The 68,132-nt window shown below is 38.8% G+C and overlaps 5 protein-coding genes across 9 annotated transcripts; 2 read left to right on the top strand and 3 right to left on the bottom strand.

Annotated features, from left to right (window-relative positions):
• The first annotated feature begins 18,718 nt into the window (after positions 1-18,718).
• Positions 18,719-22,084, top strand: LOC122036309 (pentatricopeptide repeat-containing protein At1g11290, chloroplastic-like). Of its 2 annotated transcripts, XM_042595592.1 has the most exons (3): positions 18,719-18,981; positions 19,071-19,125; positions 19,242-22,084. In XM_042595592.1, exon 3 carries the CDS (start codon positions 19,594-19,596, stop codon positions 22,003-22,005), a length of 2,412 nt encoding a protein of 803 aa, XP_042451526.1. In that variant the 5' UTR covers positions 18,719-18,981; positions 19,071-19,125; positions 19,242-19,593; the 3' UTR covers positions 22,006-22,084. The 2 variants fall into 2 exon arrangements, with proteins under 2 accessions (XP_042451526.1, XP_042451527.1); XM_042595593.1 differs by lacking the exon at positions 18,719-18,981 and having other exon boundaries at positions 19,040-19,125.
• Positions 22,085-22,318: 234 nt separating this feature from the next.
• LOC122036311 (dolichyl-diphosphooligosaccharide--protein glycosyltransferase subunit DAD1-like) lies at positions 22,319-24,805 on the top strand. The gene is made up of 6 exons (XM_042595595.1): positions 22,319-22,411; positions 23,310-23,411; positions 23,541-23,588; positions 24,296-24,383; positions 24,448-24,491; positions 24,571-24,805. Exons 2-6 carry the CDS (start codon positions 23,328-23,330, stop codon positions 24,652-24,654), a joined length of 348 nt encoding a protein of 115 aa, XP_042451529.1. The 5' UTR covers positions 22,319-22,411; positions 23,310-23,327; the 3' UTR covers positions 24,655-24,805.
• Positions 24,806-25,228: 423 nt separating this feature from the next.
• Positions 25,229-29,200, bottom strand: LOC122036310 (growth-regulating factor 4-like). The gene is made up of 3 exons (XM_042595594.1): positions 28,817-29,200; positions 27,606-27,945; positions 25,229-25,998 (listed from the first exon to the last, which is right to left on the bottom strand). The coding sequence occupies exons 1-3, from the start codon at positions 29,013-29,015 to the stop codon at positions 25,503-25,505; spliced, it is 1,035 nt and encodes a 344-aa protein (XP_042451528.1). The 5' UTR covers positions 29,016-29,200; the 3' UTR covers positions 25,229-25,502.
• A 2,458-nt stretch (positions 29,201-31,658) lies between these two features.
• Positions 31,659-42,854, bottom strand: LOC122036315 (pre-mRNA-processing protein 40A-like). 4 transcript variants are annotated; one of them, XM_042595603.1, is made up of 31 exons: positions 42,677-42,853; positions 42,533-42,597; positions 41,312-41,351; positions 41,157-41,237; positions 40,920-40,988; positions 40,506-40,832; positions 40,243-40,425; positions 40,065-40,141; positions 39,744-39,813; positions 38,712-38,764; positions 38,553-38,610; positions 38,081-38,433; positions 37,934-38,003; positions 37,212-37,307; positions 37,078-37,146; positions 36,880-36,957; positions 36,639-36,725; positions 36,535-36,569; positions 36,268-36,373; positions 35,661-35,741; positions 35,486-35,578; positions 35,373-35,426; positions 35,178-35,294; positions 35,009-35,107; positions 34,832-34,879; positions 34,664-34,756; positions 33,426-33,533; positions 33,287-33,351; positions 33,108-33,210; positions 32,138-32,443; positions 31,659-32,043 (listed from the first exon to the last, which is right to left on the bottom strand). In XM_042595603.1, coding segments are annotated over exons 2-31 (3,156 nt in total). In that variant the 5' UTR covers positions 42,535-42,597; positions 42,677-42,853; the 3' UTR covers positions 31,659-31,908. The 4 variants fall into 4 exon arrangements, with proteins under 4 accessions (XP_042451537.1, XP_042451539.1, XP_042451538.1 ...); XM_042595605.1 differs by having other exon boundaries at positions 41,325-41,351; XM_042595604.1 differs by lacking the exon at positions 42,533-42,597 and having other exon boundaries at positions 41,325-41,351.
• Positions 42,855-43,346: 492 nt separating this feature from the next.
• LOC122036300 (B-box zinc finger protein 32-like) lies at positions 43,347-44,009 on the bottom strand. The gene has a single exon (XM_042595582.1). It carries the CDS (start codon positions 44,007-44,009, stop codon positions 43,347-43,349), a length of 663 nt encoding a protein of 220 aa, XP_042451516.1.
• Between the last annotated feature and the right edge of the window lie 24,123 nt (positions 44,010-68,132).

Genomic DNA, 68,132 nt, shown 5'->3' with positions numbered 1-68,132 from the left:
GGAGCAAGAGACGCAGCTAGCGCGAAGGTCGGCACGGGGTGCGATCAAGGGACGAAGTCTGCGGATGAGTACGCTGGTGGACGAGAAGGGACACGCGGCAATTCCGAGGGACGAGAAGCCGGAGGGAAGCACGCTCGAGAAGACCGGAAGATGGGTTCGGGTGAGCCCTATTCCGGATGTCAGAGATCACCCAATCAAGCGGATCCGGAGCAGAAGACCCGGACCGAAACGGGGACTTAACGGAGAAGTGGTCCCCGACAAAAAGTCAACCATAGTTGACTTTTTGATCCGGGGCGCCCGGACCCTGATTTTGACCAAGATCGTGATTTACGCGATCTGAACGTTGGGGGATAAAACTTTATCCCCCCCAGGGCGCCCGGAACCTTTCCAGGTGCCCCGACCAAGGCTATAAATATAGCCTTGGTCCAGAAGCTCTTCATCAGTTCAGAAATTGTAAACAACACTTGTGTGCTTCCACTGTTTAGATTAGTTTCTGTCTTTCTGTGCTTACACTGCTGTAAACGAGGCTTCTCCGCCTGAAGGAGCTCTTAGTGCGATCTTCATCCTTGGATTAACAACCTCCCCGGTTGTAACCAAGTCAAATTCGGTGCCTCGTTTTTATGCTTTATTTTCTGCTTAATCTATTTTTTATGTGTTAGCTTAATCGTACGAGAAAGGGTTGTGTTTGATTTTTTAGGGCTATTCAACCCCCCCTTCTAGCCGGCCGCATCGGTCCAACAAATACTTAATAAACTATATAATATTAAAATGCAGGAAAATGAGACAGCTAACCAACTCCACACCCGAATACAAGATCTACTCAATGGGATTCATGCAATCAGACAGAAAGTGGAAAACTGCGACATATTGAGGTATGCTTTAAACGCCTTTCTGAGGAATACCTTGTGGGCATCCATGGTAGATGCTTACAAAGTTTCTATGGATCTCTCTTCAATTAAACTCGATGAATTATTTGCAGAATTTGAATTACATGAACAGATTAACTCACGTCCGGCCGAGAAAGGGATTGCTTTGGTTGCAGGTACAAGCAAAACCCGGGAAACTAAAACAAAGCGCAGAACCGAACCGGAATCAGAAGAAGAATCAGATTCGGACGATGATGACGACGAGCTCACGACCGAACTTGTCAACCTGGTGAGGAAACTCAACAGAAAGAAGAGGGGCTTCAACAAGAAGGATGTCAAAAAGGTAATCCAGTCCAAGGAGGCTCAACCAAAGGTAAAGTTCGAGGTGACGTGCTACGGATGCAATCAAAATGGGCACATTAAGGCCAACTGCCCGAACCAGAAAGATGCGAAGAAATCAAGAAGGAAGAAGGCCTTAAAAGCGACGTGGGATAAGTCTTCTTCGGAAGAGTCCGACTATGAAGAACTTGAACAGACAAGTTTCCTCGCAATGACGACCCGGGACCAAATCAACAAATCCAGAAGCGAGGACGAATCGAAAGCTGAGTCTGAGAGAAGTCACGGATCCGTATCCGCTTTCGAAGGGCCGAACCCCTCTGTAAGTACATTCGTTTGTATAATTTAATAAATTACTTAATGCGTAAACTAGCTAAATCTAATATTTGGATCAAGTCACTTCTAAAGGAAGTAACATCCCTTAAAGAAGTGACTGATACCGAATCCTTGGCTGACCCTGTTCAGACTGGAACCTCAACTCAAGTCCAAAAACTTGAGGAAGAAAATTCCAGCCTAAATATTCAAGTCAAGTATTTGAAAACTGCATTGGAACGGTTTACACTGGATTCCAAGAATCTTGACTTGATTCTTGGAAAATAGAAAGTCGTATACAATCAATCCGGACTTGGATTTAAAGCTAAAAGAAAATATCGGTCTTATTTATCGTTTGTTAACAGACCGAATAGAAAGATAGTCCAAGCATGGGTACCTAAGTCCAACTTGGTCAATCAAGTTGGACTTGATCAATATTGGGTCTCCAAGGATCAAGTATATTACCTTGTTAGACTATATCGAGGCTATGATCCAGGGGGGGCTAATAGAAAAACTATTTTAATAAATAGATAAATTGCTTGATGATTGTTTATTTTCTTTTTCCTGTAATATGCAAGTTTAGATTAGGATAGATTAAGGACCTAGGCGTAATTTATACTTGTTAGTTAAACCTAGCGATTTCAAAAAGAAAATTAAATATATAATTTCTTTAAAAGGCTCTGTCTAGAAAGTGGTGGATGATCTCATACCCAAGAAGGCCTAGTGTCTCGCCACTGTCTGCGAACCAATTTTTGAAATGTATACTTAATTGACTAATTGAAAAACCTAAGTTTAACTCAAATGTAAATTAATCCTTAGATATAATCTAAATTAAAGATAATCATCTCACAAAACTACTTAAGATTCCCTGTTTGATAACTTAGAATCGGGTGAGATGGATCTAGGATGAACTTAGTCTAACTTACTTAAAATTCTCTCAATAATTATTTAAAAACTTATTTAATTTTTTTTAAAAAAAAAACTTATTTAAAAATCTTTTAAAAAACTTATTTAAAAAATCTTGTAAAAACTTGTTTAAAAAACTCTTTTAAATAACTTAACAACTTAATTAATTTAACAAATCAACTTAACCAAATCCTATCAACTTAATCAAACCCAATTAAATTGAATCAATTAATTCAATAACTAAATAAATCATCTCACAATCACTCATAGAATGACCATGTTTGATCATCTAGGCTGGGTGAGATGGAACCTTAAGTTAATTTCAGTCAAGCTATCTTCTGAATCCATTAATTTGACTCAAATCAAATACTTTATGTAGGAACATAAAGATTTGGATAAATAGATGTTAGATAGTGGATGCTCCAGGCACATAACTGGAGATAGATTGAAATTCTCTAAGTTAAAATTGAAGAACCTAGGATCGGTTGCGTTCAGCAATGACGGAACCCTTAAGGTAATCAGAATAGGTAATATCTAATTAAATTCTGATTTTTACATTCAAAAAGTCTTATTGGTTGAGCAATTTAGTTTTAATTTACTTAGTATTAGCCAGCTATGTGACTCAGGGCAGGCCCCACCTTACCCCCGATCAATTTCTTAACTAATTTCAAAATCTTACATAAAATATTATTTAATTAATTTAAAAATATTATTTAATTAATTTCAAAATTTTATTTTAAATCATAATGAATTTCAAAAATCCTGATTATTTGATTATTACTCATAATTAAATTATAATTATTTTCAAATTTCAAAATGTTATTAGACACGTCAATAATGGACAAGGTGCATTTATGACAGATACGATGGGAAAATCATTATTTCAAAAAGTCAACATGCGCACCAATAAGAGCCCCTCCGATCATCTCAATTTTAGTGACCAATTGTCATATGAAAGTCAGTCACTATTAACATTGGTCGGGTCTTTAGGGCCTTGTCCTCTTCTCCTAAGTAGCCCTTATCATATGTCCAACCAATCCCAAGACCGGTCGAGCTTTCGAAGTCTTGTTACTCAAGAACTTAAGGGCTCGAACTTATGAGCTGCTCGGTATATAAGGGGCAATTAAAACATCCCTCCACTTAGACGCCTATAATACTCACAAATGCTTGGGAAAATTAGCAACACGAAGTAGCCAAGTGGGGAACGAGAGCAAGTAAAAGCTAATCAGAGATTAAGTACACGAAGAAAGTTTTCTTTGCCCTCAGGAAGGGCCAGGATACAAGATAAATTACTCAAACTTTGGAAAAGCATCGAGCGAAAACTCCTTCAAGAGCCTTTGGCGTTTTAAAAAACTGGTCGAGGGTTCGGTTGTTAGGTAGCCGATCTCATGAAGCTGCTTAACAACTCCTTCAACCCCGTGAAGGAAGATCTTGTTCATGGAGTGGCAAGCTGAAAGTTGAAGTCGCGGAATTGAAGGTAGTCCATCCTTTTTCGCTTTGAAGCGTTCATCCTCTCCTGCCTGATAGCTTTCCAGTTCCGCTCGAAAAGTCACCAACTCAACTGAAGTCCTCGCTAATGCTGATTTAGAGGCAGTCAGCTCGGATCGTGCCGTGTCCAACTCTGCTCCCAAGGACTCTAACTCCCCGCGCTGGATGTCCATTCCTTTCTACTGCTTGGACATAAGCAAAGTTTGGGTTGTCCACTCGGCTTCCTTGGCGTTCATCTCTAAGGCATGAGAAGTCTTTAGCTCCTCTAATTTGGTGGAGAGGCTATGGTCTTCAACGATTTGCCCATCCAAGTCAGCTACCACCTTAGTTTACCTAGCTGTTTCGGACCTGATTTTATCTTCGGTCATCTTCAGGGTGGCCTCTAATTTTCGTGCTCTCTCTGCCTCAACCCTCGACTTCCTGAGCTTCCTGAAGTTGCTTTTTTTTTTTAAAAAAAAAATGTGGAACCGCCACATCAGCGGCCCCCTAGAGCCGGTCCCACGGATATGGAGGGAGGTAAATGCAGGTACACAGATAGAAAGTGCATAGCGGAGACGTTAACCCCAGGCAGTGACACCCCGGGGATCGACCCCTGGACCTTTCAGCCACAGAACCATGCACTCCCTATCTGTGCTACGCCCTGGGGACAAAAGTTGCTTTTTTAGCTTGCACAATTGGTCAATTTAGGCCTGAGCTTCTTGAGATGACAAGGTGGGGACCAAAATAGATGCCGCTTTTGATAGTCACCTCTTCAAGGCCTCGTTCTCTCGGGCTAAGTGCACCAAGAATTGGGCTATGTTCATCCCGACTCCCCAAAGCTGCATTCAAATCAACATTAGAAGTGTGCTGGATAATAAATGATTGGCTAGATGACACTTACTATGGTTAAATCATGGCAAACCCATTAGCCCTCTTCACCATTGTATATTCTTCCAATTGGGTCATAGCTAGCTCCCAAGCCTCTGTTAATGGACCCTTCAATAATATTCAGCCACATACCGATAGTGGATCCAAGGGAGACATTACCATTCGAGCGGAGGGTACATCATAGACAACCAAAAATTGATATCGGTCTTTCGGCCTGGTGGTGAAGCCTTCGCAAGAGCGATTGGAAGAAAGGAGGATGGACATGGAGAAGGAATGGTTGGAGAACTGCTAGGATGAGAGGTTCCTTCCCCCGCTAGAGAATTACCTAGATGTGAGGTAGATTTCTCTCAAGCCTAGCTGTTAGTAGGTAGGGAGGAATGTGTCCGCTCAAAAGATGGAGCCGGAGTTCCTTCTCGGACGGGTGTGAGACGGGGGAAGCTATAGTGATCAGGGATGCCCGTCCCGCAGGAAGTTATGCAGTAGGGGCGAGTCGGTACCTCTTGCGTCTCCTCTGCAGGGGAGCTTCGAATTCCGAAGAGTGGGAGTCTTCTGGTACTGGAAGAGGGTCGGAAGACAACTCCTCTTCCACAGTAGGCGTCGCGCTTGTGTCACTTGCCCAGCTATTGGATGCTTCCCTAGCAGGACCAACCTGTTGTTGTTTTTGCTACGCCAAAAGCATTTGCTCTTGTCGATCCATTGCGTCTTCCTCCAATTGCAAATACTTGAAAATCATAACCATACGAAATGTTTCCACTATACCAAATAAAAAGAACCTCAGCTAGTGATAAGATGAAGACTAAGGTATCAATTGTTACCGAAAGAACAAGGAAGCATTGCTTGGACTGGGCTCAGTCTGAACAGGTAAAGCAGGCCTTCATGCAGCAATTTTAGAGCTTTGAATTGTTGGCCGGTCAACTTCTCTGAGGCAAAAACAAAGGTCGGATCACATTTGCAGTTTCGTAAGTCAGGAATAGGAGGAAGGTTCGATCACTATTCAGTCGGACAGGAGACGGACTCAGGCATTTAAATGAAGAAGAAATGGGATTTCCATCCCTTATTCGAGGAAGATAGGTCCTTAAAGAAGACTACCTTGAAGTGAGACTAGAACAAAAAGACCCCCGGCTCTGATTTCTTAGGATAAGAAAAATAGTGGAAGCTACAAACTCATTGTTGATTGTTGTCCTAAAATTGCTAGGACTATGAGATTGTTGAAATTGAAATTGGTTCATGATCTATAGATGCACTTTCTCAATTGCAACAAGCCAGAAACAAAATAAGGCTTTCTTTAGCTTTGACACTTGAATTATTCATTTATCCTTTCTAATCATATGATGGCGGTTGCCCCAGCGACGTCAATCTCCAAGATTTCGCTGGTGATCTCGGCCTGCTGCTGTCGGTTATAGAGGATGGAGAGCGTCTTCTTGAGCTCTATGACATTATTGGTGGTGTTGCTCATGGTGGTCATCTGGGCGATGAGCTCGTTGCCCAGTGAAGAGCCTCTTGCAATGCCGGGAGGATCTGGCTGTTGAGGTACGGCGACAGTAGCTAGCACATCAAGTATCTGTACCGCTAGCACATCAAGTATCTGTACCGGATCCTGCTGCTCCAAGCCTTCAACTGAAGTGACAATAGGTTTTTTGGATCGGATTTTATATCCCATCTTTATCCCTATTGAATTCTTAATATTAATTTTCATATCCATCCAAGCCTTCAACTGAAGTGACAATAGGTTTTTTGGATCGAATTTTATATCCCATCTTTATTCCTATCGATTTTTTATTTTTTATTTTCATATCCATCCTGTCGGAATTTTAACTTTCATTTTAATCTCCATATTGTTAAGAGAATCGGATGTCAAAAAAAGGAGGGGCGGAACTGGTCGAGATGGAGAAAAGAAAATGAAAAGTCAGGATTGAGAAAGAGGGTTGGAGATCAGATTTATTATTTTCTTTCTTTAATTTATTACGAAAGGAAAAATATAGTTTCTTCGACAATTTACCAAAAGACGCACTTAGATTTATGAATTGACCAAAAGACGTACCATACTTTGATATTTACCAAATAGCATACTCAATTTTCTATTCTTTCCTTTCTACCCCTCAATCATTTGTCAATCTCCTTTTTTTTCATACAATTTTTTTCTCATCCCTCTCTTCAATGCGCGCATCCTCTCTTCTCTTTCCTCCCGTCTTCTCTTTCCTCACTCTTTTGGAGATCTGCATGTATGCAAAGCATAATATGGGTCTCATATTATTTCATATCAAGCCCACGGGATTAGAGTTTAACATGTTTTCTTTAATAATATTTTAACACCTTTGGAGAAGTCAAAATATGAAATGGACGGCACTGTTGGACTCCTTGAAGTCTCATAAATCTATAGGACCTGAAATGAGTCCAATCCGAGATCTCTAGGTCCAGGAGTGGGTTTTGACTAAAACCCACTGATGAACCTAGAGACCTCGGATTGGACTCATTTCAGGTCCTGTAGATTTCTGAAGATGCAAGGATTCCAACGGTACCGTCCATTTTATATTTTGACATCTCCGAAGGTGTTAAAATATGATCAAAAGAATCAGCTAAAACAACCTAATGTGGGCCTGATATGAACCATATCAGGCCCATGTTGAGTTGTTTTAGCTGATTTTTTCTATAACATTTTAACACCTCTGAATTAGTCAAAATATACAATGGATGGTACTATTCAATTCCTTGCAACCTCATAAATCCACAGGACTTGAAATGGGTACAATCTGAGATCTCTAGATCCATCAGTGGATTTTGACTGAAATCCACTGATGGACTTAGACACCTCAAATTGCACTCATTTCAAGTCCTGTGGATTTCTGAGGTTGCAAGGAGTTTAAATATGCTATCCATTGTTTGTTTCAGCTTCTCGAAGGTGTTATAATATAATAAGAAAGAATCTGTAAAAATTTACACGTTGGACCTTAAACGTATATCAGAAGTTAATTCTTTTCCCCTATCAAATCTCGACAACTAGTCAATGCTTATTAACTAGGGTTGTACATCAATTATCAGTCTTCCTGTTCATCTTTCAATAACATATTGATTATTACTTTAACTCAGGATGAAAGTGAACAGATCTATTCTGCTGCACAATTTTTTAGCAACACAACTAAAGCAGCATTTGCTAAATTTGCCTCTCTACAAAGTGATTAGCATAAACTAGTTTTGAATTATCTTGATTGTACTTTACATGTCATCTAAACTATTCATTCTAATATCTGATGCTAAAGAAGTAAGACTTGTATAAAAAGAATAGCCAAAAAAAATTTAGGAAATCGATATGACTATATGATGACTTTGAGAAGATATAGAGATAGAACAATGTAATGCTACCAATCCAATAGATGAAAGGAAAGAAAATAGATATGATGTTATTGAATTCTTCTTTAGACTGACATCTTTGGTTTATTTTAGACCCTTTTTTTGGCTATCCAAAGTTAGGAGGCATAGGTGAGGAGCATAAGGTCCTAATCCTCTTTCACTAACAAACTTTGAGGAAGAATCATAATACAGTAAACATGTATCAGCAAGGATAAAAATCACAACATAGTAATCATGGAGATTTTTCCATATTACATTATATCACCTCCGAAAAGCCGAAATAAACAATTGATAACATATTTTAACTCCTTGAAACCTCATAAATCCATATGAACTGAAATAGGTGCAATCTAAGGTCTCTAGGTCTATCAGTGGGTTTCGGTCAAAATCCATTGATAGACCTAGAGACCTCAGATTGTACTCATTTCAAGTCCTGTGGATTTCTGCAGTTGCAAGGAATTGAATGGTGTCGTCCATTGCATATTTTGAATTGTCCAAAAGTGTTAAAATGTTATAGAAAAATAGCTAAAACAACCCAATGTGGGCCTGATATGGTTCCACATCAGGCCCATATTAGGCTTGATTTATCTCATGGTGGAGATTGTCTTTTAATAATTCTTGTTTTTTTTTTGAGTTTAGTTGAGATTATTATACCATATTTTGTCAACTTTAGTGGATATGATGTAACAGAGGTTTAATGGAGAGTCAAGTAAATATTCGTACCAAGCAAAGATGCAATGTCTGCTCTATTATATTATAACATCTCTGAGAAGCTGAAATAGATAATAGATAGCATATTTGTACTCCTTGCAACCTCAGATATCCACAGGACTTGAAATGAGTACAATCTGAGCTCTTTAGGTCATCAGTGGGTTTCGGTCAAAATCTACTGATGGATCTAGAGACCTCAGATTGCACCTATTTCAAGTCCTGTAGATTTATAAGGTTGCAAGGAATTGAATGGTGTCGTCCATTGCATATTTTTATTGATCCAGAGGTGTTAAAATGTTATAGAAAAAATCAACTAAAGCAACCCAACATAGGCCTGATATGGTTCATATCAAGCCCAACGTGGGCCTGATATGGTTCCAAAGACTCAAAGAGTTGTATGTAAATTCGTAGTTAGCCAATGTTCTAGTTTTCCTTGAAACTTATATTGCAATAATTCTACTATATGCTTTGCATTCAGGAAGCGAGGAAGGCAACCTATTTCTCCATTTAATAAATATTTGTCAAGTTTGCTATTATTAGTATATTATGCTTATAGCACTTCCTCTAATTAGCTAGTAAGGTCAACATTATTTCAGTTTTTAATAGTACTAATTAGTGTATACTCCAAAACAAGCATAACTCCATCTTTGTTAGTTAGATTTGTTTTTAAACATTGGGCCTCTAATTAACAATCAAACTGATTGGGATTTATATTTTATCCAAAATTAGATTGCATTTAAATCAACTTAAATTCTAAAGTAGTTTGCAATCCTAGAATTCCACTGAAAGGCGGTCCCTTTCACATTAAACCACATGATTAACAGAAAATGTCTGCTTAGTATTATTATTATTTAGTTTATGTTGAGATATAGATAAGTTTTGATCATTATCAATCAGTACATACCATTCAAGTTTGATCAGTAAGGAAAATTATTCTCTAGTTTGTCTAAATTGCTGATCCAACTTCTTGATGTTATTTAAAATATGATCATTTCCCTAGTGATTTGACTTCTTTTAGCAATAGGTAAAGTTTTGTGACTTAAGCCTTGAGAGTATTACTTAATGGAACTTGAACTTTTACCAAATTTAAATATACAATTTAGTTGTTTCCATGATTAATAAATAATAATCTTCTGAAACATTAATTATTATTATTATACTTTGTTCTATTTTTATAATGAAAAATAGGTTGCTAGTAATGTATATGATGGTTATGGAAATGGAGGAAATTTTAATAGATACTGGGAAATCTAGTGAAACTAGGTCTATGGCCAGTGATGGGTATACTGGCTATCAATCCCATCATATAAGGGATTGTAGTTCCACAGCATCTACCTCTGGAATAGATGACGTTTATCCATCTTCAGAACCATATCAGGCCCACGTTGGGCCTGATACGTTGGCCTGATATGATTCATATCAAACCCACATTAGGTTGTTTTAGTCAATTCTTTTGATCATATTTTAATACTTTCAGTTAAAATGTTATTAAAGAAAACATGTTAAACTCTAATCTCGTGGGCCTGATATGAAAATTTATTAGGCTCATTTATGTTTTGCATGTATGTATATCTCCAAAAGAGTGAGGAAAGAGAAGATGAGAGGAAAAAGAAGAGAGAATGCGTTGAAGAGAGAGAGAAGAGAAAAAAAATTACATGTAAAAAAAAAAGAAGATTAACAAATGATTGAGGGATAGAATGGAAAGAATAAAAAATTGAATATGCTATTTGATAAATATAAAAGTATAGTATGTCTTTGAGTCAATTTATAAATCTAAGTACTAAATTATCTTAATTTCTTTATTGGACCCGTTCAAATTCGATTATTTAATTATTTAATAGAGTTTAAAAAATTTACCGTACCCTCCAAAATTATCATCCCCTCCTACATAATTTCAAATGGTTAAATTATAAAAAATATTTAAAACCTATAAATTCTTTATCTTTTTTGGAATTTTTAAAATATCTATTTTATTTTAAATAAATTTGTTGAAAAAGTCTTATCACCGGTCCGAGTAATCAAGCACAACTTACCATGTTTTTTTTATATAGATTATTAAATAATTTGTTCAAATTAGTTTTTTATTTTAAAAAAATGAGATTAGATGCCTTAAATAATCAGATTGTTACTTTAATATCTATTTTGCTCGATTTAGTTCTTAGATTAGATACGCAATATATAGCAAAAAAAAAAAATACTAGTTACCATAAAAATATTTCCTAATTCTTCGCCAATTATCTCCACAATATTGCCATAATTACTCCGCCAAATCTTTTAACGGATTATCCTACTTCATAGACAACTTTTTAAATTCTCTCTTTAATTTCCTCCTCCCCCATCTCTATATATTAATACGTCCATAACCCTTATTCCTCTCTCTCCGATCAATTCCTCTCCATCCGAATCCATGGCGGCGACGCCGGAGAAATCCATTTGCAGCAGGGCAGACTGCGGCACCCACGACTGCTTCGGCATCCGTTCTCTCTGCGCCGACTGCCTGCGACCGTACATGGGCGGCCCTCAGTTGCCGTCGTTCGACGAAAGGCTCAACCGCTTCGCCACCTTCCCGGCGGAGGCTCGTCGTTGCTCCTCTCCGTCGTCGTCTTTCTCCTCCTCCTCTCCCACGGTGACAGCCGAAAGGAAGGAAGTGGATGGGCCACGCCGGTTGACGGTTTTCGTCGACGGACGGCCGTTCAGGGACTGCTTCATGGCGCCGCACCTCCGACGCCCGACAAAGCACCACCCGTGAAGGTTTGAAGGCGGAGGCGACAGGCGGCTTCGACGCGAACGTACGGAAGTCAAGTCTATCCATCTGATGTGCTCTGTCTTGGAGATTTTAGAGTTTCTTTTTTTTTTTTTTTGAATATGTGTTGAACGTCAAAACTTTTATAAAATTACAATTGTGAATGAATCGGATCGTAGTGTGATCATTATATGCAATTTTAATTTAAATTTGGAATGTAAAAGATGATTTCGTCTGCCTTAAACGGTTTAATATAATATACCCTACGAGAAATTATTCCACGGCAATCAATTTTGCAATTCGAATTCATATATCCCGTGTCAAGGAAGCAATTCTACCTCCTGAAAATCATCCTAGGTCATTTTTAATTTCAAATTTGAATATCAATATTTTCTATTAAAATCAAACTTTTATGAAATAAAATAAATAAATAAATTTAACTGACAATTTAGATTAATGTGTATTAGTTATCCTTTAGATGTCCGGTGTTTACCCTTTTACTTTAAAAAATAAATTGATAGTTTTTCTTTTCTATATTAAAATGAATAAATATAAAAATTATTATCATATAATAATGGAGAAATACTCTTTAATAATCAATCTAATATAACATGATGTAAAACTCTACTTGCTAATATCAAACGAACAATTACAAAAAATAAACAATTATATAAATAAAACTAAACAAATTAATTAATAAATCTGATAATAAATTTAATTAATTTATCAAAAGAAAACATAGTAGTTGACTCATGCAGATAGTATCAAAAGAAAATAAACCTATGACGATGGTCGCACCGCACTGATATCGTGTGTTATTCAAGAGAAAGAATGTCATGGCTGTACTTGTTGAGTCACTGTCAAATGTCTTAATAGGACATGAATATGAAATATCATGTGAATAATAATAAAAAGATTTTTAAGAAATTGAGAAATTATATCGTCAAGAAAGGAGTTTGAAGAAAATCCATTCAAAAGACGAACATACGTACTCGAATCAAGTGATGAAACAGAGGATCAAAATCAAAATATTTCACACATGTGGCGTGTGGTGTGATCTATTAAAATTCCTAATAACACATGTGGCGTAATTCCTAATAAAGGAATGTCTGATTTGGAATTTTAATTAAACCAAATCAAAATTGTTTGTTTAATGAAAAGCCCATGCGGCAAGAAAGCACAACGGCAAAACAATTAAGAAAATTATTAGACTAATTTTTTTTTAAATTTTATTTTTTAAAAATTGATAGGGCTGGAGCTCACCCTAGCTCAAGGGCGGCTCCTTATAGATCTCATTTTATGTATGATACTCTGTGATCGCGAGTGGTTCGGTTCATTTTCCAAGAGGGAATTGTACTGAATCACAAAAGGACAAGGAATTGTATGAATTCAATTCTTTCATATGCATTCTTCTATGCATGCATAGGTAGATGAAGCTGATTATTAGGGAGTAATTTATACGTTGATAAAAAATTACATATATTTTATATCTATATATATTTTTATCTTATTTTTATAATACGTTAGATTGTGATTTGGATCTTTTAACAGATCTCAATGTTAAAAGTATAAAATTTATATTTCATGAGGGTTTGAGGATGAGCTGGAAGAAGAATCCGACTCTCCAATCCGTATACAACTGAGATGCGGAGAATCGGATATAAAAGTACAACCTGACTTTCTGCGAGGAACTCTAGACAATCATAGAATTTAATGGATCATACCTAATATATTCAATGGTTAGGGTTGGTACACCGTTGTAGAAGTAAAAAATTTACATTGGATATCTTAGGATTGCCTACCTGAACGAGCCAATATTGAGGATAAGAATTAAGAAAGATTAAGTATTTGCTAGCATGGAAGTGAAATCAAAACCTTAGGATCATTCTCGCTCTCTGTCTTTCTTCTGACTACTTACTTTGATCACATTCTAGCTTACTTTTGTGATCTCTCTGGATTCCCTCTCTCTCTTACCCTCTCGCTTTTCTTTCACATTTAGATTCTGATTTGTGATCGTGACAATAGACACTTTTGATTTCATCTAGATTGTTAAGTTTGATTGATAAGTTAGTACTCGATTCGATCTTATTATTACTTGACGAGACTTCCATACACTTGTGAATTTACCACATGTCAATTTCCTTTAAGATCAAACAATTCTATCGAATTGATTATGACTATATGTGTGATAGCATCAACTATACCATGAATATTAAAGAACCCAATTCTGCAATTGCTCATGATACCCTCTTTTAACTTCTAGGTTTATTTCTTAGTTTAAGATCCTTCTTACTAACTGGAATAAAAGAATTAGTAAATAAGTTTTTCCCAAAATGGGAATGTCAGAGGTTATGAACTTACAATCATGGAATTGACTCGATCATCAGATTATAAGTCCATTCCATACCAGACTAGACCGAAATATGGTTATGTACATTATTATTATGAGGATGGGTCATTCAAACGTATGTAAATAAATACTATATACCATATTCACTTCTTTTACACTTCACCTTTGTCATATATTCCATATATTACATTAGAAAGATACCATATTCATGGAATACGATTCACTTTAAGATGCCTTGATGCTAAAATGGTAGACACGTGAGACTTAAAATCTCGTGCTAAAGAGTGTGGAGGTTCGAGTCCTCTTCAAGGCATAATATTGGGAATGCTCATTCAATGAGAAATTCAATAACAGATTCAAATCTAATCAATATGCCCCTTTTGCTGAGGAGAAGAGTCCTCTTCAAGGCATAATATTGATTATTAATCTTACCATGATCGGAGAGGTGGTTCCGCGCTAGTGATTCTTGCTCCGTCGTGCCTTTGCTCTTGTGACTCTTCTCCTCCACTTCTTCTCCTTCGCTTCTTCTCCTCCATTGCTTTGCTCCCATGACTCCTGAACCGACCCAACGGTGGTATCTGTTGGTGCAAGTTGCATCAGAATCAAACCTAAGTTTTGATGTTGTCAAAGGTTCAAGTTACGTCTTGTTGTGATCTAACACGTTGACTGAGTGTGTAGGCTGTTTACTCAACCGGGAAAGACCTAATTGGAGGCTAGGCAGGAGAAATCTTAGTAGATCATGGAACCCAAGTGCAAGTCCAAGTGGGTCGAGGGGACCCAACACTTAGCGGTGCGATCGAGAGGTCTGGAGGACCGAAGATCAAGGAAAAAGTATTAGCGAGCCGATCAAAACTAAGTGAAAAGTCCAAACTAGATCTGGAGGATCTAAGTTTGGCAGGTAGGTTGAGGTAAACAACTGGAGGAGCGACAGTGAGGTCGGGTTCCCGAAGGGAATAACCTTAGATCGCTGATCCAACTGAAGAAATCGGGAAGGTTTCCAAGTTGAGATCAAGACAGTTCTACTGTCATTTATATTACTCATGCATTATAAATATTATTGTGCTAATATTTGTTTTGTAGGATATTTTGCTTAACACTGTTTTACAGGTTCGGCCGAATCAGTCGATCGAACTGGATGATCGGTCGATCGAACAAGGTCAACTCAAAGTAGGTATCAGCTCAGAACAGATCAGACCAGAGTCCTGACAAAACTTGATCGGTCGACCGAACCGACTATCAGTCGACCGAACATTGATGACTCAGCACAGCCAGTTCATCAAGCATCGATTAGAAGCAAAAAGGTAAAAGGGCTGATCAGTTGACCGAACCCACGGATTGGTCAACCGAACCAATCAACATTAATGCAGCATTTATTGAAGATCTCGACAAAATTGGATGAACAGGGAAGGAACCTGTTCGGTCGATCGAAAAGATGGATCGGTCGACCGAACCCTTAATGATCAATTAATGCGAAGGATCGAGCCAGCGTCAGATTCCAGCCAGGAAGGAAGAGAGCGGGTTCGATCGACCGAACAGAGGGATCGGTCGACCGAACTACTATGGCACTTATAAAAAGGAGCTCGAGGTGTGAGACTCAGCAACACTTCTGATCATCTAGAATCTTTTCTCTGCGAATGGATCGTGCTACAAGTCTTCATCAGCTTTGTAAACTACTTCGTCCGAAAGTACCGGCCGAGCTTCAACCTTCGATTACTTCTGTCGGTATTTTTATTTGTATTGTATTTAAATTCAAATAAGATAGTAGAAGTGTTACTATCTTATATCTTTGTATCTGTACGATCTGCTTCTTTCCGAAGATTTCGGAAAGAAGAGTTATAGTGAATTGCCCATCGGTGCGGTCAAGAACCGCGAGCCTTCGAGTAGGAGTCGACCTAGGCTCCGAACGAAGTAAACGAATCTGTCTCTTTTTATTTTCCACTGTGTACGACTCTGATTTCAAAGAAAAAAGAAAAGTTTTAAAGACGCGATATTCACCCCCCCTATCGTACCCACTCGATCTATCAATTGGTATCAAAGCCTTGTAAGCTCTAGAATAACTTAATCATTTTTCAAAGCATTTTTAAAACTTTTTCTCTTTCTTCTTTGTTAAAATATTTTTCTTATTCTTTTTCAAGCACTACTAATCCCAAGACGAAAGTCTTGGAAACAGTTCTCTTTTAATTTATTTTTTTTTGCAAGGATGTCGAACTCTTACCAAGAAGGATACAACACTGTTCAACCTCCACTATTCAATGGAGAAAATTTCAGTTATTGGAAGAATAGAATGGAGTGTTACTTAAAGTCTGATATCGAGCTTTGGTTCACGATCTTGAAAGGCTACACTCCCCCGACGAAAGACGGAACACCATTAGAACCAAAAGAATGGACTCCCCCAATGATCAGGAAGGCACAACTAAACTACAAGGCATTCAACACCATTCAGTGCGGGCTCACAATGGAGGAGTTGAACCGAGTCGGCCCCTACGACAACGCTAAAGAACTGTGGGATTCTCTAGTCAAACTACACGAAGGGACCGATGAATCTAAGGTAAATAAACGGGATTTACTCTTAAATAATTTGTTTAATATTAAAATGTTTCCTGGAGAAACGGCCTCTCAACTACACGCCCGACTGAAAAACATCCTCAATGGCCTCCATCTGATCGGACACAACTTGGAAAACCACGACACTATAAGGTACGCTTTAAACGCTTTTCCGAGGAACGCTTTGTGGGTATCAATTGTAGATGTGTAAAAAGTTTCTAAGGATCTTTCAATTCTCAAGTTAGACGAACTATTCTATGAATTGGAACTATACGAGCAATCTAACGTAAGTCATGTCGAGAAGGGAGTTGCTTTGTATGCAGGTCCAAGCAAGGAAGTAAAATCAAAAACGAAGATCGAGTCAGAAAGTGAGTCAAACTTTGACTCAACGAACGAAGAAGAATTAGTCAACATGGTCCGGAGATTGTTGACTACGAAGAAATTTAGAAGAAGTGCCAAGAAGACACCGCTCAACCAAACCCAAAACAAATCAGAAGTGATTTGTTACGAATGCAACAAGAAGGGGTATTTCAAAAACGAATGCCCAAATTGGAAGGAAGAAAGGCCCAAATCGACAAGACGAAAGAAGGCTCTTCAAGCGACATGGGACGAGACTTCTTCTGACGAATCCGAGACGGAGCAAACAAAGCATTCGAGTCAACTTAAGAATAACACATCGGTTATATTTGGAGTAAAAATGTTAAGTTTCATTCCCAATCCAAATTTAACTTCTGAAGGACAACTTGGATTAATAATGTTAAGTATTGTTTGCAATTCAAGTTTAACTTCAGTAGGACACATGGGTAGCTAGGTTAAGTTATGTGTTTGTATAAATTTTTATATAGGGGAAACAGAATGTCGTTCTGAGTAGCAACCAACAGAATCAATGAATTATAATTGTAAGTTGTCATTCCCTCGAGATGGACTAGTGGCTAGTGCATGGGGTGTTGCCACCATGAGATCTGGGGGTCAAATCCCGACTAGTAGCCGGATTCCTACCCTCCCCTATGCACTAGTTATTGTCTGGGCTAGTAGCCCCCGTGATTTACCTCCTCTGTGTTGATCTAGGGACGGATTGGTGGAAGCGCTGAGGGTGAGCGAATCGCCTTTTGCCACCATAATTGTAAGCCGTCACACAGAATAAAACTAAAAAAAATGGGGATAGTACTGAACCATAATTTAATTATAGTGTCGTACAATCTTATAGTTATGTAAAAATAAAAAATAAATAATATATTTTGTTGTCGTAAGACCTAGAAAAGTGAATGTATATCAATTGGATACGGATGTTAAACATTGACGGATAACGCAAGAAGAATTTTGATCTTGTCCGAAAATGTGAAGTTGGAAAGTCGGAGAGGTAGCGGCTCCATTGACTAGATGTGAACCTCGCTCCGCTCTATAAATAAGCAATGTCAGTACCGAACCAGGGGAGGGGTCTCCGGGGTTGGCCCTCCGACGCTCAAGTCAGTCATCGGAATGTGGAGAAAAGCGGAGCAACTACAAAACTATGAACGAATAGTAGATAACATGTGCATCCGCCGGTGATGGACCCCCCTTTATATAGAGTCCTGGTGGGCGACATGCGCACTTCTTGAGGCATGAGTACGTTCTCTAATGTGTCCCATGAAAGTGTCTATTAGGAACGTACCTCTGATACTATACCTTAACAGGGCATGCATATCCATGATAAGACAGTAGAAGCTTCTGCTATACGATCCGCCTGTCGACTATGTCTCATGTCAACGACACTACCTCCCAAAAGGATATCGAGAAATACTATCGTGGTCCCGTTGCTTGGTCGAGTGGGATAACCGCTCGGTTTGGACTCCATTCCATCCATGACCCGGCCCGCTGCTTTGCTGAGTTGGGTAGCTGTTCAGTCGGGACTCCTCCATTCTGTTGACCTTGACTGTCCTTCCCTGTGGTGTAGTAGCGTGTCCTCCCGCTCTGACAAGCTCTCCGATCTCCTTAGCATCTTGCTGCTCCACCCTGAGCGTCTGACTGTCTCACCGTAGTATCCGAGCTAGGCGGTGGACCCGTTGGACATGCCTCGCGCTGGTCAGTATTGGCCGTCCCGACCGACCGTTGTCATCGTCCTCTGTTCAACCTTTTGACATTATGATATTAATCATTTTGATTTTGACCTCTACCCTATCAATTGTCTCCACGCCAATGGGCCTTCCTATACCGCTGCATCAGATTTAGTATTGCATGACGGCCGTGGCGAGGACGGCGCTAGCGTTGGAAGACTTAGGCGCTGATTCACAACTATGCAAGACTTTCCACTACGCCATGGAGGAAAGCTCGTTTGCCATCGATCAAGCAATCGCTCTCCATCTGCCACGGCTTCGACGACGTCGAGGTGCTCGTCGACATCAGAGGAGGCCTTCAATAACTGTGTAAACTTGAGAAGAGCATTCTACACAAAATGCTCTTCTCCCACCCCCACGTCAAGGGCATCAACTTCTACATCCAACCAGTCATTTCTCAAGCCCCACCCATTCCAGGTCACAATTTCTTCGACAACTTCCTCAATAAAGAACTCGATCTCTATAATTAAATATTGTAATAAAAAAAAATCAATCAAAAATTGCAGGAGTGGAACATGTGAGCGGCGATATGTTCGTATCAGTTATGCCATTTTTACGAAGGTCCGTCGGTCATTAATTTCGAAGAAAAATGAAATATTTTCTGCTTCGGACTAATTTAATTAATTAATTCGGTTGTTATGTAAGAGAATTGCAAATTTGTCGAATTAATCTCGCAGTGGATACTGCACGACTGGGGAGACGAAGAATGCGTGAAGACATTGAAGAATTGCCGGAAGGCGTTGCCCGAGAATGGAAGAGCGATGGTGGTGGAGTGTTTACTTCCGGCGATTCCTGAACAGACTGCGCAAGCTCGAGCTGTGTTGCAGATCGATCTTGATATGATGGGGGGCTGCCTGGGAGGAAAGGAGCGATCCGAGGAGGAGTTCAAAGGAGAATCAATTGCAGAGCACTCAAGAACATGCATGCTAAAATTAAGAGCTTCCTTTGCTGCTTGAAGAAGCGGGCTTTTAAGTGTAAGGACGGCCCAAAAATAATAAACCTTTGGAACTCTAGCAAACGATCGAACAGATGGTGTGCGCCCTGAGCTGCTTCGGTTCTCCTCCCTCTTCCCTTAACCCTAAATCCAATCCTTCCCCTCGCTTCTCCCCTCGTCTCCTCTCCCACCCTTCCTACCTTCTGCTCGAACTCTGCACCGACCGCCGCGAGCTCAGGCAGTTCCTCCCACAGGTCGTCAAGCGCGGCCTCCACCGCGAGCACGTCTTCCAGACCCGCCTCGTCGCCCTCTTCTCCCGCTTCGGCAGCCTCCGCGATGCTGCCCTCATCTTCGACGCAGTCGACCACAAACCCGAGGAGCTTTACCACTCCATGCTCAAAGGCCACGCCAAATACTCCTCCCTCGACCGCGCCCTCGCCTTCTACCTAGCCATTAGGCGCGCTGGCGTCCGCCCTGCCGTGTACAGCTTCACCTATCTCCTCAAGGCCTGCAGCGACCGGTCGGACCTTCGCACGGGAAGGGAGATACACGCCCAGTTGTTTTCCAATGGTTTCGGCTCCAATGTGTTCGCTATGACCGCGGTCGTCAACATGTATGCCAAATGCCGCAGGATTGATGATGCGCGGAGGATGTTCGATAGAATTCCTGAGAGGGACTTGGTGGCTTGGAATGCCATCGTCGCTGGGTACGCACAGAACGGGATATCAGAATTGGCTTTGCAGATGCTGATTAGAATGCAAGAGGATGGCCACAGGCCAGACTCGATTACCCTCGTTTCAGCTTTGCCTGCGTGTGCAAACATCAGATATTTGAGGATTGGTAAATCAATTCATGCTTTTGCGATAAGAGCTGGATTTGATTCCATGGTAAATCTCTCAACTGCCTTTGTGGATGTGTACTCAAAGTGTGGGGCTATCGAAACTGCTAGATTGGTGTTCGACAGTATGCATCTAAAGAATGTCGTCTCATGGAATTCTATGATAGATGGATACGGGCAAAATGGAAATGCAGAGGAAGCTTTGAGCCTGTTCAAGAAGATGCTGGCCGAAGGAATTCAAGCAACTGATGTAACTATGATGGGAGCTCTGTTTGCGTGTGGTGAATTGGGCGAACTCGAGGAGGGAAGGCGAATCCATGGCATGCTCATAGGAATTGGGTTGGAGTCGGATACGTCTGTCGCAAATGCTCTCATCACTATGTACTCCAAATGCAAAAGAGTTCATCTCGCAGAACAAGTGTTCGAGAATTTGAAGGCCAAGACTCTTGTTTCTTGGAATGCTATGATCTTGGGTTACGCGCAGAATGATCGGGTGGAGGATGCACTGAGACTCTTTAACAAGATGCAGTGGGAGAACGTAAGGCCAGATTCCTTCACTATGGTTAGTGTAATCCCAGCAATTGCAGATTTATCAGTGTTGAGGCAGGCAAAGTGGATACATGGTTTGGCTATTAGATTGTGTTTGGAAAAGAATGTATTCGTCATGACTTCTCTAGTCGACCTGTACGCCAAATGTGGCAGTGTTCGCATTGCTCGGAAACTCTTCGATTCAATGGAAGAGAGACACGTGACTAGCTGGAACGCCATGATAGACGGTTATTGCACACATGGATTAGGGAAATCTGCAGTCGAGCTATTTGAAGAGATGAAAAGGAGCTCCGTGAGGCCAAACGACGTAACTTTCTTGAGTGTTCTTTCAGCTTGCGGCCACTCTGGTTTGGTCGATGAGGGGCAGAAGTACTTCGACAGCATGAAGCATGACTATGGCTTGGAGCCCCGATCGGACCATTATGGTTGCATGGTGGACCTTCTGGGTCGCATTGGGAGACTCGACGAGGCCTGGGAGTTTATTCAGAAAATGCCTATCGAACCTAGTATCAGCGTCTACGGTGCGATGCTGGGTGCTTGTAAGATTCATAAAAATGTCAAATTGGGAGAGCGAGCGGCAAAGAAATTGTTTGAACTGGAGCCCGAAGAGGGAGGATACCATGTGTTGTTGGCTAACATATATGCAACAGCCTCAATGTGGGAGGACGTGGCGCGAGTGAGAACGACGATGGAGAAGGCCGGCCTGCAGAAGACGCCTGGTTACAGTTGGATGGATTGGAAGAACGAGTTGCACACCTTCTATTCCGGCGGAACGAATCACCCACAATCGGAGAAGATATATGCGAGACTAGCGAAGCTAATAGACGAGATCAAAGCTGCTGGCTACGTGCCTCATACTGATTCTTCGCACGATGTGGAAGAGGACGTCAAAGAGCAGCTGCTCAATACGCACAGTGAGAAACTTGCGATAGCGTTCGGGCTCATCAATACGGCACCAGGAACGACAATTCAAATACGAAAGAACCTGCGCGTCTGCAGAGATTGTCACAATGCGACTAAGTTCATATCACAAGTGACTGGCAGGGAGATCATTGTGAGGGATATGCAGCGGTTTCACCATTTCAAGAACGGGCGATGTTCTTGTGGAGATTACTGGTAGCCAATCTTTTGATTGAATCACCAAAGAAGATGATTTTTTTTTTGTTTTTCTAATAAAAAATTGCATTTACCTCGTGCAATGGCAGTCGATATTGTAACCCAGAAAGAAATTGATTTATAGAAAGCAAATGAGCATGGAAGAGAGATGAAACGTTGGGTTGGACAACAGACAATTGGGTTGAATGCAAGTTTTGGATAAAAATGGGTCAAATAATTTGGGGATTGGGTTCGGTCCAATTTGGCCCAAATAACCCAAAGCAATGCTTGGGCCAGGCGTCACGTGCCTTACACGCGCTGTCTCGAGTTAATAGAAGAAAACACCAGCACCTCTTCCCTACTTCGTTGCGGCGAGTCGAGTCGAATTTGTGCCCTGGAGCGGCGATCTCCGCTGACTTTTTTGGCATCGGGTTCCTCCTCCGAACTCTCCTACTCTTTCTCATATTCTATTCTTTTTAGAATTTGAGTGCGCGATTTTTTTTTCCCGTCACTTTGCTCTTTTAGATCCGGAATGACGACGATGATTATTCTGTTTTATCTCGAAATTTAGGAAAGCCTCCAATTTTTTTTTTCTCCGGGCGCTCCTATCAGGGGATGACGAGTGATAGCGTGCCCAAATAGTAGTTTTGTGTGCCTCTTCATAGGTAAGCCTTCGGAATCGTCGCCAAGGTCTCGGGTTCAACTCCCGTTTCTCTGTTAAAAAATGGAGACTTGAGGCCTCCATTATATCTTTCTAAACAAAAAAAAGGTTTCGGAGATTCGAAGGGAAAGTTTAGTAGCTCGGTTAGCAATATGGATTTAGTATTTAGCTCATTGTGAGGTTTTGGATATGACATCAATCATCGTTTGGAGAAGATTCAAATGCCATCATCAAATCTTGATGTGGCTATATGATGAGTTAAAAAAAGTTTATTTTTTTTTCTTAGTTGAAGTCAGCTGTTCGACTGCATATTTTTTTCTTAATTATGGAAGCATGCATTCGCTTTTAGGTTTGGTTACATGGATATTAATCACTTGTGAATCCAGTTGATGGGGATGGATACTAGTCAAATTAAGAAGAACCATCAATCTTCATATGCCGTGTGTATATTGAAGGATTCTCTAGAATGTTTTCAGCTAATGTCAAATTACTATGTTTGTCTAGTATGAATTGTGGAAGCATGCATTCGCCTTTTGTTCAGGGCATATTTTTTGGTGAAGATAAGAGCTCAATTTCAGTTCACATTTAATCAATTAGTTATTTTCATTTTTATCACCTCTCAAGCACTTTATCTACAACAAAGTTCTTTCTTGTGCTTCAACTTGCAGAAAGCAAAGAGTTTAGGAATGGCAAAGTCAAGTTCTAGTGATGCTCAGGCACTCATTCGCTCCCTGCGATCTGCTTATGCTGCTACACCAACTAGTCTCAAAGTATTTAGTTTTTCCTTTACTCTTTTTGTTTGATAATAACATCCTCATTTGGTTGAACCAACTTGATTACTTTATGGATCAAGTACTATAATCAGAGGCGCAAACTGACTCCTTGCATCTGCAATGCAGATTATCGATCTTTATGTTGTCTATGCAATCACCACAGCAGTAATTCAGGTATAACAGGAAAATTGACATTTCTCTCATCATTTCTTGACATGAAATGATTTTCTGGAATTTTGTGATCAAAGGAGTTTTAACGAGTCACTGTAAGGGTTTTGCTGGAGTTGAAGTTAGTTGTTTATGGAATGTCTAATACCAAACCACATTCATATAGAGCGTCCAATCTTGTCAATACCACTATGATTTTGTGAAGATTGTAAAGTAATGATATTAAGGTTGTAACACAATGCATGCATAATTTCCATATCCTCAACTATGAAGACTAATTCATGTACCACTGATATGGTTGAGCTGGGCAGCATTTTAAGGGAGCATATGACAAATACTTCATTGCCTAAAATCATCATTGATCAACAGTATGTGTGATTCAATGGCTACACCATCATATATAAGTAAACATCCTTTTGAACACATCAAGCATATCTATCTGCTTTGATACAAATTGTTGACCTTATATAAGAAATGACTGACCCAAATTGTTAAAAGTCCAAGTTAGTATAGTGGCTTGCTCATCTAAACTTTTAAGATCCTTATTAATTCACAATTCACAATGTGGAACTAAATTAGTTTGTTTGGTTCAAGTCATCTTTTAGTTAATTGCTCAAATTATTTAGGCATGGTTGTGAGTTTTCAACTTAACAAATAGTTCAGTTTCTATACAATCATCTCTGCTATGTCTACCCTAACTGTCAATTCAACAGATCATGTACATGGGAATCGTTGGGTCTTTTCCCTTTAATTCATTCCTCTCCGGAGTCCTGTCGTGCATTGGGACAGCAGTTCTTGCAGGTATGAGCCTTTAACTGCACCTTATCGAGGAAGAGAAATAACATTGTTATGCTTGGCAATGCAGTTTGCCTCCGCATTCAAGTAAACAAAGAGAACAAGGAATTTAAGGTAACCTCTAACTCTCAAATCAAACTTAAGTGTACAAGCTCCACTTATAAATAATTTCAATAAAAAAAAACAATTTCAGGATCTTGCACCTGAACGAGCTTTTGCTGATTTTGTCCTCTGCAACTTGGTGCTCCACCTGGTGATCATGAACTTCCTTGGGTAGATGGAACTCTGCTGTAGCATTCTTCCTTTTTTATATATTTTTTTTTTAGCTTGAACTGTGGGACTTCAAGTTTGTTTTTCATGTTGCTGCTAACAAGATTTTGTCCTTGTTTATGGAAAATGAATGGAACTCCATGAATTGCTAGAGTAAATTTTTTGTGGAAACTTATTAATAGCTAGTAAATTTGCTCTTATATTGAATGTCATGATCTGCTATCTTCTTAGAAAGGTCCATGGATGAAAAAGAAACAGGTAGTTTCATGTGGAAAACTATAAACCTACCTATTAAAGGAGGCGTGTGGAAAGCTCCCCTTCACGTAAGTAACATTCTCGTTGGCTATCCCACCAAGTAAATTGGTAATAATCAACTTGGAGTCCTTTGTAAGTGAAATTAGAAATCTCAGATAAATTAATAAAAACAGATTGCATGAAGACTGGAATTAGAAGTGACATGGAAAATTTTCATTCTAATAAAAGATTTGTTCCCAACTGTGCATATCACCACCATCAGTAGTTGATCTTCAAAAGCTGCTTTTGTTTCTGGAATAAGTAAACAAAGAGAGTCACATGTTGGATGGCTAAAAACATCCAGAACCAAACAACTTTCTTGAATGCATCATTTTATAACTAAACCTAAAGTGAGGCAGTTCAGTGCAAAATTGTAACAACAAAACCAGACAGTAAATTTTATAACTAAACCTAACAAGAAAGACGACAACGTACTAGCAACAAGCTCTGCTCTTTCTCAAAGCAATTCATAACTCATTGAATCCGACGCACATTCTGATTAGATGGTTGTCAGTCACAACCAAGAGCTACACATCCTCAACGAAGCTGAGTCAAATCATATTAAGTGGGTTCAGTGTGACTGGATGCAGACTCACTCTTGGAGGATTTGGAAGAGGATGTAGATATGTCTGAGGCAGCAATTGGAAAGGCCATTGAGAGCTGGGTTGTGGAGATGGATGCTAGTTTGGATCTATCCTCTTCGAGATTACACCAAGATTCCCGTGTCTTCAGCCATTCATTAAAAAAAGGCAACACGAACTGACCCTCATGTTTTGTAGTTGCTGGTGCATCAACCTCACTTCTAATGAAAGAATGCTGTTGTCTGGATACTGGGCTGAGGGTTGCCTGACTGAGATGCTGCACCACTGGGAATTGAGGGTAAGTAGTTTGCACAGAATAAGGGGTGCTAAATTTTGTCGAAGGCCATGAAGATACTCGAGGAGATGTCAAGTGCCATAAGTTGTCAATGCTATAGATCCCTTGACCCCTTGCAGAACCAGATGTTTCAGTGAGGAAAGTATGCTCAGCCATTCCAGGTTTAGTACTAGACAAGTATCTGCAAATTTCAAGATGAATTAGTTTCGACTGGCCGTGCGAATCAATATACTTGAAAAGTTAAGTTTGGCACACTCATTTGAACACTATTTTGAGACTAACCAAGTAAACAATTCCACCATGTTTCTGTTGTTTCAGGTTCTCTACATCCAAAGAACTAGATAAGCCATTCATGAGAACAGAAATTGAACAGCTTGCAATAACCAGTCACGTAATTTTCATAAAAAACACCCTTGCTTGCGGCTTGCAGGTAATATTTTGGGTTTTATTTTTAAACCTACTCGCATAGTGTTCAGTAAATTGAACAATCAGAGGCATTTCTTCAGGTGGTTTTGCAACAGGCCAAAAATCAGTCACTTTCATAAGAATTTCTGTGATCATTCTTATTGAATCTCAAATCACAATTTTTGATCCAAACCTCATGCTAAAAAAACTAAAGCATGCCCTAAAAGGGATTATAAAATCCCGTCAAGTTCTTAAACTAAATTGCGCTGAACTCATTAGAGTCCTGAGCCTTCTTTTCTTGGAAACAAGCAAGGTTGTGAATTTTAAAGAAAAATACTTTTGAAAGATTCTTTAGAAAACGATAAGCATGCCTAAAAATTATTGACATATGAGGAATTCCTAGAATTTAAACAACTTCACAGTAAATCATTAACATTTCCCATGGATAGTGTGGGACAGTAATGAACTCCACTTTCTAAAAAGCAAGTTATTCGCTGCTGCTATTTTCTTCCAACCATGAAGAATATCTAAATCCATCTACAGCTACAAACAGTAGAAATTATCTCAATGATTAATGAAATAAGCAGTCTTGCTATTGCATATGACAGCGTAACAACCTTCTCAAAAATTATGCTGTTGCTGGTTACTACAGAAGCTGGAAGCAAAACTAAAAAAAACTAAACAAATTGCTAGTTTAAGAATGGAAGCATAATTTCATTTGTATCTGAAAAAAAAAGGTATCTTAAGTACCATCTATCAGAATCATTCAGCAGATAGTAATTAAGCCAAACTTAACAATCGCTAAATATTCTAGTTTCACTGTGACTGTTAAATCATGTTTTCCAGCAGGAAAAGATGAAGCTAAAACACAGACATCATTATAAATATTAGATGTCAACAAAAGTCAATCGCCCACACAAACAAAGCGTTTCCTGTTCTTCTGTTCATCACATAATAAATGATAGCATATGATGACCCAAACACACTCTGCATCTACCATCTGCACTAAATTAAAGAAGTCTTAAATTTATCTGGAGTCTGCATGAATCCAGACTGCAAAAAATTATTCTTCGAAAAGTCAACAGCCAAATGAGAAGAAATATCTTCCTATTCCTATGCTCTATGAGTGGAAAAAGAGCAAGTCCACAGATTATTCTCTGATTCTTCCAGAACTGACAACTTAAAGCCTTCAGGTTCAGATTATTCAGAAAATGGAGTGGAGATATTGCATGTCTACAAAACAAGTAGGATACTACACTTGCTATTAAAATTCTCAAAATTTTAAACAATTTTGCTGCCAACTATCTTAAAACATATTTGCAAAATATGAAAGTGAGTGAAACTTAAACTGCCTTTTCAACATGAGGGGAAGACAAAGACTACCTGCTCTCTAAGGGACCAGGGTCCATATGCAGCTGCAAGGAGCTTGAGGAAGCAAGGAACAAACTTGACGTATCGCTACGTTCTGTAATAGAATGCTGGGGAACGGAGGACCCTGCAGTGGGAGACGTGGTGGTCCCAGTTGATGAAGATAACTGTAATTGGGAGATAGATTGTGATTCCACAGGCTTTCTTGAACGGTTGCGACCTCGGTGCATGTGATGTATGCAATATTTGGAGTCAGGATGCGCATCCTTTGAGCACCTCCACTTCTTCCCATCGGTGCGACGACACCGCCCAGGTTCAGGGTCCAGCTTCCTTCCGTAGTAAGAACAGTAACTTACTGAACACAAATAACATCCAACCAGTCAGGTTTCATCAGTAATGTTCTCCAACAAACCAAGTTTCTCGTATGGATGAGGAAAATGCAAGAATACATTATTTCATACATCAAAATAGACAACCAGATTAAAATGCATTTTCCTTAATACAAGTGACGGGTAGAATCTTCTTAATATATAGTAGTCATAAGAAAATTACTGTGTTAGGCAGAAACCTTAAATCAAGCATTCAAGTACAATGATAAAGATCAAAACTGTAACATAGTCTAAAACTCAGACCACTACAGAAAGTATTAAGTATTAATTTCTTCAAGACATTACCATTTCAAATATGCACAATAAGTGAAAAAAACAATATGATACACTCACACAGACAGGCCGAGAGAGACGGGAAATATTTGAAATAAGAAAGGGCAGCAGAATAACAGCAAAGAGTGCACAAAAAGAAAAAGGAAACAGTATAGAAACTTTAGGCTTTAAAAGATTGAAAACCCTATCACGGAAGCAGAGCCAGAGAGAACAGATAGAAATGTCTAAAGCCAGAATCTTTCAATCAGATTAACGGAAACAAGGGAGAACGGTAAATAATCGCGTTGCATTTTACAACGCAGGATCCCATAATATGATGAACTTGAGAAACCATCAAAGTGGTAAAATGGCGGTACTAGTATAGGTAAAAAAAAAAAAACCTAAAAGAATATAGGTATAAAAAACCTAGGTATCGAGATAAAGCGATTGATAACAATGAAACCTAACAAGAAAAAGGAGAAACGACCTCGATTTCAACAATATTGACCGAATATCAGCCAAATCCATCGAACAATAACCCCGACAAAGGAAAAAAAACACAAACCCATGGGAAGAACCGCTTACGCGCAGGGCGGTGATAGTAACGGCCAGGCAAAACCTCGAAGCTTCGTTGGACGGGAACTATGAGCTCCGGCGGCACGGGAAGCCCTGCCATAAAGTACTTATAGATCATCGCTTGGTGCTCCAGCTCCTGCCACTGCACCTCCGTGAACGGCGGCCTGCGACCCACGCCCTTAGTTGCCTCGCCTGACGTGCTGTTCATCCGACCTTCTTGGACTCTTACGCCGTCAACCAAATCGCTGCCGAGGAGGAGGAGGAGCAGAGTAGGCGGCTTTGAACTCACTCATGGGGAAGTGAGAGAGAAAGGTTCGGGTCACCTACCAGTGAGCGAGAAGAATAAAGTGCCTCCATGTGTGATGTATGATTGTGTGAATAAAGAAGAAACGGTGGCGAGAAAGAGAGCGTGGGCGTGACGGTGAGCTCAACTTATATCGAGCTGCTGTTTTATCACGCAAAATGATTATTATTAAAATATTTTACTAAAGTTAGGACGAAGAAAATAAAAATGAGAAATAAATAAATATTATTTTTCAAAAATAAAAAAATTAATATAATATTTTATCAATGGATATTATTTATCAAATAGAAATTGAATAAATTAGGGAGAATCGATTAAATACAGACACATAAAGGGGTTATCTTGCCCTAGGAAAAAGAAATTGATTACGAGAAAAAGGATAGGGGTTGGTGATGTCTCCCTCCACTTCCTATAACTCTTGAGTTATCTTTGGATTATGTTCCCTCCACTTCCTATAACTCTTGAGTTATCTTTGGATTATGTTCATTCGGATGAGTCTAGTGATTTACATATGAGGTGTTGTCATCAATGAAATTTGAGGTTTGAATCTCGGTAAAGTCGAGGTAAATGTCTCCCTTATGTGTTAGTCACTATTCCAAAGGCTAATAGTCACTCGTGATTTACCTCCTTCGTGTTGACCCTGGGACAGATTGACGGGGACGTAGGAGGCGAGCTTATTCATCTTTTTACCACCAATGAATTGTCTTTGGATTATGATGTAATGTAAAGGTGTTTAATTGTCATTCATATATTTATAATTTAATTCTTAGATATGACATATTTTATAAAAAAAAATCTTTTAAATAAAATTTGTAATCAAACATATTGGACTTCTGGATTGTTCGTCATGAATATTTTCCCGATTTATCCCGATAGATGATGAAAAATTTTCATGAAACTGAACTGATAAACTCAGATTCGACATTACCTAACCTAATTAAAAAAAAAAATTAAAAATAATACTTTGGGTTACATTTTGTGTGCTGCTGGAAGGAAGGCAAGCAACACAATGGCGAACAGAAAAATATATCTTATTAAAAAATCCATAAATTATGCAAGTTCATATTGGAAAGCCATGGGCTAGTGGCTAAGGAACTCAAAAGCTAACCGAATGGATGCCAACTTTGGCATAAATGGGCAGCCTTGCATTTGCATAGGGACTAGGGAGGATTTTGTTTTTTCAGTTTAACTACTGGCCCACACAGCACCAGCTTCTCCACGTTAAAGCAATTAATTAATTAGTTGGCATCTCCGTCTGTAGCATGCATGGTTGGTACCTGAGAAGAAACTGAGTTTTACGATGAACAACAACAAGGACAATGATGCCTAAAGCCATGCATGACTTTGGCAACACTCCAGAGTCCACCCATACGTCAAGGGTCCATTCCATGGATGCATGCATTTTCCCTTTCTCTTTGCTTCTTGCTTTACCCTACACAAGACAAGAAATCTTCCTCCACCCCACCACCAGATTGCTAAAGCAATAGGCAATAGACAATAGGCAATAGCAATGTGACAGCAAATGAAGGGTGCAGTGTAAAAAGGAAGGGAAACAAACTAAGGAGGACCTTTGTGCATGATGCTTCATCAGTGAATTAAGAACGTACGTTGCAGTCCTAATTAACTGCTTGCTTGGCACTGATCAATCATTGCATTTTGATTTCTTAGAGTTGTTTTTACGTGACTGATAAGATATGTGGGCTCTTCAGAAAATTAATGTTCCAGAGAGACGGATGAATAGGAAAACAGCGAGCGAGCTAGGAAAATATTACGTAGAACAACAAGTTTTGTAAATTGGTAGATTTCTTCATTTATGTATATATAATTTAACAGTGGAATGCGACAATGTTCTCGCTAGCTGAATCAGCAATCAGTCAGCTACCACCTTTGTATTATGAATGAATTGCTGTCTAGTTCTTGGCATAGCTATTCGATAAGAAGACCTGATTCATCATTGTTGGAGTGCATATTCGGCCCTTTTCCTCAATTCAACTGCAATAATTAACCCATGTTTTCTGCATAGCCATTCTAACCCTTTCTGCAGTACTCTCCCGCAATATACGTGTTCGAATCGATACGTACAAGGGTGACGGAAACAATTGTAATTGTTAGCAATAGCCCTCTGTAATACTATTTTTTTTTTCCCCCTAAAAGAGAAAATAAACTTATTATGAAAAACTTCACAATCTTACGACAAAAAAAAATTCCATGGGTGAAATACTAGGATGATTTATTTATTTTTAAAATAAAGAACTTATTTTTGGGTTGAAGAAAAAAAACAAAGGAATTATCTCCCTAAAGCTTGATATATTATGCCTTAATGCTATTGTTATGATTTAGTAGTTAAATAAGCAAGAGAATTAGAAGACGGCCAATTGCAACACCTCTCCAGTGAACATGTCATTAGCCAGTAATAATTGCATGTGTTGCCTTGTTCAATTTTCTTTAGTGTCGTTTACCTTTACGACCTCCCACTGATCCATTCAGTTCAATTCAATTCAATTCCGCTAATCCTTGAAATAGCTGATGCAAAAATGTAACAAATGAAACAGTATGAGAAAACAATTACATTATGGATAAATTCATCAATGACAACAATTTAGCAGAACAAGGAATCTACACAAGTAAATCTTGCATACTACATGCACTCATGTGCCAAATATTAAGGGGGGTACAGCTTTTGGTAACATTTAGTAAAGATAGAGCTCTCCACAGACTAGTATCCTAGCAAACTTCATCAAGATTGACGTGAAAACAAGAAACAGAATTAGAACTAGAAGAGCAAGTGTAAAAAGGACTAACGAATTTCCCCATCCTCTCCAAGTTCTCCATCTTCTAGTTCCTCATAACCACCATTTCTACGAGTTCCATCTCTATCTTTCTTATGCCTTTTGTGCCGATTTTCAGTGTCAGAATCAGTACCATATGAATGCTGAAAATTCACTCAGGAGGTCAATTGCATTACATTTAATGTGACAGACTTACTATAGAAACAAAAAATAAAAATGGTTTATATACTTAGATACCTTCCGAGATTTCTTTCGGTCACTACTGCTGTACCTCCTGGACTTCTTAGACTCCTCTTTCTCATCCTTATCAGAGCTTAAATCATCTGTTGTGCTGTGATGGCGCTTCCTGTGCTTCTTTTCTTTGTCTTTATCCCGTTTCCGATCCTTCGTACCATCTCGATCCATCACATCCACAATGTCACTTTCTGTTTCTTCTTTTCGAACTCGGTCTTTTCCCTTTTCCTTTTCACGTTCTCTGTCTTTCTCCTTTCTCTCTTTCTCCTTCCTTCTCTCTTTCTCTTCTCTTTCTTTTTCCTTTTTTGCCTGCAATATGGCATTTCGATATAAGCAGACTAATACCTCAGTTATCACTAAAGATGCATTAAAGCCATCCAGATGGCAGTCAAATGCAAACTTTTCGGTGAATATACTTAACAGCTTAAAGCATAAAAAAAATATGAAGTTCAAAACTTCAAAGATAAAGCAATAATTCACCAAGAGTGAACCATGGAGAAAGAGAGGTTGAATCCCCTTACCCAAGGCAATAGCTACTCTCACTCTTTGAATTATATTCAAGAAAAAATGTAGTAACAATTTTGTTATCTTTAAATTTATTCAAGCAATAGGGAAACAAATTTAATTTTCCAGTCAAACAAAAACCATCTACTTTCATTTTAAAAATAAATAAAAACTTAAGCTATGTGCTTTTCTACTCAGTTGATTTCCTTGTAAAATTGCCGTCAAGCGTTGACACTTCCAAAGACAATATGAAAAGAATATAAACAGCTACATTGTATTTCTTTATGTAATCTACAAGGACATGAAAAATATAAAATAATGCAAACAAAATAAATACAAACACACTCAGTTTTAAGAAAAAGCAGAAACAATTAACCTCTGCAAAACGATGCAATTGGCAATGAGGTGGAGTTCTAACCAACATAGTCAGAAGCAAACATGAATCATGAACCCAAAGAAACTTTATTACCTTTTCTTCTTCCCTCCTGCGCTCTTTTTCTTTCAGTTTTTCTTGCAAATGAGCAATATGGCCCTCAAAAATCTCTTTTGCAAAATTGTCATCACAAATTGACCTTATGACAAAAAGAAATCAAATATTTATGCTAGCAGGGGGAAAAATATACATATGAACAATGAGATAGCCAATACTTATAATCCTGGCTCTCTTCAAACAGTGATATGCACTCCTCCCACTTGGAAGATGCAGAAATTTCCTACAGTGTAAAAAGTTAAATTGGACTACTTGACACAAAAGATAAATCTGCCAAAAGGTTAGTGAAGAATCTACCTTGATTGAATATAACAGATCAGAGAAATTATCTGCAAGACGTTGGCGCTTTTTAGCCTCTTTTTCCTCTTTCTCCCTAAGCCTTTCGAGTAATTCATCATAAACGAGCTACATATATCGAAAAGCTTCACATGGTATGTAAATACTAGCTTACAAAATGAACCATATTATAATTACTATTATTATGCAAAAAAATCTTCATTGGTAACTTTACGTGGAACCATGTTAAGTACAAATTGTTACAAAGCATCATGGTGAATGTGTGAAACTAAGATGCTCAAGAAACCTTTGGCTAAAAATTGGCTTGTGTATACCAGATACATTCAAGGAAAGGTATCATTGGGAGAGTTACAAGTAAAACTAAAGTACTTTTTTAAAATAAATTATGAATTTTTCCCACTCATTGTCTCATGAATTCTCGCAATTTTGCAAACATTTTTTGGAAATACCACATGGAACCATGTAAATATGAATTGTTATAAAGCCCTCATAGTCAAGTGTGAAACTAAAATGGCAAACAAACCTATGGTTAAAATTTGGTTTGCAAATCACAGATACATTTAAGGAAAAAGGACCATTAGGAAAATTACAAGTAAAAAATTTAAAAGTATTTTGAAAGAAGAAATTGAGGTTTTTTCCCCACTCATTGCCTCATGAATTCTTGCAATTTTGCAAACAGTTGGACTTCCATTAGTTTGTATGTATTTCAGTATGAGAAAAAACTTCTTCATGCCATCAGATATAAGCAACCCATACAAGATTTCTCTCAAAGAAAAGATTTCAAGGCTGCAAAAAGGCTCCTTAAATATAGGAAACAAGAGTTCTGAAACATGCTGTCCACATGATATCAGTACTAAAAATTGATATGAAATACCCAACCAAAGACAAACTAAATGAAAACAGACGCTTCAATCTCAGTTAGGATATGAAAAGACCTTAGCTCTTGAACTACCAGATGCATAGCAAACTAGATTTTGAAAGGAAAAAAAAAAACCATGTGCTTGCACTATAAAGCATTGCTTCCCCACTAGAGGAGAGGTAATGCATATAGAAAAGTGCAGAGAGGATGCATGATTCAAAAAGAAAGAGTTCCTGAAAGTAAGAGTAATGTTTGTCTACAGAAGTTCCAGCTATCAGGTTTTCTTAAGTCCGTATTTGTAGATCATCTCAATGTTAAATTTTTTTAAAAGAGAAAATATTAAAATAAATAGATTAAAATAATGAAATATGGAAACTACTTTCAAGCTTATCTCAGATACTCCTTTCTGGATATCAATATCTGCAATACTATTTTTGAAGTCCTCGAATGTCCATGACAAAGTCAAAGTAATCTGGATGAAGTTAATAATAGCATTAGGGATCTGTACAAGCTGAAAACAAATATAAATAGAATACAAACGAATTACTTTTCCAATCTTCATTGCATCCTTAATTTGAATTTTCTCTTCGTGATACTGCAAAAAGAACATAGTAAAAAATGAATAAAAACATCACAACACTACATATGAAAATCAATCAAAGCCTTATCATAAACATTTAAACAAATGACTGGTTACTAAAACAATTGGAAAAAAAACAAAAACCTGCTTCTGAAGTTCCTCAAAAACATCTTCAAAAAGGTCTTTTGGGGTTGAACCAGATGAGTTTGATGCCACTGCTAAGTAAGGTGCTGAATCTTTAACCTGAAAGATACAAAGGCAATGTAGACAGAAAGATGCAAGAATAGGCATATTCGAAAAAATCCCAGAATACCTGTGCACAATAATCACGCCAATGTGTTTTGGCAGTAAGAATTCCAGCAGCAATATGTTCTTCCATCAACCTACGGAACTCATCACGGTTCTTACGTTCCACACGCCGTAATTGTTCCTGCAAACATTGAAAGAATGAAGTGAATATCTAGTAAAAAATCTATATGAAATTGACGCCATGCGAAGTTAGATGCACCTTTTGTATCTTCCTTTGCTCCTCCTCCTCTTTCTCTAAATCATGAATATATTCCTGTACAAGTAAAGCTTAGCAAAAGATCCTTGTGTCACAAACAAAAAAGACTAGCTAACCTGAAAAATTTCCAACCGGTCAAGCTTTTCTAGTCGAGAGCATCTTTCGTCATCCTCCAAACGGTCTTGGACTTTTCTCCACTGGCTGTTTGCCTAAAATACAGGGATAAAACAAAATCAAAATACATTTAAGTAAAACAATTGAATCTACTATGATGATCAAGTTGAGTAATGCCTTTATAAAGTCAGAGGATTCAAGAAATGCTCTGTATTCCATTATATTTCTTTTATGCTCCTCAGCAGCCTTTATCCTTTCCTGCAGAAAGATCCATAGCACAGCAATTATTGCAAAGGAGGATTTTGCTAAGCATTTCAAAACTAAAACATCAAAGAGAGGTAACAAGGACATCAAAAACAGATATAAATGAGATTCTAAACTAGTAAAGACAGTACCAACACTCATAGAAAGAAATCCCTTTATGTTTCATCGTGGTGCACCAATTATTTTTGCTACCGCCAATAAATCATTCATAGTACACCCCTTGCTATAATTACGTGCTCTTATTGCAATAACAAACAATTGACAGCCCAAATTCCTCAAATTTATAGGTAGATTCCCAATAAATCCTTGTCCCACTAAGGTATCAAGTAATGCATTATCATATTGTCACAGTCATAATCATGAAGCAAATAGGGCAGCAGAAAGTCATTTCAAGGATAAGACAAGCAATTGACTAGTTATTTCAGGAGAAAGCATGAACACATGGAATCAGATACAAGAAATGAATTGGTATAATTTCTAGTAGAAATCACTACTTGTGGCCCTGAAACAAATTTCCAACCTTCTTTTGAAGCTCCACTAAATAACTTTCAAATAGATCCTCACGCTCTCTTGGACGCTCAACAGCACTGAAACGTTCATCATCCTCAAACATGGATATAGCCTTTCTGCATAAATTGACAACCGTTTAAGTATAAATTGCTGACAAAACATCAAAAGCAAACATAAGTCCTACATAGCAATAAAATAAGCCTCCCATGGAATCCATCTGGTTTAAAAGGTAAAATATTTTAAAATTGTTAAAAACATGAAAATATCATATACAAACCCCCATCGAGTCTGTGATGTCAGTTCCTTGCATTCCTACCAAAAAAAAACAATGTAAATTGAATGATTAAGAGCAAAGGGAGCCACATTTACAATATTACTTACTTCTAACATTCTTGTAAAATCTTCCCGTGCTTTCTTCTGTTTGATCCGCTTCTCCTCAGCCTCTTGTTTTTTCCTTTGACCCAAATACTGTACAAGAAGACAACTTTGATAAGCAGCCAAATGACATTTTGGAATACAAATTCAGTCAAATATAGAATGACAGACTAAAATATCGCACCATAACATGATAAACCATTTCCAATATCAAAATTTACGTATAAAACTTTATACAAAAGTTTACCTCATTAAATGCTTGTTTTCTTTCTCCAAGAGTTTTCAAAGCACTGTATCTTTTGTCGTTGATGATAATCCTCATTGCCTACAAATTCGAACAATAAAACCACATGTCAGCAAATGTACTATAAAGGTATCTTCTGACTCTTTACATAAAATTTGAAACAAAAAAATGAAAACGAAAGAAAGAAAGAAAAAATATTACCTGCTCCCATGTCCAATCAGACTCAACGTTGACAGATTCAAGTAAAGCCTTGAAAGCATTTTTTGCCTCCTAAAGGGATATATCAGTTACAAACCCTCATTTACTATCAAAACAAATGAAACATATTATCTTACCAGCTTATTAGCATAAACCAAGGGTTCTTCATCAACTTCTTTATCTTCAGTTGGAGTGCCCGATTTCTCAACAGTTGGCATGGTTTTTTTGTCTTCCTATAGCATCAACGACAGTGTACAAGGATAAAAATTTGTCCCATAGAAGAAAATTGCTTAGGCAAGGATTCTCATTTTAGTATTGAGTTGTTCCATAAAACTACAGATATGTCAAGAGGCAAAAATGAAACAAGCAGGTCACAGGAAAAAATCACACAATCCACAAATCACACTTTTAATGCTTAGCCATACAAGACTTATGCCATAATGAAAATCTTACCTGACTTCCACAGCCAAACTTCGTTCAGTCAAGCAAGCAACACACAATCTAGTTGAATAAACAACTTTAAAATGTATAGGTGATGACTCAAGAAGAACACATTACACTGCTCATCTTTGAGAAAGGAAAAAAAAAGAGGAAAATTATCATGTCAATGCTCAATGCAAGCTTGTAGTGAGTCCCTATGCTTGAAACCATAATGCTAATAAATTACCATCACAACGACTACTAACATAAGCAACAGGTTACAAAGCTAATATGAAATACAGATATGAACAAAGATAGATATGGCTAGATGAAGCATAAGATGATCATAAATGAATCTCAAATGATTCACTTATCTAGCTTAAAATGTATAAGCAACTATGTATCGTCATTACAGCATGCCACATCTATGTTTCCATACCTCAAGATCCTGAGAAGTCCCATCAGGTAAGCTAGCAATGTGTGTCGAGGGTGATTTATTCTGATTACTCCTGGAAAGGTATAAATATACTAATTTTAACTAATTATATGAAGAAAGCATACATTTGAAAAGCACTAGGAAGCATACCTAATTTCAGTGATGGTATCATCAACGCCAGCATTAGAAAATTGATCCCTCACAGGAGGAGGTTGAGGAATTCCAGATTGCAAGCTTGTGTGTTCTGTCCCAACAGAACTAGAAGTCATACCAGAATTTGTTGCAACTGCTACAGATGTAGGTGTTAATGCCATAACATTTGGTTGTACACCATAATTAGTTGGCAATTGCGTTGAATTAGATGAGACCAAGGGCACAGCAGAAGCCACAGGATTGGAAGAAGAAATCTCAGCAGAATGAACTGTTGAAGTAACAGTTGCAGTTGTTTCAGTCTCATTTGATGTCAGATTAGCAGCAGTGTTCTCTGCCTGCTCTCGGGCTAGCTAAAATCAAAATGTGGGTTAAAATTATCTCATCGTATTTATAGCCATGTTTGGCGATTGGCATAAAACTATAATAGGACAAAAAGATAACAGATGAAATAAAAATGAAAAGCTAAAACCTTAAGATCATCAGGAATTGTCCATTTGGATTGCTTTGTGGCCTTGTTATAGTAATATCTACAACAAATAAAAACAATTTTACTAATGGAACAAAAACAGCAGTGCTTGAGGAATTTAGAAAACTAGAAGAAAATGTTAAAAAAAAAATCAGTGCATACTTTCGACCGTCTGAGGTAGTAAACTCCTTCCAGTCAGTGGATGCATCTGCCCTCTGATACCAAAAAAAAATGTTACTCCAAATACTACTGAGATTTCCAATAAAAGAATAAGTGAGGAGCAAGATATAAAGACCAATAAAAAGTTATGTAAAGAGGAAGTTCAACCAGATACATTTAAGTAAAGAAAGCAAGATGAAATTTGGCACAATAACATCTCAAATTCAAGATATACAAGTCACGAATGAAGTCAAGGCCAAGAAACAATCTGGTAGTGAAATATTTTCTTGTTCACAAAATATTACAATATAATAAGAACCACCAAACTCGCCCAAGTTAATGAATAACGGGAGCTAGATCTATTTTAAAACAAGAAAAGCCCTTGATCAAGCAAAGAATGAAACACATGTTTTAGGGCAGAAGAAGGATACAAACACCATGTGTCTGATCAAATAAAACGGGTAAGCAAACACCATGCTGGCAAAGCATATCCTACTTAGCGTAGTCTTAGTTACGAAAACTTAGTGACAACTTGGCTAATTACAGTATAATCAACATGTTATTGGCAGATGCATGATAAGAGACGCACCAACAAATACTGCAGAAAATAACCACATAGGGAAGATACCTGTCTGTGAGAATTTTGAAGCAAGTACTTGTGATAAACTTTAAAACTAATCAAGTAATTTAATCGACATGATTAAGTTAAACTTTTTCTACCAAGGCAAACATGAACCTACAACTAAAACTACCTAAACCAGATACACTACAAAAGAGTTAAGGTGAGAATGTTGTGTTTACCAAACTTCGCGGATATAAAGACCACCTTAGCAATAGATCTTTTGTATAAATTAAATATTTCTGGTTGGTCACAACAACTAGATGTTACATACTTATAGCACACTGAAAAGGTGTCCCATATGTCAAACATGAACAGGACTGATCAAATGAAGCACAATCAGAAAAAATAATTGGTGTGATATGAAGTCCATACCAAAATTAACAAGCATATCAGTGTTTCATAAAATGACTTACCTCAATAGGCGTCATCAATTCAAGGGGTTTCTCCCAGACAGATTGCCTAGTCTTCTTATTATAATAGTATCTGAAAAGAAAAAAAAAATGATGAATCATAACAAAAAGGAATAATGTACAAAACTAATGGAGGACAAAGAATATCATGTACTAATATCAGACATAACACACCACTGGCATTTTAGTGGAACATTGACATACATTGATGAAAGTAACTTTAACTCTGAATAACTTTAATTTAAGTAGCAATAGCAATCATAAATAGAAATAGTAACTTCATGAAAAGAAAACATAAAATAAGCATAATTACTCAATCCACACCTTTTTCCATCAGCAGCAGTGTGCTCTTGCCAGTCAGAAGAGCTCTGTTCTGTAGAATTTGATTGTACAGTTTGTGCCTTTTTTCATCAGACATAAAAGGTTAAGCTAGGAGACTACAAAATTTTCATCTAAGCAGAATTAACAAATGCGAAAAAAAAAAAATTAAAACAAAACTTACTGGAACAGTCACAGAGGTAGCCAAAGGTTGTTGGGCAGTCTGATGCAAAGGTGCAACAAGAGGTACACTCTGAGTTCCAGGTGTTGCCCAGGTTTGTGTCCTCGAAGGGGTCACCTGTGTTGCTGGTTGATACTGAACTGGAGCATTTATGGTATTTGGTGCCTGAACATAAGATGTTGCAAACTGCAATCCAATACTGTAACATCAAACAATCGATCAAAATGAAGGTATGCTAGCTTTTCTTTGTAGCTTTGGGGCCTTACCGTGTATGATGAAGAAAGGGGCATTGCTGCACCTGGAAGATTAGGCACATTGTTTGGCACTTGAGCATTTTGTTGAGGTGGCAACGGCCCAGATGAGATAGGTCTACTTGCTTGAACATATGGCATTGGAATTGCTTGGGATGATGGTGGCACTTGACCCGGTTGGCCTGACATTGGAGGCAATTGCTGTGTTGATTGAGAAAAATGAGGCATTTGAGTTTGACCAGCAGGCATGGAAATATTTGGCGCTGGCATTCCTTGGGGGACAGGCCTAAATTGCTGAGAGGCAGCTGGGACAAATTGTGGGGCTGGAACCATTGTCCTATACTGCAATATTCACATGACAACTAGATCACAGTAAAAATAAGCAAATAAAGGGAAAAAAAAATGCAAAAAAAAATGAAGCAGACTTACTTGTACAGGCATGGAGGCACCAAAATTTGGTGGTGGACCAGCAGAACCCACTACTGGAGGTCTAAGGGGCTATAAATGGCATGTGACATAATTATCATGATGCAATATTGAGAAAAAAGAAACAAAATAAAATAACTAGAGAGACATCAAGGCACACAATAGGCCTACCACCAAGGAAGTGAAAGACGAAACAGGTAAAAAACGCAAAATAAGAGCAAAGACATGTGGAACATGTACCTGTGCCCCTGAAGATTGTGGATTGCTAGTCATTCTCTTCTGTGATTCCTGATTTGAGTGGCAATTATCCTTGAACAAAAGCTGAATATCAAAATAAAAACATCAAAATCTACTGTGTTTGAAAAAATGACACAAGAAGACCAAAAGGATCCTACCAAATCTACTAACCTGTTACACCCATTAAGTTCCAAGAACCTGCTGATTTTACAAGTTAACACAAGGTATTGCAATGAGAGTAATGTGAATTAAAAAATCCATGATTGTCACCCCAAAAAAGGATAACTCAGAAATATAACCTAAGGCCCAAATCAAGTTGACCATGTACAACAAGCATCCACTTTCCAAAAATCATAGAGTAAATATGGATAGGCAGCTAACTAAGGTCAACTTCAGAAGTATGGAATCAACCAACATAATGATGAAAAGAAACACTCAAAAAATGAATTATTTCTCACTTACTTCAACTCAGATGCTAGGGATTTTGTTGAGTGAGCATGATGACAGAAAACAAATGTTTATTACCACATTTTGGTATTGTATCACTATATATGGATAATTCAGATCCAACTCCTTAAAAACCTGATAACATGCCTTTATCTCTTTGCACGTCCTTACAAGGATGAGCCCATTACTGATATGTTTGTTTTAATTCAATTCTGGCCTCTCGGTACATAAGAAGAATTCATTCTTCTAGACAAATGATTGGCCTTTTCTTTAATAGATAACTACGAAACTGCAGAAGCTAAGCACATCACTTTGATATTGATACTAGTGTTAAATAATTGTTCCCAGTTTAGCAGTACTTCCTTACATGAAATTGTTTCACAAAGAATAAAAGAGCTTTATCACCATACATTTTTAAGCACTGTCAGTGTGATGGGTACATCTATAACAAAAAATTGTGAATACAAGTTTTCCCGTGGGTCAACAATTATAATAATAAAAGGGAGAAAAATTCTCCTTTGACCTCATTGTACAATTAACTGGACATTAATCACAATATGCTACAAGTGTGTAACATACATGATCTTTCAACAGAACAAGTCGTTGTCATCCAATCCATGTACTGAACTCGAAGGTGCGTGCTAATAGGATTAAGATTAGGTAATGAAGCAAGTACACAGTAGTAAGGCCTAAAATGAAAAGAACTAATTCTCCATAAAAACCACAAACATCAACATTTAGTTCTAGATGTGTCAAATTATTCGATAATCTCACAATTATCTATCCTAAAATGATCAAGATAACAGGAGATCAAAATTGCCATAATTAGTCCAGACATGCCCATGCCACTGAAAAAACGAAAATGTCCTCAAGAATCTATTCTTGCCGTCAAATTTTCAGCCGTTTAAATTGAGTATGAGAAATGGAAATACATGAGCTCGATAAGACAAGTGGACGAGGGAAAACGCTTTCCATTAGGGAGCCACCGCGGCCATCGCTACCATGGTAGACTACCGTGTCAGAACGACATAGGGTTTTCAAGGATCACGAGCAAGCAATTCAAAGAAAAAAAATACCTGTTTTTGCCCAAAGAAATCGTGAGGTAGAGGATGGATTCGTCTCGTAGCTTTTCTCCTCGCTCTTCTTCGCAGGGCTGCAACGAGAATGGGGCGAGAGGGGGAAGAAGGAAGAGGGCAGGGTTTTGGGCTGCCGAGACTAGCAAACCCGCCCAGATGCGAATCACTAGGTTTAGGTTTGGGTGTTGGATTTTATACGTAGCGGGAGCTCTGACTGCCGACGTCAAGATAGATGACGAAGCCCACCCCAATCCTGGTCGGGACTCTCCGGCCTGGTTCGAACCGGCCCATTTTTACCAAAATTAAACAAATTTAAAGCCACAAACAATAACAATTAAGGCATTTTAATATTCTGTTATCCAAATTTTATTATCAGTGTATTTTATTTTACTATCCCCTAAATAAAATGTAATTTTTTTGGACCACGCAATTATGATTTTTTTATGATACTGGGTCTCAATCAAACATATGGTATGAAATATACAAATCTAATTCGATCAACTTGCTTGTTTCAGTTGACAACCATTTTTCCTTTATTTATTAAAGTTTAACCACAAACTGGGACGATAAATCTTTACACTTCTCTTTTGAAAAACCATCACAAGTCTACTATTATTCGAAATTGACGGTTAAATTATAAAAAAGTACAAAACATGTGGCTGGCATCGTTCTACGCGCACTCGGCCCAGCCCTCCTCCGCGTCCGCGACTCGAACTCGCCGGGCGATCCTCCACTCGGCGGTCACAATCAGTCTCGCGGGCACGCCGGAGCTCGCCTCCAGCCCTCGGAGCGCCTCTGCTCCGGCCTTCGACTTTGCCTCCGTCGCCTCGATCTCGAATCGCTTGATGGACGACCACAGCGCGGCCGCGAGGGCCACTTTAAGAGGCAGTGTCGCTTTCGTTCTGCTGCACTCGGCGGCCATCCGGGCCGCCGCTTCGGAGCAGCGCCGGACGTTTCGCAGCCCCATCCGTCGGCTCCAAGTGAGCAGGACTGCCTCCGCCTCTCCGAGCCGCCTCTTCGCCACCGCCGCGGGCGACCGGCGAGGCGGCGCCGTCGCGGCGGAAGACTCGGAAGTAGATAAGCAGGACGAGGACGCGTCGGAGTGGTCCTGGTCGGGGGAGCATGAAGCGCAGAGGCGCCGCGCGCGATCGAGGACGTGGTTGGCGGGGCAGAGGGCGTCGCAGCTCGCGCAGGCAACCCGGCGGAGGTGGCGAGCGACCAGGAAGTTCGCACCGTGGACCGACGCGTCGCAGGTCCAGCAGAGAAAGGCCGCGTCTGCCTCGCAGAACACCGCCGCCTCGCCGCAGCAGAGCTCGCACGTCTTCTGCTTCATCTCCAAAAATCCTCAAAAGCTGCGATATTTACCAACCAGAAGAGAGATTCGCAAAGAAAGCTCGCATTCGATCGACCGAGCTCGAAGATTATATATGGAATGGAAAAGGGGGGACTTTGGGATCTTATGGCGGTCGCGTAGAGCCATCTCTGTCCACATACCAAGTCTACATCGAATTGTTTCAATTTCTTCTTGTTTAATTTATAGTCGTCCTTTTTCTCCCACATTTTCAATATTATTTTATCATTTATTTAGATTAAGTAAACCATCGTCTCATTCTTTTTCGGGATGATGAAAGGTATAATTTTTTTAAAAAAGTGAAGTAGCCAAAACGCCCGCCATAATTTACTCGCCGCTTTACAGGATCAAATCGTTACAACGGGGAGGCATAAAAGGAGCTATTTTTTCATATACCCAAACGTTGAACCCCTTTTGCACCTTAATGACGTGGAATTCAATTACGGAGCCACGAGATCTATTTGACGTGGGCGATTTAAAGGGCTCCGCTCGCCGTGGGCTCATCGAGGTCTCGGTGTCCGCCACAAGTTTACGGGCGGCTTCACCGCAAAATATCTGAAGGCTTCTTGGGGAATGACGTAATGGCCCTCCCTCCTATTAGTAATTAAATTAGTGGCGCTGCGCCAGCGGAGTCACGAAAAGAGCGTTGTCTCAGTCGCCGGCCATACGTTTCGTGGCGCGACCACATCACACGACACGGCAAGACACGTCGGCGACGACGAAGGAGAGCCAGGTGTCAGACAGGCAGAGGCGCGAGGCAAATGGATCTGGGCGCCCTCCGCGTGCGCAAAATAATAAACCTTAGTTTGGAAGTGTATGTATCGTACGTGCGAATGTTCTGGCTCCAAAACTGCCTCTTCGCCTCAATAATCACCACAAGTTATCATCCACTTGGTCCGAACTCTAACACATGTTCATTGCACCTGTGCTGCTCGGCTCCAGTTTCCATGGTCAAATGAATATGAGATAGATAGTTCAAGGGAAATTAAAATGCCTCCTGTATTTTTTTTAAAAAAAAAAATTTAAAAAAATAGTCAGCTGGAAAAAAAAATACTAAGACTGAATCTTATTCTCTGATTGATTCTTCAAAGTGGGGTGAAAATAATTCCATGGCAACTTTACAGGAAGCTTCTTGATTTGTAGTCTTCCAGTTCAATCAATGGTTATTCTAACTTCAACAAGAAGGAAATCAATATTTTTCTTTGCCTAGAAAAAAAATGAAACAAAGGACTAAAGTGATAAAAATTAATAAACAGTTTTGGAGTTGGGATCCACAACACTTGGATCAATATTATTTGAGTTCCCTGATATATTCTTAGGCGATGTTTTGAATTTGTTGTATCCTAATATAACACATCTATAGTCTTTTTAGACTTTTCTTCCTTGCCTCGATTTCTTCTTATTTCACGGAACTTACATGCTTTTTAGGAGTTGCAGAGTTAAATGCATTCTGATCTCGCACAGTCGTGCCCGGTACTTTAAAGGATGCTACACTCTGTTTCTCTAATTCACATTCAATGCCGTGGTTGATTCGAAGATTGTCCTTACCAACAGATGTTCTGGGTGAACATCTCGAGCTTGTTTAGACAAATAAACTTTAGTAGATGTAAATATTACTTGAGCTGGAGGATATTACTTGAGCTACAAAGAAAGTTAAATGGAAGATGAAAATTAAAAGATGATTGTGAAACAGTTCGAATCAAAAGGTGACAAACAATTAGCATAATTAATCATCCTTGAAACAAGCAATTGTTGACGATTAGTTCAATTATTAAAACAAAACACATCTAAAAGGTCATAACTGAAGTTCAAATTCTCGTTAAAGCTCTTCAAATTCTACATCTATGAATTCTAATAGTTTAAGTGCTTGGTTTTGTCATCCAATGTAAGTAAAAATGGGAAAGAATAATCACAGAAATTTTACTAATTACTTAAACAAAGTTCTTAGATACAGAACACTAGTCACTAATAAACTATCAGGGCCGGGATTCACTGAGAATTTAACGTACAGTCTCAGAACCCACCGTTGAATCCGTACGTCAATTTCAGGAGGGTGCCTGTAGGAATATATATCTCTACTCGTTGTTCTCGGGAAACAGGAGCCAGCTCTGAGGCCAACTCCCTCCGACAGCTTTCATTGCTAATTCCAAACATGTCCTTCCGGCGTCAGAAGCCTGCAGCTCCCTCCAACTCCCTCTAACAGCTAGCTGTCATTACTAATCCAAGGTCTGTCCCTGCTGCACAAAGAGAGAACTCACTGTATAAACGCCATTGACAAACCTGAAACCTGCCTTGCCGTCCGCCAACTCCGATCACGGGCCAAGATATGAGATACGTTCCGCTGATACGCCTACTAATTGCATGCCCTGCTCCTGCGAAAAAGAAATAAAGCAGTCATGCCATTGCCATTGCCATGCCAAACCTGGCCTCGCGAGCCGGCGTGACTAACCTGCTCCTCCGTTCAACATAGGTTAGGTTATATGTACTTGGTTTTCTATCGATTGATGTGCTTGTTGATGTTATTTGCTTGGTTTACTCACTCCCTCCCTCCTCTTCACTGCGACTCCATGGCTGTATCGATTGAGAGAAATGGTGCAAACTCTACGGGCCGCCCGAGTTTTATAAAATTTCTGTCTCCAGAGTCGTTGACTATGCTTGTAAGTAACCGCACCTGTTGCTGCATGTCCTCTACCCTAAGCATCATCTTTGCATGTATCTCTGTTTGCAGGCTGTTCCTCGTCGGTTCGTCAAGCACCTGGAGGAGAGTGCGCTGCAAATGGCCACTTTGTTTTCACCAAGTGACAGTTTTTGGCACATCCAGGTCCTGCTGAACGAGGACGACGAACTCGACGTGCAGTTCGGCAGAGGTTGGGAGTTATTTGTGCGAGCTCACGGTCTCAAACCGGGCAACTCTGTTCTGTTCCATTACGAAGGCAACACGGTATTTTCAGTGGAAATGTTTCATTCCGACGGATGCTGCATCTGGTACGATTGCAATGACCTGGATTCTGCTGCTCCAAGGTGTCTTGTGCAAGACCTGGCGATTAGAAGTGGAGGTTAGTCGTGTCAAATCTACACTTTTAATTTGTCAACAATTAGGTAAATATTGTTTGATGATCTACAGGTTTTAAGGAACCAACGGCAATCACTGAAAGGAAGGCGAAATGGTCTCAGAAGAGAGCGAGGAACAAAGGCGAACGACTTTCCACATTCGAATGGGAACTTCGATCGTATAACGTTGATCTGGCCAGGGCCCAAATTGTGAGTGAGATTAATTAATTATCAATGTTAATTAATTCATCAGACAGCATTAAACTCATGTAATATTCATATCGTTGCATTATATTGCAGTATCTGCCCCCAGGATTTGTGCCTGCAACGAAGTCGGAGACGATGTCCTTGGATTGTCTTGGAAAGCTGTGGCCGATTCGGCTCTGGGTTGGTCTGAATGAGAAAATCGCCATAACCACCGGATGGAAGAAGCTGGTCCGAGAGACGAAGCTTAAAGAAGGCGATCTATGTGTTTTTGAATACATATCTCCAGGGGTGTTGAGTCTTAAGATCGAGAGGGCATAGTAGGTTCTGGCTCTTCACACGATTTTCTTTCGATCTGTCTGCTTCCTTTGCGAACGTACTTTAATTACAACCTGTGCTTGAATTAGTTGTAATTTTGAACTATATGCTCGTTGTGTCTGTTTATGTTTTTTTATGTAGATATGCTCGTTTTTATTATTATTATTATTATTATTATTATTATTATTATTATTATTATTATTATTATTATTATATATTTTTAGATAAATATTTTTAAAATCTAAAAATGATTTAAAAATTAGATAAATAAAAAATTATAGTTTTTTTAAGAAAATAAAATATAATCATTTATAAATTTTATAATTTTAAATTATTCATAATATATTAAAAAAATAAAAGAATAATATTAGTTTAATCTAATTTAAAAGAGAAATAATACTATTAATTAAGCTTGACAAAAAACTTAATTAAGCTCGAGTTTGATAAGATTCCTAATAAATAAGGTTGAACAAGTTTAATAAATAAATAAGTTTGAACATTATTAAATTTTCACTGCAAAGCATAGTGTTTTGAGAGATAAAAGGATCGGATGGTTGAGCGAAAATGATTTAGAAGTACTTAAGTTATAGACATTTGGGATGTCATGTAATTTATCCTCTAAAAATTTAGTGTTTTTCAACGAACAAAAGATTTGTTGCAGAGAGAGAACAATATATATAGTTAAGAATGATTCTTTGGGAGAAATAGTTTTTTTGGGAAACAATATAATTAATCTATCCTTAAAAAAGGTATTGCTATTTTCTGAAACAAAATTAATTAGGACGTAAAATTATTATTTTAAACAAAAAATAATTAGGGCGTAAAACTAATATTAGGCAAAGCATATCCTACTTAGATGGAGGACGACTCTATGAATAATGACTACTTAGATGAGCGGGCCTTCAAGATTAATTGATTTGAAATATCATTATTTATATATAGATTAGTATAATATCTATTTTTTTCACTGATTTATTGCAAATAGATTAAATTCTGATAACCAATAAAACGTTAATAATTGTCACATGTAACAATTTCCATTATCAATATTTATTAGAAATATCATTCTCTATTTGTTTAATTCAAAATTTGGTAAGAGCGTCTAACGTTTAAATAGAAGCTTTATTGATTTTGTTATTTATTGTAAAAATTATTTTTAAAAATATAAATTGTTAAAAACTATAATTCAAATTTCAAAATGAGTTTACCTCATAAAAAATAATTTTAACTGAATTTTCATATGATACACATTAAATTAATTTTAATTATCATATAATCTTACATGGTAAATTTAGATTATAATTTATAAGGTTTAATTATAATATTAACAATAATCAGAATTACATGAGATTTTTCTTATTAACTAAATTAATGATTGTATCTAAATTTACAATGTTATAACTAAATTAATCATAAATTTAATTAATTAGCGCCATATCAAATAAATTTTAAAAACAAATAGAAGAACACTATAAGCAAGAAAACGTAATTTTATAAATAATATTTTTATAATTTAAATGGGTAATTTTCAAAAGAAGAAGATGGAGGTACGTGTACACTAAATTAATAAATTATGCAATAAATTATCAACTAAATTAAATGATTAAATTATCAAGAAAATACGTTGGCAGATGCATGCATAAACACTAGGATTTACCAACAAAATAAAATGAACAATACTTTAGTTGATAATATTGATTACAGACTAAAAATAATTAATTTGGTCTATTGATACAATTTTTTAAGTATCATTCACAAACCATTATTTTAGCTGATACAATTTTTAAAAAATGACAACAAAATATATATTTAACCAATAATATTTTTAAATAAATAGTCAGTAAATTATTAAAATTACCGATATTTAGCAAGTAAATTATTTTAAAAACTTATACACCAATATATATGATCCTGTCCGAATCGTCGAACCAAAGGACGCTGGGCACGTGGCGCTCTCCTAGTCGATGACGTAGGTCTCCTCCTGGTCGCACGAATCTCCGACAAACCTGCACAGAAGTCGGGCCGGGGAGATTCCCGGCGACGACCCTCTGACGCTCAAGTCAAGCAGGGGAACAGATGAAGAAGGTGGCTGCAGGATGAAGACTGGCGTACCTCCGATGAAGAAATGAGAGGCCTTATATAGAGCACTCAAGGAACACCAGGCAACTACATCGGGAGGCCCGCATGCCCTGTGTCACATCGCAGTATGGTCCTGTCAGGGGAGCATATCGCGGTATGGTCCTGTCAGGGGAGCATATCTGAGGTCATACTCCTACAGTTCAGACCATCCCTTCGATGGGACGGTTAAACCTTTCTCCTCATGAATCTAAATAATGCCTAACCATTGAGCATGTGGGCTTCTTCCTCCCGAGCCGAGCGCTCACCCGTTCGGCTGAAGCCCTTCTCCCGACCGGACATCTATGCCAGCTCGGCTTAGAAGACCTCTAGTGCTTGAACACCTTTTCCCCTGTTTCCCTGTGGAACGGCCAGGCGGTCTAATCGCTCGGCCTCTGCCTCCTTTCCCTATGTCCCGGCCGAGCGGTCCATCCGCTTGGCCACTTAATTCCTTGCGTCGGAAACCCGAGCCCCTGGCCGGGTTATCTTTGGTTCCGCTCGGACAAGCCGGTCGGGTCAACCAGGCCGTTAACCGATCGGCTTACCTTTGGATTGACCATGACCAAGGACCCTCCTTAAAGCGGGGCCCCCTCTTCTTAACACAGGATCACTTGCCTCCCCTTCAAGTCTAGTCGAAGGAGGCGCTTAAGTCCGACTGACTGGACTGCGTGTCCGAGCGGGTGCTCGTCGCCTTTTGTTTTAAAAGTATTCCACAGGCCGCTCGGCGTGTGCGCCGAATTCAGCCGTTCGGCGCTCGCTCAGATGTGACTCATGCGGCCTGCCGTCGTTGCCGCCTGTCCGAATCCCCTCGGGAACGGCGGCAATCCATTCCATTAAGGCTGCGCGTGCGTGGTATGGTGCACATTAAATGCGCCGAATCGCTCAGCGCCACGCGTCGACCATTGCGTGGCGGCGGCGTTACTTATGATGGGACGCCATCGTTTGAAATGGACGGCCCCATGGCGTCCTTGTTTCTCGTGACCAGGATCGGACGGCGGAGGCCGACCGGCCTCAGCCGTATAAAGCCTCAGTCCCCCTCCTCTGCCGCACGCTTGCTCGTGCTTTGTCCTTTTGCCTCTTCTGCTGCTGCGGCCTCCGGCGATCCAGTTCCTATTTTTCGGCGGCTACCATCTCACCGGTGATCTTTTCCGCCCGTCTCCTTCTCAGTGAGCCTTCTTTCTTCGTTTACTAGGTCTTCCCTACTCATTTTGCCTCTCTTTCGTTCTCATTCCTTCGATTTCTTGTTGTCCTTTTGTCTTTCCGAGATGGCGAGCTCTTCCGAACCCGCTACCAACGTTCACGGTCCATGGTATACGACCATGGAGAGTCGGTTTGATGAAGAGGACGCTCGGCGTCTTGTTCGGACGTACGGGATCCCAGACGACCATAAAATCGAGATACCCTCCCCGACCGGTCGTCCTCATGAACCGCCGCCCGGCACTATTTGCTTCTTCTGGGACCAGTTCCTGGGCAGCCTTAGGTTTCCCCCTCATCCCTTTATTTTATTAGTTTGCAACTACTTCCGTATTCCGCTCGGCCAGCTTGTGCCGAACTCCTTTAGGCTGCTGAGCGGGGTGATCCTCCTCTTCAAACTGAACAATATTCCTCTGGACCTAGCCTTCTTTCACTTCTTCTTCTATCCCAAATAGTCCGAGTTGGGTACTTTTATTTTTCAAACTAGAGTAGGTTTTGTTTTGTTCCAAGACATGCCGAGTTCCAACAAGCATTGGAAGGAGCACTTCTTCTATATGCGCCTTCCCGAGCGGCCTGCCTTCCGAACCCAATGGCAGACTGCCGTGCCGACTCAGCCGGAGCTCGGAAGATATAGGAGCAGCCCGGCGTTCCTCCATGCAGCCAGCCGCTTATCCGGTCAGCGGTACAAGATTGACAAGTTGCTCCTCGAAGGCGTATTGTATATCTTCGGTCTTTCTCCCGTCCGAGCTAGCCTTCCCTGCAGGATGTGTAAGCACCTTTTTCACTCTTTTTACCTTTTTATCTAACTGATTTAATTTTTTCTCCTGCAGCCAAAGTTATGTGGCGCGCGAAGGCTACTGAGAGCCTAAAACTGAGGGCTGTGGAAATTGAAGCGGCCACTAAAAAAGAGCTTGCCGCGCGGGGCCTTATCCCAGCGCGCCCGGCAGCCGAAGGAGAAGGGGGAGCGCAATCTGCTCCTGAGCTGGAGGTCACTCAGTCTGCCTCAGCGGAGGTAGAAGTAGACCCTGTCTCTTCGGCTCCGGCCGAGCTGAGTGTCCATCAGGCCGATGCCGCCACCCTAGATACTCGGCGGAAACGCCCAAGGGACTTTACCCCACAGCCCACTCAGAAGGGCAAGGCTACCGCGTCCGTGGAGGTCCTCTCCCCGGACAGAACCCCGGCGCAGGTCGGAACATCAACAGCTTTTGAAGTAGAGCCCACTGACTCTCCTCGGAGGACTCGCCGTCGCCTACGACGCTTAGGTGAGATTTCCCCTATAGGCGAGTCCTCGGGCCAGGCTACCGCAACCGAGGAAGAGTTGGCCGACCGTCCGGCCCTCAAGATTACCCTCCGACTTCCCTCGGAGGAATATTTGTTGGCTGCTGACCAACCTTCGAGCCCCATCCATGAAATAACTCTGACGGGTCCGCTCGCCAAGATCTTCCAGGATGCCCAAGTTCGGGCAGCTCTCATGACCCCGAAGCAGCTCGGGGACAGTAATATGCAACAGGCGACCGGGGTAAATTCCTTATTCTCCCTTAATAATACCACTTTGTATCTTAACTCCGTTATTTCTCATGCAGCGCTGGGCCGAGCAGATCGCTATCAGCCATCGGTTGGCTGAGCTAGAGGATCTCCTGGCGAAACTCCAAGCCTCCGGAGGTCCTTCGGCCGAGAAGGAAAAGCAGGCTCTCGAGGCTGAGCAGAAGAAGGTCTCCGATCTGGCTGCGGAGGTGGCTCGGCTAGAGGGCCAAGTCAAGAAGCGCGAAGCGGACGCCAAACGCGCTACTGCCCGGAAGAAGCAAGCGATCGCCGATCTGGACAAGATGAAAATAGATGTCCGTGCGCTAGATCAGCGATCCAAGGATCTGGAGGCCCAGCTGAACGTCGAGCGGGAGGGCCGTTCGGCAGAACGCACAAAGGCTGAGGTGGACTTGAAGGCAGTCCAAGATTCCTTAACCGCTTCCCGGGCGGTACTCAAAAAATATAAGGAGGGAGAGCCGAGTCACCTAGCAGCAACGCGCCAAGAATACCTCCGCTCGGAGCGGTTCGGCGCAAAATTCGGTGGCAACGTCTCCTCAACTTTCGCCGAGGCGGTCAAGGTCACCATGGCGTACTTGAAGAAGGGGGGGCACCTTCCTGCTGACCTGAGCATTCCCTCTTCAGATCTGGCGGCTATGATTGACGATATCCCGGACGCCTTTTTAAATTTTGAGGACCCGGAGTGAGGCGAGTTCTTCCAAGTACTTTCTGTATTTCATCCGCTCTGCGGATGTAAAATTTTTGTACGTGTCGTTCGGCATAATTGTGTTCCTTTGCTTCTATTTTTGTTTGCCCTTCATTGCCCTCTTTTGTCTGTTTGGTGCTTATTCGTAGAGTCAGTTAAGCTCCACGTGTTTCCCACTAGACGACCGATCAGGTTAATCAATTGACTCGTTTTCCTCGAAATCGTTTAGCGATTGGCTATACTGTTTGCATTCAGTGAATGCGAAGTATTGGCAAACCGATGGCAGATCGGACTTAATCAATTTAGTACTTGCGAACGCTCGTTATTTGACGTCCTTAGTTCCGTCCAATAAGTTCACAGTCGCGGGTTCGACTCTCGATCTTTAACGACGGAGCTCGTCGGCGCGGATATTTATAGTCGGACGGCGCGGCTCTCGATCTTTAACGACGGAGCTCGTCTGCTCGGATATTTATAGCCGGACGGCGCGACTCTCGATCTTTAACGACGGAGCTCGTCGGTGCGGATATTTATAGCCGGACGGCGCGGCTCTCGATCTTTAACGACGGAGCTCGTCGGCGCGGATATTTATAGCCGGACGGCGCGGCTCTCGATCTTTAACGACGGAGCTCGTCGGCCTTTCAAGGCTAACTCCTTACCAGGCCGAGCGGCCTGGGTCTTCGTATCATATCCCGCGCTCGAACAATATTTATGCCCGGCCGAACAGCACAGGTCATTCGCTTACGAGTCTAAATATATACACCTCCCCACCGATCGGCTCGGGGGCCTTCGCTCTCGAGCTCCCAGCTCGGATATAAACCTCCCTGCCGATCGGCTCGGGGGACTTCGCTCTCGAGCTATAATCCCCGTTCGGCGAACGATGCTTGCGGCCTATATTTAAATTGCACAATTACACGAGTAAATTACATTAGCGCACCTTTCCCTTCCCGTTATCCTGAACGGGCGCTTTGTCAGAAGAAGATCCCCATTCGACATGGGCGGGCGCATTTTCTAGAGGCATCTGGAATAAGGCTATGGGAAAAGCCTCCAGTAGAGATAGGCTCCAGCCAGTCCGCCGGTATAGGCCGACCGGCCGAGGTTGATGCTGCTGGTTGCGGCGCTCGCTCGACTTGCGCCTTCTGTCGTTGTTGTTCCATTATCTTTGCTGCCCTTGCCTCAATCAGAGCGTCGAGTTCTTCCGTGGAGAGCGTCACCGTGTGTTGGCGTCCAGCCTCGTCCATTGTTTCCGATCAGATGCAGGAGCGCTCCCACAGACGGCGCCAAATTGATCCTGTCCGAATCGCCGAACCAAGGGACGCTGGGCACGTGGCGCTCTCCTAGTCGATGACGTAGGTCTCCTCCTGGTCGCACGAATCTCCGGCGAACCTGCACAGAAGTCGGGCCGGGGAGATTCCCGATGACGACCCTCCGACGCTCAAGTCAAGCAGGGGAACAGATGAAGAAGGTGGCTGCAGGATGAAGACTGGCGTACCTCCGATGAAGAAATGAGAGGCCTTATATAGAGCACTCAAGGAACACCAGGCAACTACATCGGGAGGCCCGCATGCCCTGTGTCACATCGCAGTATGGTCCTGTCAGGGGAGCATATCGTGGTATGGTCCTGTCAGGGGAGCATATCTGAGGTCATACTCCTACAGTTCAGACCATCCCTTCGATGGGACGGTTAAACCTTTCTCCTCATGAATCTAAATAATGCCTAGCCATTGAGCATGTGGGCTTCTTCCTCCCGAGCCGAGCGCTCACCCGTTCGGCTGAAGCCCTTCTCCCGACCGGACATCTATGCCAGCTCGGCTTAGAAGACCTCTAGTGCTTGAACACCTTTTCCCCTATTTCCCTATGAAACGGTCAGGCGGTCTAATCGCTCGGCCTCTGCCTCCTTTCCCTATGTCCCGGCCGAGCGGTACATCCGCTTGGCCACTTAATTCCTTGCGTCGGAAACCCGAGCCCCTGGCCGGGTTATCTTTGGTTCCTCTCGGACAAGCCGGTCGGGTCAACCAGGCCATTAATCGATCGGCTTACCTTTGGATTGACCTTGACCAAGGACCCTCCTTAAAGCGGGGCCCCCTCTTCTTAACACCGGATCAATATATTTGATCAATATTCTCAATTAAATTCCCCCATAAAATATATGGGGCTATTAAATTTAATAACAATATAGAACTATTTTTATAACTAAAAAAAACTAATTAAATTGATAAAAATGTGAATTTTACTTAAAGTATTATCTAAAAATAATAATTAAAAATAAGTAAATGTGGTGCTACATTAAGAGATGTAAGTAAGGTATTAAAAAATATAGTGCTCTTACATGTGGCCTCCCATTTAAAAAATATAGTAGGTGTAAGTAAGGTATTAAAAAATATCGTTGCCATACTTTCCTTCTAAAGAGCATCCATAATGAGAAAGTTGTTTTACTTATTTTTTTTTGAAAAAAAATTGGCCGATGATTTCAAATATCTCTAAAATATTCCCTTCCAATAAGGGATATTGAGATTGATAGATATTAAGAAAAATATTCTGTCTAAATATCCTCTCATTATAATTATGTGTAGAATATGTGGAAATTTCAGTAATGATTTTAGTTAAAGAAAAATTAAAAAAAACTTACTATTTTGTTGATACTTTCTGATGCTTTTATGTACATATTAATTATACGATATTTTGAGCAATGAATAATAAAAAATAATATTTGTTTCGGTCTGCAAGAGACCACATGGGAGGCCACATCTAAATATGGCTTAGAATGACGACATAAGATAGTTTTTATATTTTGCCAAAGTAGGTGAAATGGGAGGCCACATCTAAGAGCAATTGTCAAGAGCGTATGTACTCAAATTTGTAGAACTTAGAATGACTTAACCCTTACTCAGCTTGAACTAATTAACTCAACATGGAGTCGCTTAGGCCAAAGTACATCAACTCAAATTGACTCGCCCTAGATTGACTTAGCTTGGTTGGACCTTTGGGTTTAGAACATGTGGTGTTAGCATGATGGAGCCGTTTAAGCTTAGCCAAGGACGGCCATATAATGACTATCCTAGGCGCTAATTCAGCTCATGCTCAATTGCACGTCTTTGATGGTGCAATCGAAGAAGAAATTGGGCTAAATTTAAAATTAGCATTAAAGCCCACTTCTTATTTAGCCCAACCCTTCCATACCCCAAATGTCGATTGCACTTATAATTCTTGAATCCATCCTTGAACGTAGCCTAGCTAGTGACCTCGGTATGAAAAAGTCTCCTAAAGCCCATGACGTAGTTGGAAGTATTCAAAGCCGAGTTATAACCACAACAACATAGGCTTTTATGAGTCTGATTTTTTAGGCTTGTGTGCTAATTAGTAAATTTTATAATGTGTAATATGCTATATATGAATAAGAAACGGAAAAGGCCATATATATTAAATTAACTTATTCTAGAGAATTTGACACTAAAACTTTGAGCTAAATATTGGAAAGGGGAGCATCTTCCCTCGGTACGAAAGAGATATCCATATGTTGACTTTTGCTAATAGAAGAATCCCTTAGTTCGAGAGGAAGAATTCTTGCGAGTAGCTAGACCATCAACTACCCTTGTTTTAAGTTGATGAAAACATTTAAGGTTAGGGTGAACCCTCTACCATATATATATATTATTACTAAATTTTTTATTTTTTGTATTCGTGTCTTTTCCTTTTCTATCTATTTCTTTTTTCCATTGCATACTCTAATTTTTAAAACAAATAAGACAAGTTTTTACAAAACATCTCGATCCAACAAGTGGATCACATCAAAATCAACTTGGGATATTTAGAATCTCTCATTTTTTACTGTACATCAACCCGAGTTAAGTTAAGGTTAAAATAAAATATGCTAATTAAAATTGCAACAGATATATCATGTTATTGCAAATATGAAATGTACTAAAATTAATACAATGAAAAGCAATAAAACCTCCCCTTGAACTTAGCATCCATATATTTTCCCTCTTTTGATCACATCAAAAAAAAAAAAAAAAATGGGAAAAAATAAATGAAAAAAATATCAGAAAAGCTTTCATGGGTGTACCAAAATTTCTATATTTTTGTATTGTCATTAAAATTATTTTATAGAGAAATTTTGAAGAACTAAGTCATAGATTTTGTAAAATTAATTTTAAAAATTACTTTAACTTTTCAAAAAATCACGAAAATTTTTATCGCGGTCAAAGATGGGTTTCTGATCGGTGCAAAAATTTTCATGAATAAATTAATAATTTTGAGTATAAAAATAAATATTTTGAGACAGAAATATATATTTTGATTAAAAAGTGGTTTTAGACTTTGAAAAGTCATTTTAATTTTTGTGAGCATATAAGATATGATGTTTATCTTCAAAAAATATTAAATTTTACATAAATAAAGTCTTAATAAGTTTTAATAATAAAAATATTATTTTCTATAAAATATTTAAAATAATTCAGATGATAATGATTGAAAATCCTCAAAAAAAAATCTTGAGATAGGGAACATATCACAAGAAAATAAAATTTTCAAAAATAAATATGAGAACATTTTTTAATTTAAAAATATGCTTTTCATTGAAAAATTCATAAAGAAATAATATAACCGTTATAAAATTTCAAAAAGTTTTATGTTTACAGATGATATAATGCTAATCATAGAAAAATATATTTTTTAAAAATAGATCTGCGAAACATTTTTTAATTTTAATAGTATGAATTTCATTAAAAAAAATTCAAAACAAATCATAAAACAGTTCAATATTTTGAAATAATTCACTGTTAATAGATCAAATCATCAAATAGCATAGTAAAAATTTCAACTCGAAATACTAATAGTAAGAATGATAAATAATTAATTTATTTAAACAATGTGTAAGATAAAACACATTAAATTTTAAAGCATGCATAAGATTAATTTAAATTATATTAAGTATGTTTTAGGAATCTAATATAGTATTTTACCTATAAGATTTATCAAATAATTTTTAGGAATATAAATTCTAACTATTTGTACAATTTGGTTTTTGTGAAATCTTAAATACTAATTAAGCCTAATACTATATCTAACATTTGAATTTAGAGAGGAGCATGCAGAATTTTGTTTGCATAATTCTATTTCTTCTTTTAATTTTTCATTTTTTTTTTGATTTTATCAAATAATTGTAATGGGCATACATTAGCTAGTTTTATTTTCAAATCAATATTTTCCTTTTTTAATTTATTATTCTTAAATTTTAGCTTATATAAAGATTTAGAGATTAATATTTTTCTAGAATAGAGTTGATTAAGAGTTAGATGATATATCTCACTTACTATATCAAACTCGAAGTTGTATGCTCCCCCTTCACTACTGCTTTCCTCAGATGTAGCTTCCCCTTCGTCAATACTCTCCTCTTGGTGACTTGACATGCTAGTCCGACATACTCCTCCAGTTCGGACTCTGATGATTACTCATCTCACGTTATCTTTAGATTTTTGTGTGCTTTTGTTTACTTGGCCCTTTATTTTTTCCTTTTTTTTTTCGATTTCGGGTAGTCATCTTTGATGTGCCTTTCTTCTTAACAGTTATAACATCTTATTTTTCGTTTTCTCGGAACAAGCTTCTTAGCCTGTGATTTGTTAAATTTATTAGATTAAAAAACATAGAAAATTTTCTTACCATGAAAGTTGCTTCTGTTGGTGCAACCTTAGGTCAAGGTTGACCTGATTCGAGTTGACCTGACTCGAGTTGTATTTTGATGTTTGACTTAGGAAGATTGTTGGTGCAACCTTAGGTCAAGGTTGACCTAGTTGAGTTGTATGTTGATATTTGACGAGAAGAGAGTTCTATTCTTGATATGGGACAGGAATAGATGTTTGGGAGATTATTGGTGCAACCGTAGGTCAAGGTTGACCTGGTTGACCTGATTCGGGAAAAAGTCCAAGTATGGAGACTTGGCAACGGAAAAGTCCAAGTATGGAGACTTGGCACTGGAAAAGTCCAAGTATGGAGACTTGGCACGGAAAAGTCCTAACTGGGATGTTAGGCAGTATGGAAAGTCCTGGTGAGTAAAGCCAGACAGTCGGGAAATCCTGGTGAGTGAATCCAGGTGAAAATCCTAGTGAGTGAAGCTAGGTGAAGGTGAAAGTCCTGGTGAGTGAAGCCAGGCATTCGGGAAAATCCTGGTGAGTGAAGCCAGGTGAAAATCCTAGTGAGTGAAGCTAGGTGAATGAAAAAGTCCTAACTGAGATGTTAGGCAGTTGGAAAGTCCTGGTGAGTGAAGCCAGGCAGTTGTGGAAATCCTGGTGAGTGAAGCCAGGTGAAAACCCTAGTGAGTGAAGCTAGGTGAAAGTCCTGGTAAGTGAAGCCGGGCAAGGGAAAATCCAGATGGATCAAGGGTGATCGGACATCTGGTGATGGGAAGTCCAAGTAGGTCATAGGAGTGACCGGATACTTGGTACGGAGAGAAAAGTCTAAGTGGGTCTAAGGGATTGACCGGACACTTAGCGGGGAGTCCTAGCAGGTCAAGGGAGTGACCGGATGCTAGGCGCAATGTACCAACAGGTCAAGATTGACCGGATGTTGGTTTGGACTTGGTTTGGGCGAAAACCATGAGCTGGATCGATCTGGTGATCGATCCAGTGATACCGAGAATATTCTGATCGGTCTGGTGACCGATCAGTAACACATCAGTAGCATACTGTGTGTTAACTGATCGGTCTGGTGACCGATCAGGAGTCGATCAGAGTTCAGCGAGGCGCAAGAGAGGCTGATCGGTCTGGGGACCGATCAGCACAAAGCCTGATCGGTCCCCGGACCGATCAGGAGGTTCCCTGATCGGTCCATGGACCGATCAGGGACGGAACAGAAGCGAAGGAGGAGGGAATGGATCGGTCTGTGGACCGATCCACATGGAGCCTGATCGGTCCACAGACCGATCCAGGCACTAGCCGTTGCGACGCAACGGCTAGATTTCTTCTGTGTTTCTTCGCAGGTTATAAAAGGAGGGCTGCTGCTGCGAGCCTCCTCCTTCTTCTTCTTCCTTCTTCCTGTTCTTGGTGCTGCTAAGCTTGCTGTTGAGCTTTGTTGAGCTGCTTTGAAGCTTCGCGTGAGCTTCCGGCTGGGTCACCTGCTGTTGTAGGCGCTTGGAAGCGGCTGCTTCTTCCAGTCGAAGAGAAGGCAAGAAAGTTTACATTTGTATTGTACTTTATTTCTTGTTTTCCTTGTACTCTTTTCTTGCTGTTGCAAGAAGTTTCTGTGGCGAGGTTTCTCCACCCAGAAGGAGAGTTTTTATTAGCCGGTTTTCCGGGGACTCATCCACCGACGGATTGATTGGGTTCGTCCACCTTACGGACACGCCGAGGAGTAGGAGCATCATCTCCGAACCTCGTACATCGCTGTGTTAAGGTTTGATATTCTTCCTTTCGTTTCTAGTTTATTTTTCCGCTGCGCTAACGAATTGTAGGAAGAAACGAGCGATTTGGGGCGGCTATTCACACCCCCCCCCTCTCTAGCCGAGTACGAAGAGATCCTAACAGCTTCGTCTTCGTCAATCGATGAGATTGAATCTGGTCCGCTCTTTTGGGCTTGGAGTGGTAGGTTCTAATTTGGTCCCTTTCTTTGTCCTATACACCGAGACTCGTGTAATTTGAAAGTAAAAAAAAAAAGATTTTCTAGTGAACTTACTTTGAGGTCCTTGGAGATATAATAGGAATCTACTATAGACGTCTATTCCGGTGTTCTCGGAAACACATTTCAAGCATACCTTTATGAGTTTCGATTAGTTACCGTTTCTCTGAGATTCGTTAATCTAGTGATTAGCTCCTTGATTCTTCCGTGTAGATAAGCAACCGTTTTTGCTTCTTCAAGTCAAATATTGTTTATTTAGTTACGGAGCAAGTCTCATTTTGCTAGTTTCACCTCCGAGGTTCCTTCGTGTAATTCTAGATATTTTTTCTAGAGTTCTTTAGCTAAGTCATAGCTACCGATTCTGTTTACTTCTTGGGGAGGAAGAACAGTTAGCAGATAGAATTTTGTTTTGCCATTTGCTACGAAATCAGTTTGCTCCTTTTTAGTCCATAGGTATTCCCCATGATAAGTGAGGTGAGTTAATGAAGGAGAGTGATCTAGTGCGGACGAGTCCCAATTAAGGACTTTAGGTGTTGGTCCGGCTTAGATCCATTTTAGAAGTATAAGCTGAGATCAAAACTAGATCCTAGTCTCAGGAAGATAGAATCTAATTAATAGTCATTTTATTTTATTGTGATAACTCTGTTTTATAGGTTATTTTTTGTTATTTGGGCTAACATACATTGTAGGAGTTAGTGTGAAAAAATTAGCCTTGAATGAACAATATCTGAGGCTCCTTGAAAGGTCAAGGAGGCGCCTCGGAGTGACGCGGAGGTGCCCTGGATCCAGCGGAGGTACCCGTGCATGGATGAACTTTGAGGATAAAATTCTCACGATGGGGAGACGCCTTGGAGTGCGCTAGAGGCGCCTCGAACTGCATTAGAGGCGCCTTGGAGCACCTGGAAACTTGTGGGATAATTTTTGTAGCTGAAGACACCTCTGGAAAGGCTGGAGGCGTCCTCAACACTCCTTAAAAGGGTTGTTCGACCAGTAGAACAATACAATTCATTTTCAAGTTACTATGACTTTTCTGCTACTCCGAGCACGTTGTACTGCCGTTGCGCTACTACTCCAAGATATCCAACCGCTGTCGACAGATCGACATCAACACACGAGTTCTAAATTTCGACAATCCAGTGTTGGTAAATTTTAATTAAAGTTAGTTACATTGTTATTATTCAAAAGACCGTGTAGATTGTTACACTATTCTTTATTTCTGTACTCATTTCACTCTTCAGGCAGTTCCAGAAGAGTTATTTGGTAGATTATCGATCGATACGATCTGAAAGATCATGGATCTTGGAGTAGGAGTCGACAAAGATTCCGAATCAAGTAAAAAAACTACTGGTGTTCTTTTTCTTTCGTTCTTTCTTACTTAGTCTATTTTTTCACTGCACTTTAATTCAAAAAGTTAAAGTTTTTTAAAGACACGTGATTCATTCCCCTTTCACGTGCACCGATCCTATAATATTGACTTTGCCTTATCGATCTCGTGAGCATCGTATATACGCCCACCATAGTAATACAAGACTACTAAATTTGAAGACAACAAATTTTACCTTTATTTGATCGAGTATTATTAAGTCAATCAACAAACCCCTCAGTTTATTCCTCAAAGCATTTTTCTTCGTGTACTCAATACTAATAAATACTAATTAAATATTTTTGAATTCCTTCGCTTCCTGATTTGCATTAGTATTGCATGTTTATAGATTTACATCAAATAGATGAATTATAAATTTTTAAAATAGTGTACTCTCCGATTACCATATTCCAAATTCAATTGTTTCCATAAATTTAAAGGCAACAAATTTTACCTTTATTTGATCGAGTATTATTAAGTCAATCAACAAATCCTGGGTTTGTTCCTCAAAGCATTTTTCTTCATTTACGAGAAAAATTAATTAAATATTTAAATATTTTTGAGTTCCTTCGCTTCTTGATTTGCATTATTATTGCATGTTTCCAGACCTATTTAATTAGTTTGAATTACAGTTTATGATGGCCGAGAACTGAAATTTGATTAGCAGTTTTAATCATGCGATCAATAGAAAATGATAAGTATATATAAATTTTTCTACTGTTCTTAAATCATATATATATCAGATTTATTTCAGTAAAAATAGTTAGAAATTAGAACAGAACCAATAGACAAGCCGACATGCATAATTGTGGAGCCAACCAACGTAACGACGAGTCTAAAGTCTAAGTGTCAAGTCAATAAAGTTGGACGAGTCTCCTGGCGTCGCGTTCGAATATGATCCTCCGCCTTCCACTCCTATCCATTGCCTCCCGATCGACTCCACTTCGAGCTTAACAGCCGGCGCCGGAAGTGCCGGCACTTCTCTCCACGCTGCAGCGTCGAACTGCAAATATCCGTTGTGGCGCCTGTACATCTGGCCACCTGCAGCGGCGGACGCGGCCGGAGCACCGAGGTACGGCATGTGGATCACGGAGCGCTCTGGTATGTCGGGCCTCCGGCCAGTGTACTGCAGAAATTCCGCGGCGGCGCCTCGCATGGCGAGGTTTCGCTCGCGCCTGTGAGCATTTTGATGGCCACCGAGAGCCTGAGAGCTGGAGTACGTCTTCGAGCAGTAGTTGCATGAGAACACTCTCGGCTCGCGCCTGTGAGCATTCTGATGGCCAAGGAGAGCCGGAGGGCTGGAGAACGTCCTAGAGCAGTAGTTGCACGAGAACACTCTCGGCGCGGGTTCTGGTGAAGCGGGCTCGGCCTTGATCGCTCCCAGCTTGCTTATAAGGTCGAGCTCGAGGACCGTCGACTTCGGGTACACCCCATCACCGGCGTCCTTGACCCCGGTCATGCTCAAACCCAAGATGTTCTTTCCGCGGTTGGCATTCATCTTCTCCTCCTGAGCCTTGGCGTTCCAGATTGGTGGAGATACAGATATGGGACGACGATTTATATAATGAGAGAGGGACAAGGCAGGAGACGACGAAGAAGGTATGAAATCAAAACGATAAGAGCATATCGGGATTTAGCTATTAATATAAACCCATTTATTTCCTTTGTTGATATCTTTCCTTTTCACTAATTTTTAAATTATGTCAATTTTTATTACTACTATATTTTTTTCGAATTGAGAATAAAAACATGGTATATGAAATCATGATTGATTTCTTATCTTAAATGGAGGAATTGGAAAAAGGACATATACTTAGCTATTAATATAAGCCTAATGATTTCCTTTGTCTCTTTCGTTTTCACTAATTTTTTAATTATGACAATTTTGATTACTCTAATATTTTTTTCTAAAATCAATAACTATCAAAAATTGAGAATGCAATCTAAGCTTAGCATGTTGCATGTAGTGGTGAGCACAAGTTTGACTAAATCCATTAAATTTAAAAATTCATTCAGTCGGAAATTTGATTTTTTTTTTTTTTTTTGTCTAAAAAATCTATTAATTTGGTTAATTCGATTTGGATTCAGTTTTAAATTTTTTATTCGATTAAATCGAATTGACCGAATAGATTGAAGTTTTTAATTAAATCGATTTTTTACATCATAAATTTTAGATCGAACCAAATTTTTATAAAGCCAAATTAAATTTTTAGAAAAAATCGATTTGTTCGGTTTGTTCGATTTGGTTTATTCGGTTTTATTGAAAATTTGATTTGGTTCGGTTCGATTTGATTTTATCAAAAATAAATTCGGTTTGAATTTGTTTGAAAAATAAATCAATTCGATTCGATTCAATTAATTCGATTCGATTCGATTTTAACCGAATATTCATCCGAAAAACATAGTATATGATTTTTCATCGAGCAAGTTTTATCAAATTTGGAGAAAAAAGAGTGAATAGAGGGTGCATGCTATAATTGCAAGATTCTTGTACGTGTACAAAAGCAATCTGTGTTAGATTAATCAATTATCTATTTAGAGAATATTACATTCTGAATCGAATAAATTAGAGAAATTATATTCTGGTACAATGTGTATCCATTTATTTATTAATGTAATGGAAGAGTTTAATGTGGAATATATGATTTTTCCATTATAGAATATTAAATGCTTTTCTTTGGGTTAAGGTTATTCTTAATAATAATTTCAACTTATGTAATTTCACTAATAATATATCTAAAGGAGGGGAATTATATTTGTTATAAGAAAAAAAATGATAATTCAGTGATAATATAAATGTCTTACTGTGGTACATGAGATTATATTTATTATAAGGAATATATTTCCTTTGAATTTGACAAATTTTCTTATGTTGGATTTATAAGTCACGCTTTCAATGGTTGCCAGTTATAAACTTTATTAGACCAACTTCTTCGACACAATGACCAACATCCCATTAATATAATCCCATTTATTTCCACAATTGTCAGTTATAAACTTTATTAGACCGACTTTTTCGACACACAATTGCCAGTTATATTTATGGAGGACACTTGAGTAAGAGGGATTGGAAAAAAAGATAAGAGCATATCTTACTAACTTAGCTATTAATATAATCCCATTGATTTTCATTGTCTCTTTCCTTTTTACTAATTTTTTAATTATGTTAATCTTTGAAAAAAATAACTATCAAACATTGAGATGCAAATTAAGCTTGGCAGGTTGGGGTGAGGAAAAATTCGATTAAATCGAATAAATCGATCGAATTTAAAAATTCAATTTGTACGGTTTAGTTTATTTGATTTTATTGAAAATTTGATTAGGTTTGATTTGATTTTATCAAAAATCAATTCAGTTCGATTTATTTAAAAAAAAATCGATTCAGTTCGATTTGTTTAAAAAAAAAATCGATTCGATGTGATCCAATTAATTTGAAATTTGTACCAATTAGAGAAACATAGTATATGATTTAGCAAGTTTTATTAAATTTGAAGAGAAAAGATTGAATAGAGCATACATGCTATAATTGATTGTTTCTTTCCCTTTCATTATTTTTTTAATTATGACAATTTTGATTACTCCTTAAAAAATATAAACTATTAAGAATTGAAAATGCAACCTAAGCTTAGCATCTGATCCTATTGTATGAAAATATTCACGTAGGTCCACCTAAATAATCAGTCAAAATTAAATCTTCTAGACTGTAATTTATGAGAAGATACATAAGTTGATTAGTTGATGAGGAATCCATCCCATCAACTATAAATATAATGATACGTCAATAAAAAAAATTGCACTCCTGAATAATCAATTTTCATCCAACATAAGAAAAATCTTTTTAAATCTTAAATATCTAATTAATAGTTCAGCATGTCAGGACTCAATTGGCATTTGAATCAAACATAAATGATAAACAAATAAATAAATAAAATCAAAATTTTACTTTTGGGTTGTCTCTAGAAGATTTCATGTCAATAGAAATATCTTATGTCCTTTTAATTCTATGAACTTTTTCAAATTTTTTCAATGTGAGATTTTGATTGAATCCCAACAATGCTCCCCTCAAACGAAAGACCACCATTATTCTCTTGGTCTAGGCCTTTCCGTGAGCATCCAGTCACTTTTGACCAATTTCGGATCTTCCTGCGAACATCTGATTACCCTGACCTACTCTAGGCCTCTCTACAAGCATCGGTCACTTTTGACCTACTTTGAACCTCCCTGCGAGCATCTAGTTATCCTGACCCGCTTCAGGCATTCTTATGAGCATCCAGTCACTCTGACATACTTCGGACCTTCCTCGCGAGAATCTGATTATCTTGACTTACTCCAAGTCATCCCCGCGAGTATTCGATTACCCTAATTTGCTCCAAGCCTATCCTCAACTTCGTTCAAGGTCACCCCACATTATATCTAGTCTAGAGCATGCCTTTGATACCAGTTGTTATGCTCAAAGGATATTCACATATTTTCACAATGACATAATATTATCCACTTTAGACCTAAACCCTCATGACTTTACTCTTGATCTTTTCTCAAAATACTTCATGCTAATAAAAATATCCTACATTATTTTAACCCCATAAATTTTTCTAAATTTTTCCAATATAAAACAAATCCCAACACTCTTTCTCCTCCTCCTTCACTTCCACTTTCACCTGATGACTTCTGCGATCGTTGGCCCCTGAAATAAAATTAAATAAAATAAAATAAAGAAATAAATGGAAATTAAAAAGAAAAGCAAAAGTGAGAAGAGAAGTATGTAAAAAGACACTACGCATTAATCTTGTATAATGATTAATTTTTTCTTGTTATTTATATTAATCCTTTAGTATTGTTATTGATCAAGAAACATACCACTATAAAATGATGACATATGATGTTAAAGTTATGAGCTCTTTTATTTTCTAATTGCAAAAACTAAATGAAATTATATAAATCGTATTATGTAAGTATGTTAAGTATTCATATAATCTCCAAACATTCACGGTAAAATATTCATATAGTCTCTAAATACTACGACTCGATTTTTTTTCTCCAAGTAGAAATACTTCAAAATTATCCTTTGGTGGCACCGAACTAGTTATCTCTTATATAACTATTGACATTTTATTTATTATTTGCTTCAAGATTTTTTGTAATTTTTATTTTATGATTTACAAATAAAGTGTAGAATAAAAATGGAACATAGCAATTCTATATTTATTAGAGTAGATTGGTGTGAAAAATGTTAATGATAAATGTTTCTTTTACAATTTTAGTTTTGAAAATTAAATAAAAAGTTTTAAAAAATCACAGCCTTAACATTTCTTTTATTGGTGATAACAATTAAGTAGGGGTTATATATATATATTAAAAAAAAGTTGATGGTGTTATATATATATTAAAAAAAAGTTGATGGTGTTGTTGGATTAACATGGAGTAGATTAAAATCTAAATGGAAAATTGATTTTAGTTATTTAAGTATTTGAATATACTAAGGTGGAGAAGCTATTTGGCAATAAGGACAAGGAACATTATAGAATTTAACATTATAATAAAAAAATTGATATAAAATTCATTAATAAGCATTGAACAAGCACTTTAATTGAGAAAAGTATAATGTTCATGACAATTATTTTAGATGGACTACATACAATATTAATGCATTATCAAATGGAAAATTACTCTCTTTTGGTATAGAATTAATGGACAAATAATTAAGTGAAACTCTTAAGCATGGGCTTTATAATTTTACAATTCAAACAAAATATTAAAAAAAAGAGTATTGAATACTAAGGATTTCTGCTATCTAACTAAAAGAAGACTATATGGTACCTTGAAAAATTCTTCACGGTTATTAGTAAAGGATCAGATGCCTTCGCCATAAGCATGGGCTTCATTCCGGTTATATATAATTGGCAGTTCAATATTTGATGTCCTTGGTATGTGCATGAATGTTTAATTCAATAAAATTTGGAATTAATTTTTAAATTGTATAAAATATTTTATTAAGTGTCTAATTTTTTCGATACAAAGGACCATA

The sequence above is a fragment of the Zingiber officinale genome, unplaced genomic scaffold, assembly GCF_018446385.1.
Source record: "Zingiber officinale cultivar Zhangliang unplaced genomic scaffold, Zo_v1.1 ctg136, whole genome shotgun sequence".
Classification (NCBI taxonomy): domain Eukaryota; kingdom Viridiplantae; phylum Streptophyta; class Magnoliopsida; order Zingiberales; family Zingiberaceae; genus Zingiber; species Zingiber officinale.
The sequence above is the reverse complement of the archived record's forward strand: the minus strand, read 5'-3'. Positions and strand labels throughout refer to the sequence as shown.

Coding starts and splice junctions, on each gene's coding strand:
- LOC122036310 (XM_042595594.1), bottom strand. CDS start 29,015: ATGAACAGCACGTCAGGCGAGGCAACTAAGGGCGTGGGTCGCAGGCCG. Junction 27,946..28,816: donor TTACTATCACCGCCCTGCGC/GTAAGCGGTTCT, acceptor ATTTGTGTTCAG/TAAGTTACTGTTCTTACTAC. Junction 25,999..27,605: donor CCTGGTCCCTTAGAGAGCAG/GTAGTCTTTGTC, acceptor TGAAATTTGCAG/ATACTTGTCTAGTACTAAAC.
- LOC122036300 (XM_042595582.1), bottom strand. CDS start 44,009: ATGAAGCAGAAGACGTGCGAGCTCTGCTGCGGCGAGGCGGCGGTGTTC.
- LOC122036309 (XM_042595592.1), top strand. CDS start 19,594: ATGGTGTGCGCCCTGAGCTGCTTCGGTTCTCCTCCCTCTTCCCTTAAC.
- LOC122036315 (XM_042595603.1), bottom strand. Junction 36,570..36,638: donor ATTTTACAAGAATGTTAGAA/GTAAGTAATATT, acceptor TTTTTTTGGTAG/GAATGCAAGGAACTGACATC. Junction 35,108..35,177: donor GGCGTGATTATTGTGCACAG/GTATTCTGGGAT, acceptor TGTATCTTTCAG/GTTAAAGATTCAGCACCTTA.
- LOC122036311 (XM_042595595.1), top strand. CDS start 23,328: ATGGCAAAGTCAAGTTCTAGTGATGCTCAGGCACTCATTCGCTCCCTG. Junction 23,589..24,295: donor TCACCACAGCAGTAATTCAG/GTATAACAGGAA, acceptor TCAATTCAACAG/ATCATGTACATGGGAATCGT. Junction 24,384..24,447: donor TGGGACAGCAGTTCTTGCAG/GTATGAGCCTTT, acceptor TTGGCAATGCAG/TTTGCCTCCGCATTCAAGTA.